The sequence below is a fragment of the Strix aluco genome, chromosome 3 (assembly GCF_031877795.1).
Source record: "Strix aluco isolate bStrAlu1 chromosome 3, bStrAlu1.hap1, whole genome shotgun sequence".
Classification (NCBI taxonomy): Eukaryota; Metazoa; Chordata; class Aves; order Strigiformes; family Strigidae; genus Strix; species Strix aluco.
In genome coordinates, this window is record NC_133933.1 from 39,891,613 (window position 1) to 39,963,317 (window position 71,705).

At 40.6% G+C, this 71,705-nt stretch overlaps 1 protein-coding gene across 1 annotated transcript; it reads right to left on the reverse strand.

Annotated features, from left to right (window-relative positions):
* Positions 1 to 371: 371 nt before the first annotated feature.
* On the reverse strand, positions 372 to 52,871 carry RASGRP3 (RAS guanyl releasing protein 3). The gene is made up of 17 exons (XM_074818236.1): positions 52,723 to 52,871; positions 34,949 to 35,138; positions 33,354 to 33,456; positions 32,625 to 32,687; positions 31,349 to 31,480; positions 29,948 to 30,095; positions 27,152 to 27,325; positions 26,623 to 26,739; positions 26,040 to 26,315; positions 19,384 to 19,461; positions 15,252 to 15,368; positions 13,341 to 13,456; positions 8,715 to 8,862; positions 5,073 to 5,109; positions 2,510 to 2,635; positions 1,611 to 1,975; positions 372 to 1,128 (listed from the first exon to the last, which is right to left on the reverse strand). Exons 2-17 carry the CDS (start codon positions 35,016 to 35,018, stop codon positions 1,120 to 1,122), a joined length of 2,079 nt encoding a protein of 692 aa, XP_074674337.1. The 5' UTR covers positions 35,019 to 35,138; positions 52,723 to 52,871; the 3' UTR covers positions 372 to 1,119.
* Positions 52,872 to 71,705: the final 18,834 nt, after the last annotated feature.

The following is a 71,705-nucleotide window of genomic DNA, read 5'->3' on the forward strand; positions in this document are numbered from 1 at the left end:
TAACTTGAATTTTGTAGGAAATCTTATAATTGGGTTGCTTTAATTCAGAGTGTGTGCTCCCCAGACGCACCTGTTTTTGTGGAGAGATGGGGTAAGAAGAATAATACATGTATATCAATTTGGAACACACTTTTCAGGTTTGAGCTTTGTGCTGTGCTGTTTTGCTTTTCTCTCTTATTTCCAGATGAGGGCTGTGCTCCTTAAGTAACCTAATGCTTCTGAGAAATGCCACTTCAAACCTGCTTCTCAGGCCATTAGAGATTCAGGTGCTGGATTTAGCAAAACGCTAATTTGGGCGTTGCTGTTCAGGACATTTAGTCTTAACGTATACAGGTTGCTAATCAGAGAAAAACATATCACATACACATATATACACATACACACTTAAAACTAAGGTGTTTATTATATGCTAATTTTACCATTATCAGTGCTGGCAAAGGTGACCCCTCTCCACTGCAGTGTAACCAGACAAATGCATAGTGTCTTGGAATTCCTTCAGTCTCAGCCATATGCTGCCTATTTGAAGGATCCTCAGTCAGGGAACTGGTATCACTGTGCTGAACACCAATACGCTCACTGTAGCAATGTAAACACAGCCAAAATTCAAAACCACGGGTGTGCAAAGAATTTCAGCATAGAGGACTTTGTGAAAGGTTTTTGTCTGAGATTTAATCAGCATACACACCTACTTCTTTCCTTAAAAGATCATTACAAGCCTCTGAAAAAGGAGTGTTATCGAACAAACTTAGATGCTTGGCTTCTGTCCTCACCATTGTTGTTGCTGGCAGACATACCGAAATGATGCAGTATATTTAAAGGAGGCCAAATATATCCTCACTGGCATGTAGAGGAAGTTTCCATAAAAGTCATACAAGAGAAAACACTGAGTGCAGAGATCTGTTCTGCTGTGTCCGTGCAATGTTCATCCAAATGGCTTACTTGTGAGAAAATAAATAGTGCTTTATAACACCTTTCAGCTAAGAAAACAGGGAAATGGTTGACTTTAAATGTATGAGGTACAGGAAAACTTCTCGTGGCCAAATGTGGTCTGTGACAGTCCATCAGCGCTTTCTGTATTACAGTTGTCATCTTCATTTTTCAGTGCTTCAGGGTGAGCAATCAGCTATCCTGTCATCAAAAGAAAATAGTCACTTAGATGGTGAATAAAAGCATGAGGCTTTGGAAGTATGAACTCTATGGGTGACAGCAACAGAAATCAGACCAATACCCTGGACTCGTATGTTTATCAGAATGCTAGTTCCTGTGAATCTAACTTGGAGCCCTGAACTGTGAATTGCAAGGGTACAACAGCACAGAATTTAGTCAGATATCCACCAGGCTATTTTAATGATTTTCAAAAAGAAAAGTGCCCAACTCCTAAAAGCACATACTGACACCAAGAGTCAAACTCCCAGTTACAGTGTTACAGTAAATGCACACTTCAGTGTAGAAAATAGGCATCTACAGATGATTTGGTATTCTTCTGAAAGTAACTCTTGTGCAAGAAGCAATGGCAATTTTGAATAAAAAAGTGTCCTGACATAAAAAAACCTTATGAGACCTCAGACTCTAGCAGATTTAAAACTGTCTTGGCTGCTTCTGCAACTCACCTCAGATTCTTGTCTTTCAGGGAGGGTTTCTATTCCATTGTGATCCTGTACGTGTTGTGGGGACTCAGCTTCTAGCTCTATATCAGCCTGCACGTTGGGCTTTTCGTTTTCCCATTTTGCAAAGCCTTTGTTCTTCCCAGCTTTTCCATGGAATTTGGACTTCATTTTGGGGAAAGTATGGGAACCTGAATCATTCCAGCCTGGCTCATGCCACAGTGGTTCTGTCTGTGTTGCTTGGCTGGTGGTTGCCCTCTGCAGCCGCACTGAAATTTTCCGTGAAGAGCCAGTGACGAGGGTTATAGCTCTGCCATCGAGGTCCTGGTGTTCTGCAGCAACACTGGGAAATTCAAATACTTCATCTTGGACTGAAAGAGAGGGTAGAATTGTTCATTTTAAATATTCTACTTCAAGATCTTTACAAAAAGATAACTTAAGCCTGGGGCAGGGGGGAGGTAACCTTTTATATGAAGCAGTGGTATAAATAGCAATATCCATATGCTGCTTGAAACTGATTCTGGCCTTGTGTGTGCACACTTCCTCCTCCCTCCATTTGCATGCTCAGGGGATAAGGCAGAGCTAGAATTGTGCCCTATGTCTCCCAGCCCCTGTCCCTCAGTGGCTTATAAGAAGTACAGTTTCCCTAATTATAACTTTATTTCTTTTCAGCTGGGATAGAGGTGCTAGTATAGAGGATAGGGAGCCTCAGGCAGGAGACTAAGGCCATCACTGCAGAAAGGGATGTTGTGATCTGAGCACTGAACACAACCTACAGTGCAGTGGAAAGTACATGTGCTGCTCTGTGTGCTGATACAAAGGAAAAATTAAAAATGGCAGCAAGGACACTGGCTGTTAGAGAGGATTACAGAAATGGTTTAAAAAAGGAACAAAAGTGCTCTCACCTGGAGGCAGAGATGGACTGCTAGGCAGAGAGCCATGGTTGCTGCCTACCGAGGTTCCTCTGGAAAATTTCCTGCATGCCAGTACAAGCAGGTCTCTGCATTGCTTATGACAGTTGGCACCGCAATCTATAAAGAAAGGAATTACCAAGTCACCAAATGGAAAGCCACAACTATCTGGTAATCCCTCAGGGCTATTAGCAGACACATACCAGGAGGGATTTTGAAGGAACAAATACTTTGACAGAAGGTGTGAAGGGAGTTACAGAAATGGATCCTTTGGTGTGAAGGGCATTACAAAAAATGGGTCATTTCCATGGCAGCCATTGATAGAAATCTGGTAGCAGAAAGGAAGAGGGGCATGATATTTTCATTAGAAACTAGTTTCAAGGTAGAGGCCTGGAATTACTGATATGATCCTGTGTATGTCATGCATAAAGCTTCTGCTCCACTGCATGAGTCTCCAAAAAAAGTTGTTGGTTTTGTTTTTTGTTTACTTGACCCAGCAGAGCCCATTCCAGTAAATGCCCTTCATCAGAAGACACTGGAGCATCCATACTCTGAGCTTCTGGAAGGACAGTTGAAGGTCAGTGTAGACCACTGTAGGTTAAAACTAGTCTAAGTAGCTCAGCAAGCAACATCAGCACAGAGTAAGCTCTGTGGATGTGTATCATCCACCTGGATGAAACTGGCTGAGTGCCTGCACACCTAGCCTCTGCTGGGCTTTCCATCACTGCAGATAAACTCATCACTAGGTACATTTATCTGAAGTATGATTACAGTTGGACTGTAGTATGGATCTTATCTTCAAGAAAGGGCCAGAGAGTGGAGGATGTGTGCCCCAAACACAGGCTCTTTCTCTCCTCTGTGTCCCTTGCCCTTGTTTGAAAATTTCTATCTCCCTTGTTTCTCTGTTGCTGCTCCATGACCTAACATTTTGTTTTAGGCAAGCCTTTACCAAAGCGTTGTGTTTATAACTCTCTACTAAAAGAACCATTTTGCTCAGGGCAGAAGCTCTAGCATGATGGGTGAGAATTCTGGTTTCTCCCATCACTTTGTTCATATGACCAATACAAAAGTACTTGCCCAGCTGTGGTTTTGTCTGCCCCTCTTCCCAAATACAATAAAGATATCTCTTGGCAGTGGAGAATGTCTTTCATCGCTTGTAGGCCACACAGTCTAGCTTTATCTCATTATCCACAGCGCTGGGGTAAGCAGCAGACCTGAACAGATTAACTCCCTCCGTCCCTGGCTAGCAGCTCTGTACTCAAAAGCAGAAATAATCTATAATGGGTGCAGCACGCTGGTGATGCTGGCATATGGAGCAACTGGTAGCTGCTGCAACAAAGGGCAGGCACTAATTACACTTGTTGACCACTTTAAGATCTGAGCAAGCAGCTCTGATCTCATACGCTCATGCTCCGTTGCCTATAATTTTGACTCTACAGAACCAGTTTTGCTCTCTCTCCACTGGGTCACTGTTACAAGCAGTGATGCAGGACAGCGCTCAGCTTTCAGATCTCCAGTTTACAGGCCTGCTGTGACAAAACCTTATCTTCCTTCCCTCATCCTACCAGTAAAAGTATAGACCACAACTAGCCCTTTCGTAGCTGCTCAGATTACAATAATCAGGAATAGTTGAATTACAAATGTTGCTTTAGCCATCAACATCTTCCCCACCCCTCTCTGAGGAAGAGATGTTCATGGGTGGAGAGGGAGACAGGAATACACTGTATCCTAAAAAACAATACTGCCAATTCTTCACTTTTCTCCTGGGAGCCAGTATAAGACTAAGGGAAAATAGTGCATATAAATACAGCTATGAAGCCCCAGCGTGAATGTCCCCATGTGAATAATTGAGATGCAACTACAACTGTGAAAATCAACATTGCCCTTCAACCAGAGCTGGGCTGCTTGAGAAATAAATGGGTCCAGGCCTTTAAAGCCAATGGGGACCACTACAATGTCATGTCTGACCTGCTCAATATGGTGCAAGTACTGCATAAGAAATTAAGCATTTTATGAAAGCAACACAAAGGACTGTAAGAGCTCTAGGATTTTTTTCTAAAGTTGAATGTCTGGAGAAGATCTTGCAATGAGATCTGCTGGTCAGCCTAGAAATTAAGTATTTCTCTATTTCTAGCTCAGCCACTATTGCATTGCAAGGCCAGTTAGGCTTTGCTCCAGGCATGCGGATGTACATGACAGACAGCATTGCCAGCAGACCTTTTCCTGACCCCAAGTCTCAGGAGATATATTTCAGGATGTCTTGGTGTTAGGATGAGGACACTGGGTTTTCCAAGTTGCAACGTCTTTGCTGGTAGGAAGTGACACCTCATGGAGTCAGTGGCTGCTTTGGACCTTTAGCTCACAGAACCTACTAGGTGCTATGTCCCCTAATGCAATGAGACTTCATAGTGTACCAGCAGTCACTGTTCATGGACAGTACCAAGTGTAGAAGCAAAATTTGGATGAACAGATGTCAATTTAGTAAAAAATACAGTTGACCAACTTATGCTAAAACTCACCACCTATAGCTTGAAAAATCCACTTAATATTTATTTACCTTTGCATTTGTAGCCTTGTTTGATTATACCCCAGAGCTGCAAAGAAAGACAAAAGAACGTCAAGGAATCAGAAAAGAGAGCTGGAAGGAAAACAAGGTCACAATGAGGAAGTACCAATGGCTACAAAAGCACAAACAGGATACAACTGCTCTTAACACCCTTCCTGTTAGGCAGACCTCCCCCTCTGATTGTGATAAGGCTTGTGTGGCTTCCCCCTTATTTCTACTACTTACAGTGGGACTACCAGAGAAGGAGAGACACAGATGACATTTGCTTCCAGGAACGGGTGAAAAATTGCCATCATATCAAGTTTACTGAAACCAGCAGAGCACATTCTGCTTCTAGGCTCACTTCGTGTTATCTGCTGGGGAATTTCCAGTGTACATTCATTCTCCAGATACATGAATGACCCATGCCACTCAAACACAGCAGAAGAAAGCACCACTGGGGATAAAAATTGAGTTTTTGGTTTCCATACTTGTCCCCAGCACACCTAGCCATAGCAATCTGATTTGTGCACCTGGCATTTTCCATTTAAAAAAAGGCTACAGACTGAAACAGGCAGAAAAGCCACTAAATTCCATCTTTGCTTCCTCCCAGAAGCTGTCCTTTTTGATGCACATAACAACCAAATGGTAAACTTCTAGGAGGCAGTGTGTGCAGTCGCACTTCTGAGAAGCTTTCACTGCAACATGAGCAGGTTTGCTTGGAAGTAGGAAAATTCCCTAGCAAATTGTTATCTATGCACTCAGAAGCTCTGTATCTACAGCCATGGCATTGTAAAAACAAGCATTTTCACTCTGAGAGGCAGAGAGAGGAAGGGGCAGTTTTTCTAGCTCTAGCATTAAAGCAAGAAAATCAGAGACTGCAGCGTTTGTTTGTCCTGAACTCATTTGAAACATTGCCAGGAAGGGAGAACACATCCAGGCAGTTCAAACTGCACGTGGCTCCTCACCATATTTATAAGAATCTATGCACAGTGTGCAGGGGGCGAATATGGTCATTAAAGAAATGTTCAAAAGGAAGAGCTGGAGAACATTAAGAATACAAAGGAAAGAGTAAAATAAACAGAAGGAAGATTCGGAGGAGGGGGGAAATTCCATACACTGCACAAAAGAATTGCAAGGAAAAATGGGGGCTTGGAGAAAGCAGACTAGATTAGACAAGGTGGAAGAATGGTGAATAAAAGAACAGAAGGGATAACAGTGGAAGAAGGCTCCACAGAAAACCTGCTGCTTGCTCTTTTCCTGCTAATCCTGTATATATGCACAGTGAATGCAGTTGCTGTGGTCAGGCAGTGACAGTGGAGCCCCCCCCAAGCCCCTCTTGGAAGTGCAGCAATGACGTTTTTTCGCCAGTCTCTTTGCCAGGATCACTGTAAGAGACAGGGACTGTTATTTCTTCCATTTAAGCTCTAATCTGTTCCCACTGCAGTGCTTTCTCCTCATCTTCTCAGCTCTGTACCTTCCTCCTACTCAGATTTGTCACCACTGTTGTGGTTACACACAGCAGTGAAAGCTCAGCTGAAGTGCCATGTCATGAATTCTGACCTAAAGCTTTGACTCTGTCTGACACAGCTTTGCTGTAAAGCTGGCTTGAGCCAGCTCCAATGTAAGAGGATCTGTGCAAATTCAGATTACAAAGCTCAGCGGGATGGCTGGTCACCTACCCTGCCATGCGGTGCAACTCAAGCTGTGGGATGGAACTGTGGCCGGCCATGGGCATATCAATTTCATGCTGCTTAATGGCATTAGGTTTTAGCTTGACCTTCAAAGTTCAAAAAATTTTAATAACAGATATTTTATTGAATACTGTGTGCATTGCACTGTCATGTCAATTCATCCTGCTGCACTGTCAGTGCACATTATTTTGACTGTGAATCAGTGCCTCATTTTGCAATTAGGTTGGATGAGCAGCACTGAAATGCAGAACAAATACGCAGCAGATTTTCTAGTTGGTTCCTGTCCTATCAGCCCAGCTCATCCACTGGACAATGCCAATGACTTTACTGAGTTGACGGGAAGAATGACCTTATTGCCGTTTCCTGTACAACCCCTTACTCATTTGTATTCCTGCTCTGGATGTAATCAGGGAGATGTGAAAAATCCAACAATGACCAATTAGCAAATTGATGCAGACGAAAAATATCTGGTGGAGAGGATATTGCAGGCCAGTCCTTGGGCCTTGCTTTGCTATGGAAGCCTTCCAAACATGAACTGAGTGTCACGAACGCAATGACGTCTTCCCAAGGCTGCAGGCAGCCTGAAACAATAGGCTCAGGCCAGTGACTGCCCCTGCCCCATCAGTCTGCTGGAGCTGTCAGCTGAACAGCCCACCAGCACACTCCTGAATCAGCATTGATCACGTCGCCTTCAATGTTTTTGCAGTTCTAGCGGAAATAGGTGGAATTCCTTCTTCCCCGTGGCCTTGATCAGTGGTTACGATAGGTATCACGAGCATCTGAACAAGGCTGATACATTGCAAAAGAGGCGAGCAGAAGATGGGAGCATGGACAAGAGCAGGAACACCAGAGCTGGTCTGAAAGGAGGCACGTTTGAGCTCTTAGCAGTGCTGTTATTGTTACTTTCAACCATGAAGAAATATTACTTAGTGGAAAAGTTCATGTAGTACAAGCTGGAGATTTTGCTGCTGATAGCAGAGGCAGATCTGTGCTGGAGAGCAGGCATGATGGTCTGAGTTTACACTCTGTACATGGGCCATACATAAGCAGAGGCCATGGCCCTCTGCCCTTACTGCTTTAGCTGTCTAAACGTGGACATTTGGGTTCAGCGGAGTGTGTGCATTAAAGTAATTTTTAAATCATAGTAATTCCTTTCTCTTTACTATACTTGATTTGAAGAGGAAAAGTTGGAGGAGGTTTACAAACAACACAAATGTTCACAAAACCAATAATTTCACAGTTATGTACAGAGCACTCTAATAAGTGTCATCTGGTAAGTTATGGCTGAGAGAAAAAGCAAATAAAAAACCCCCCAACAAATAAATTTAAAAAATTCTTATTGTACAGAACTGATGGAAGCACTTTTGATTTCTTGACCAAATTAGAAGAACTGTTAATTCAATAGAGAAAGGATTAAGGCTGTTATGGCCATTCAGAGAATTATGAACATAGCTATGTTGCCATGTGCAATTTCCTGAGAAAGAACGGCTTTTGCTTCATCTACATCCTCTGTTCCAGACACCCATTTTCCCTTGAGCTTGTTTACATGGGCAATCAAGCCAAATTAAAGAATTTAAGATAAACCAAGTAAAGCCATTCATATAGTCTCTAATAACCTTTAGCTAACATAATTTAATTTTTTTTCCTCCTGCAACAGTAATTCTTACAAATGCCAGTATTCAGGAACCACTAAAACAAAACTGGACAGCACAGTTTTGTTTTAGTGGTTCTGGAATACTGGATAAATACTGGACTAAATGCTGGATAAATACTGGATAATACCGGACTAAAACAAAACTGGGTAGTACAGCTACAACAAGAGTAAATGTTTTGTGCTTCTGAGTGCAATGAGATATTTGGCCAAGAAAGTTTAGCTATGAGTGGCGCCAGTTTCACCCTGTCTACGTTAAAGGGCAAAAAATTGTGATTAAGATATACTATTATTTAAAAACATACTTACAAATCCTGCACAGTGCTCACAGAAAGTTGGTTTAAGATAGGTCATCTCCTGAAAGTTATGAATAAACCCTGGTCCCATTTTACACTGGAACTGTGATTTAGCTCTCAGAAAGTAAGCCATCATTTCTTCTTTGCTTATAAGACCATCTCTGTTAGGGAAAAAAAAGTAGAGTAAATCTGTCACTGCTCACAGCATGGAACAATTCAAGATTTTCTCACTGTAAAAAGCACACAGCATACAAAGCACATTCTTCGAAAGGGCTGCAACAGTCCTGGCAGAAAAAAACCCTTAGAGCCTTTGTGGTTCTTATCCTGCCTTAAACAGCAAACACTGAACTTACAGCATGGACCTTGGTTTCTCACCTGTTCATGGTATCAGAGCACAGAACAGGCCATGAAGTGAAGAATCTTGACTTAGTGCTCACACAGACGAAGTGGTTATGCCCCTGGCTGACCACCAGCCCTGACAGTCAAAAGAGATTCTGTACAACAAGAATTATCAAGCCCAGCTGGCTAGGAAATACATATATATACCTCATAGAGTATTTGTTACCCTGTCTCTGCTACATACACTCATTTCCCTTGTCCTGTACACAACTTACTTGTTTCATCAGTCTGATGACTGGTCTGGATACAGCATCTCCACTGTAATTTGATGGTACTCTAGGGGTTTTGACTCAGTCCCAGCAGGAATTCCTCATTAAGCTATTACATAAAGGATTTTTAAAGTACCAGGTAAAGCAGGACTCCAACCTGGGTGGGCTTATAGAACCGACTACAGCTTTACCACTCTGCAGACTGAAAAGACTTGTCACATCACGAGAGATGCTGGAGCTGAGTAAGGCAGCCAGATCTGCTCCCCATATAACAACCAGCGCAACTAAGAAAAGGTGATGGGTGATAGTAGTAGGTGACTCTCTTCTGAGAGGTATGGAGGCACCCATCTGCCAACCTGATGCACTCTAGAGAAGTGTGCTGTTTATCAGCAGGGATGTCACCAAGAGACTACCAAGCCTTGTACAGTCCACTGACTATTATCCGTTGCTGTTTCACGTGGGCATCCGTGATTCAGCCAGGAGTAGTCTGAGGAGTATCAAGGGAGATTACAGAGCCCTGGGAGTGGTGGTAAGGGACTCTGGAGCACAGGTAGTTTTTCCATCAATCCTCCTGGTCAAGGGGAAAGGGTTTGAAAGGGCCAGCTGAATCTGACAAATCAACAAATGGTTACAGGACTGGTGTCACAGCCAGGGGTTTGGCTGCTTAGACTTAGAGACTCACTTTGAGAAATCTGGTCTGCTGGGGGCTGATGGGGTTCATCTGTCAGAGAAGGGGAAGAGCATCTTCGGTTATAGGCTTGCCAAGCTGGTGAAGAGGGCTTGAAACTAAAGTTGCTGGGGGCAGGAACCTCAATCTATCCCACTCCTACCAGCTTGATGCCAGTGCCAGCAATAGGAGTCCCGAGCCTGGAGAGGGGTCACAGATCATCAGGAGAGCACCTGAAGAGCAGTACAAAGGAATTCCAGCCACTCCACCCAGTAAGTCAGCTTCATCAAGGGCCCAACTTAAATGCCTCTATGCAAACACATGTAGCAGGGGGAATAAACAAGAGGAGTTAGAGACGTGCGCATGCCTGCAGGGCTATGATCTTTTTGGCATCATGGAGATGTGGTGGGATGAATCCTATGACCGGAGTGTTGGAATGGAAGGATACAGGATCTTTAGGAAGGACAGGCAGGGGAGAGTAGGAGGGGGTGTTGCCCTCTATGTCAATGACCAGCTGGAGTGCATGGACCTCCACCTGGGGCTGGATGAGGAGAAAATCAAGAACTTATGGGTCAGTATTAAAGGGAGGGCAGACACAGGTGACATTATAGTGGGGGTCTGCTACTGGTCACCCAACCAGGAAGACTGAGCAGATGAGGCCCTCTATAGACAGATAGGAGCAGCCTCTTGTTCACAAGCCCTGGTTCTCATGGGGGACTTCAACCAATATCTGTTGGGAGGGACAACACAGCAGGGCATAAGCAATCCAGGAGGTTCCTGGAATGCATTGATGATAACTTCCTTCTCCAAGTGACGGAGGAGCCAACTAGGAGAGGTGCTATGATGGGCCTTGTTCTCACCAACAAAGAGGGTCTGGTGGGGAGTGTGAAGCTCAAGGGCAGCCTTGGCTGCAGTGACCATGAACTGGTGGAGTTCAAGATCCTTAGGGCAGCGAGGAGGGCACACAGCAAGCTCGTTACCCTGGACTTCAGGAGAGCAGACTTGGGCCTCTTCAGTGATCTGCTTGGCAGAGTAGCATGGGATACAGCCTTGGAGGGAAGAGGAGCCCAAGAAAGATGCTTAATATTCAAGGATCACCTCCTCCAACCTCAGGAGCAATGCATCCCAACAAAGAGGACGTCAGGCAAAAACTCCAGCAGGCCTGCATGGATGAACAAGGAGCTCCTGGACAAACTCAAACACAAAAAGGAAGCCTACAGAGGGTGGAAGCAAGGACAGGTAGCCTGGGAGGAACACAGAGAAATTGTCCGAGCAGCCAGGGATCAGGTTAGGAAAGCCAAAGCCCTGGCAGAATTAAATCTGGCCAGGGATGTCAAGGGCAACAAGAAAAGCTTCTATAGGTATGTCAGTGATCAAAGGAAGACAAGGGAAAATGTGGATCTCTCTGGAAGGACAAAGGAGACCTGGTTACCCAGGATATGGAGAAGGCTGAGGGACTCATGACTTTTTTGCCTCAGTCTTCACCAGCAAGTTCCCTAGCCACACTGCCCAAGCTGCAGAAGGCAAAGACAGGGACTGGAGGAATGAATAACTGCCCACTGTAGGAGAAGATCAGGTTCGAGACCGTCTAAGGAACATGAAGGTGCACAAGTCCATGGGACCTGATGAGATGCACCTGTGGGTCCTGAGGGAACTGGCAGATGAAGTGGCTAAGCCACTGTCCATCGTATTTGAGAAGTCGTGGCAGTCCGGTGAAGTTCCCACTGACTGGAAAAGGGGAAACATAACCCCCATTTTTAAAAAGGGAAAAAAAGAAGACCTGGGGAACTCCAGGCCAGTCAGTCTCAGCTCTGTGCCTGGCAAGATCATGGAGCAGATCCTCCCAGGGACTATGCTAGAGTGCATGGAAATTAAGGAGGTGATTGGTGACAGCCAACATGGCTTCACTAGGGGCAAATCATGCCTGACAAATTTGGTGGCCTTCTACAATGGGGTTACAGTGTTGGTGGAGAAGGGAAGAGCAACTGACGTCATCTACCTGGACTTGTCAAATGCTTTGCACACTGTCCTGCATGACATCCTTGTCTCTAAATGGGAGAGACGTGTATTTGACAGATGGACCACTTGGTGGGTAAGGAATTGGCTGGATGGTCACACTCAAAGAGTTGTGGTCAATGGCTCCATGTCCACATGGAGAGCAGGGACGAGTGGTGTTCCTCAGGGCTCGGTGTGGGGACTGATTAACATCTTTGTTGGTGACATGGACAGTGGTATTGAGTGCACCCGCAGCGAGTTTGCCAATGACACAAAGCTGTGTGGTGTGGGTGACACACTGGAGGGAAGGGATGCCATCCAGAGGGACCTGGACAGGCTTGAGAGGTGGGCCTGTGCCAACCTCATGAAGTTCAACAAGCCCAAGTGCAAAGTCCTGCATATGAGTCAGAGTAATCCCAAGCACAAATACAGGCTGGGTAGAGAATGGATTGAGGGCAGAACTTGGGGGTATTGGTTGATGAGAAGCTCAACATGACCTGGCAATGTGCGTTTGCAGCCCACAGAGCCAACTGTATCCTGGGCTGCATCACGAGAAGTGTGGGCAGCAGGTCAAGGCAGGTGATTCTCCCCCTTTGTTCTGCTCTTGGGAGACCCCACCTGGAGTCCTGTGTCCAGCTCTGGGGCTCCCAGCCTAAGAAGGACATGGACCTGCTCAAGCGGGTTCAGAGGGTAAGTCTGATTAGCAAACATAATTTTAGAGGAACAGAATTCAGAGGAGGCCAAAAAGATGATCAGGGGACTGGAGCACCTCTCCTGTGAAGACAGGCTGAGAGAGTTGAGGTTGTTCAGTCTGGAGAAGAGAAGGCTCTGGGGAGACCTTCTAGTGACCTTCCAGTACCTGAAGGGGGGGTCTACAAGAAAGCTGGAGAGGGACTTTTTACAACGGCATGTAGTGATAGAATGAGGGGTAATGGTTTTAAACTGACAGAGGGTAGATTTATATTAGATATAAGGAAGAAATTCTTTACTGTGAGGGTGATGAGACACTAGAACAGGTTGCCCAGAGAGGTTGTGGATGTCCCTTCCCTGGAAGTGTTCAAGGCCAGGTTGGATGGGGTTTTGAGCAACCTGGTCTAGTGGAAGGTGTCCCTGCCCATGGCAGGGAGGTTGGAACTAGATGATCTTTAAGGTCCCTTCCAACCCAAACCATTCTATGATTCTATGATGCTATGATAAGAAGTTGAATGAGAACAGAATTCAACCTTCAGTGCTCTTCAGTTCCTTAAGCGAGATGTCAGACACAAGAAGCTTGCGAGACACTGTTTCTTCAGTATTTGGTTTTCATGAGTTTTTAAATTGAGGAAAATAAAAAAAAAAAAAAACCCACTAAAGAAATCTCCAAACTTACTGGTCTTTGTCCAGCACACAGAAAGAGTCCAAAAAGGGGAAGTTGGCAGCTATACTTTCAAAGTCTTCCTGAGAAATATAGCCATCATGGTCATGATCATAGTTCCTAAAGACAGACTGGGGAAAAAAAAAAAAGAAATTATTGTCCTAATATCTAGCCCATCCTGAATCTATACCAGTTCTTCAACCTTATAATTACACGTAACTTAATGTTCAATGTTACTAATCAGATACTCTGCTGCCTCATTTTATATCTTTTGCTACTTGGTACTTCAATATGCCTATTTATTGGCCTGTAGGGCTAATTTTTAAAGAAAACTTGACCTCAGTATTTATCTGGTCGTGGTCCTCCACACCTCTTCAGACAATTATTCTTGCTTTATTTTTCTTCTTTATTGGAAATTTTGCTAAAATTCTGCCCCATGTGACATATTCCCTTTGCTTCATTAAGTATGCTTTTTAATCACAGAAAAAGAAATGAAACAAAACCAACACAACAGCAGCTTTCCCATGAGTGTTTCAGATGTTCTTGGCTTCACTTCTCTTAGCTAGTTTCTAAGCACCTATCAAATGACCTGTAACTGATGACTGGCAGACCTCAAAAATACATCATCAAGAGGGAACCAGTATGCAAACCCAAGTAGTATTCAACACTTTTAGTAATAAAAACAATGCCTTAAAGCACAACTCAAAGCAGCTAGTAAATGACAAAGATTGGCAAAACAAAGACAGCTGTACAGAGTGGTGTGGGCCTCTTGGTAAGCTGTATCCATAACAGCCCCAAACCATGTTTTAATCCTGTCAAGATCATACATACTGAACCAGGTCAAAATTGTGGAATGGGGTCTGCATCTCTCCCACCCACAGGAACAAGAACAACCCCCCACCCAGCACATTCTGGAAAGATTAAGGAGTTGCGACAGACTTCCTATTTAAACAAGCTATCAACGAGACGTTTAGATGTGGAGTGATTTTTATCAACACATATGGCACTGAAAAAAGCAATATAGGAACAGCATGTGCAGTTCTGGCGTCCCACATTAAGAGAAAAATGAGACTTTTTAAAAACAAGAGCATGTGTGAAAAGTAAACCACAAGATATATTTGAGGTCTGAGTGAGAGAACCAAAGACTTTGTTTAAGTTATCTTAACAACATAACCCCAATTAATGATCTGTAACACAGATGAGGTCAGAATTTAATAGTTCCTCCCAGACTTAGTTATTAATTTGTAAAAAGCAGAAGGAAATCTTGCTTCATTATCTACAACACATTCCTGGTTCCTCTGCATGCTGCTCACATCACTAAAAGTCCCTTACACACCAACACAACAGGGCTCAGTCTCTCCAAAGGAATCTGGTGGAGTTTGGTTTTGTTTGCATTACCTAACACATCACCCTCCAAACTGAAGCTGGAAGATCCCAGCTATAATTCTCCATGACCTCATGCCCCCATCTTTACCATACATAATGTTTTGGAGAGTCAAATAACAGCAAGTTGAAAATCAGAAACAGGGTTTCCAGAAAAATTCTCTGGACCTAGTAACGTGTGAGTCCTTGTTTCTGAGTATTTTTGTTTCCAGTTGTCTGTTAACAGACATAAACTTGATGTCTAGAGCTGCGAACACTCAACTTTGCCCTCTGAATTTATGTTTGCTAATCAAACCTACTGAACAGCAGCCAGGCTTTGGATGCTTCTGAAAGTTTGCTCCTTTGCATCCAGAAATCTGCTTACTAATCCCATTGCTTATTGCAGGAATAAGTATTTCTGAATATATCAATGGCTCAAATTTATTATCAGATGTCTGAAATCCATCCCAACAATTATAATCTCTTGAAAAGCTGTAAAGTAGTTATAATGACAATATCAAAGCTATCATTCTCTTTGACCAGTATATTCTTCCAAATACTTACATCCACCAGCTTTCGTATGTGCTTGTTAATGACTGTAGGGTCAGGTTTTGGTACCACTCCAGATGCCCACTCCAGTGGCACTACTGGCTTGTTAGGAGTTGTTGGGGAGGTAGGCTGCTGAGAGATGGATCAGAAAACAAAGATTTTCAAATCTGAATTATGAAGTTGAATTTCCCATTAAAAGCAGCTCTATGTGTCAGAACTACAACCACAAACCACTGGAGTCCCCATGCTGTAACAATGTGCTTAGCAAAATATCAGGCAAGGTTTTGAAGGGTTGCTTGCCTCTGCTAACAGATTCAGCTGGGCTCTCTGTGGCACCTCGCAGCTATGCCAGCAGTGGTAGCACTACTAGGTGAGCTCAGAAGCAAAACCAGGCAGACTTTCCTCACTGCCATCTCCAGAGGGACCAACAACAACAAGGCTCAGAGGAAGAGGGAAGAAGGAGGGTCTCTGGACACAGTGGGCATCAGAAATAAGTAAGCCCACAAACCTGCTTTTCTCCTTCTCAGTGAGGCCCCCAAGAAACTCTCCACCACAATGCAGCCTGGCCCCAACTCCCTGCTGGAGGGACTGTGCCCAGGAGCCACATGAGGGACTGCAGCAACCCAAATAAGTTAATGCTCCTGCTCTGTGCAGTACCAAGAAGAGAGCAGGATGCAGAAGTGAGGGCAGAATCGGGTTCAGAAATCCCACCAGTTTCCTGCCAAGATGTGCCAGGATGCACAGCTTAATTCATCTAGGCAGCCTGAGCAGAAAGGGGCTAACCTTTGACTTGCACTGCAGATAACACCAGCCAGACTATTTTATTTTGAAACAAGCTTGTTCTTGAAAAATGGTAGCTGACAGCTCACTTGATGCACAGAGCACGCAACCCGACTCTCTCCACACCACTATGGTGCTTTGGGAGAAGCTCTGGCATGCAGCTCAGCTTGTTCAAGTAGAAAATATAGGACAAACCTGAACACAGTGTCAGGTAAGGCTTCAAAAATCACCAGTTAGCATGAAAAATGCTGCAAGGTGTACTGGCCTTCTCCTGCATCTGCCACAGGTGAAGCAGTGTCAAGCAGAAAATTTAAGCATGGTTTGGATCAGAAGGGAGATGGCCCACAGCCTCAGAAAGCCCCTGTATTAGCTGATGAGCAAAAGATCTGGGTCTCGTCTGTCTCCCTTTAAATTGGTGTGAATTGCAAGGGAGATAAGGAAGCCATGTAAAAATGTTACAGTTATTGTGCATAATAAAGGTATTGTAGACTTTAACATTGAGATGAAAAATGGTCACAATGTCATAATCTACTGTGTCTGGTAGGAAAAAAAAAAGAAGGATGTGTTAGTGGGTTGCTTTATTAATTTGGCTTTTCCTTATTCAATTGTCAGAAGAGCTTTTATCAGTTCCTCTTGACTCATCGTACAAATCTGCACAAGTAAGTTTGGGAATTAAAAATCCCTATATCCACAGAATTAAGTTTCAATGAGAAATACAGTGAACCTGGACATCCAGCTCTTTATGCCAAAAGCACTTACAGAATGTTTTAATCCTAAAATTAATGTCACCACACAGTGATGGACCAACATGCTGGCAAGTGTTTTTGTTCTAAAAATATGCAGAAATGCAGCAATCTATTAAATATGACATGTTACATGATAACATGTAACATGCCAGTATTGTGATATTCTTACAGCTATGGTCAGAGAAGAAATTTGGAATGGGCTTTCTCTTTAAAAAATCTTAGACTAAGGGAACTCAAAGCATTAGTATCAAAGTGTCAGAGTGGTGCTAGTCTACCAAGTCCTCACAGAGAGCTTTTAACTCCTGCTGGTCCGAGTGCACAATGGCAGAAAGAGACAGAATCCACTGGAGTCTTCCTCTTTCTTCTGGGCTATTTAATTTGAAGTCTCCTTTAATTTTTACAATTTTTGACAAGTTGCAATGAAAGCTTCATGTTACTGCCCACTAACTGAAAGGAAATGTTGGTTCCTCCTATTTCACTCATAGACTCATATGAAAAAACATAATTTAATTTATGTATTTGAAATGCATGCTATGAAAAAAGGTACTAACCAGTGTCCAGAGACTACACAGCTGAATTTAATGAACATTCAGAAACACTGTATCTGGCAATGCTGTTTGTGATTTAGCCTGTATCTCCTGCCTGTTTCACCAGCACAGGGGTAATGGTATTGTAGACTGAAAAAGCATTTTCAGATGGATGCAAACATCTGTGTATTTTGGTGTTGCAATAAATTCTACTCAAAACTAAAAAATGTATATAAGTGTGTCTTCACTGGCATAACTGCACCAGGCAGAGCTGTCTTCTAGTCAATAGCTGTACTAGTAAGAGCTCCCAACAAGAAGATAACTAATGCGCGGGGAAAAAGCTGGACAGTGTGACAGGGAGATGCTATACTACAACTGTTAGTCAGTCTTCAGTATTTTTCTAGGCTGCTACACTGACTGAAGAGTCTCCTCCCAGTTTTAGCAGCATGAAAGTCTTGCTCAAGTCTCCTTGACAGCAGGCTCATATGCTAACAGATCAGCTCCACATTTGCCTTGAAGATGACTGCAGCGGCCTGAGGCACTTCCTCTGCAGTGCACCTGCACGGGAGTTGTACCCGTACAACAATAAATCAAGGAACAGTTGGAATGATACAACTATGCTGCCACGTTGCCTTTGACAAATTTTTCCACATACAAAAGCTCTACAGAGTCTTTCCCCTCTAAAATATCTTGTGTGCTTTGGCACTCCATCAAAGAGAAGTGTTCCTCAAACGATCCAGCTTCTGTCGATTCAGCTGGGGCTTTCTACCCATCAGGGTGCTGCAACAGCTCAATGTCACTGGTTATTCATTGATCGTTATGCACAAGTCTCCCAGAATTGCTGGGTAGTGTTAAAGTTCACATCACTGTTTATATCGCTTTTGTCCTTCTTAAAGCTCACGCTGGAGATCAAAGCAGCAACATGATAATTTTCTTCATTTACAGTAGTGGCCCATTAGTCCTTCCACAACAAAGAGCTGTAACAAATCAGCTTTGCTGGCAATAATGGGAGCAAGAGGGAGGCAGAATGACTGTGATAAATGGGAACTGTTGTGGTCAAATCATATCCAACAAGGATGAGAGACTCTAATGAAATTCTGGGTGTTCAAACCGAATTAGTGTTGACTATGGAAATATTCAATAGCTTCGTTACTATTGCTCATCACCCACCATCGAAAGCACACACACATAGTCCTCAAACTGGTCTCCAAGAGTGATAAACTATCTTATAGAAGCACTATACTTGGAAATTAAGGGGTTCTGCTTCCTTGCTTGCTTTTAAGAATACTTCAGAAACAAAAAAAGCACTGCAGTGAATCACCTCAGACTACTGGACTCTGCTCTTACACCCTGCTAAGCATTTCCAGCCACCCGTAGTTTCTGCTGGTGTCAGACTTGAGAGGGCTCAGCCTGAGAGAATCACATGTTGGATATGATAGGTAATAAGGATGTTAATGCACTGATGAAATACTCAGAGGAAAGAGGAGTCCCCAAACAGAAGAGAGAGTAATGCTTTAAATTAAATTCAACTCTTAATTAGGAGATCTATCCTCAGACTTGCAAAGCATAATGAAAAATGCATTAATGCAGCAGTATCTTTAGTTGCACATACTAAAAAAAAGCAGTATCTATTCTGAAGTGTTTAAACATTGGTTGAGAGTCCAAGATACAGCCAATTGTACATAACCAAATAGTTTTTAAAACACTACCACTAATGCTGTGGCTTAGCTAAAATAAATCTTTGGACTCAATGTTGTTTTATATAACTGCACCGACATCCAGAAAATGAAGTAATGGTCATATAGAAATAATTGATGTAAACTTAGAAAGGTTGTCTTCACATAAAGCAGAACTATGTTTTCCATGACTTGTAGAGGTTTTGTTATAAATAATAAAGTCTGGCATGTTTCACTACTTACTTCTCCCAATATGCCCTAAAACCCATACATAGTGACTGTGTTTACTATACAAGCATACACACTAAAATGCTTTAAGTGAATAGGAATAATGGAATTCATTAACTGATTAAAAATTTAATCAATTGCATGCAGACAAAACAAACAATATGTAAAAATGCAGTAAAAGATAACCTACAGATTTGGAGTTCCTTGGTTCCAGCACCAGCGAGAGCTTGTAGATATCATCCTCGGTGTGATAGAGGTCCAGGGACAGCTATGTGTAAGGAGGAGAGAAACCCAGTAATATTTATTAGACTGATAATACCTCTCGCTGAAGCTAAACAACAAGTTTTGCTACTCGGATCTCAGGATACATACTGAAGCTGCTTGCAGCTAGTAGGAAAGCAGCTTTTCACAGAGCTGACAATAACCCATGCTGGTGAGAACACGTTGCTGTTCATGCCTGTACTGAGCTGAGCAGGTGCTGTACTTGAGGGCTGTCACAATCTGCATCCCAACATGTCAGGTGAGAGAGGATGCGTGTTGACCCTCTCCAAAGAGGAACACTGGTACCAAAGACCACCCTTACACAAAGTGATTTCTCTTAGCAGCTCAATGATCATGAGAGATCTCAGAGAAATAATCTGGTGAATACAAAAACTTCAGGAAAGAAGTTGTAAAGGAACTAGGCTAGAAGGACTTCAGATTGTGTTCTGGTCAAATTTTGTTCATAAAGAAGGGTCAGAATACTGTAGTTCTTCTATGGAGATCAGCCCATACAGCAAAAGCCTCTCTGGAAAGCCCTGGGCACTGACACAGTCCCAGGAAAGGCAAGCCAGGTTTGGCACCATTGTTGACACAGCAAAGTGCTCCATGAAGAGCAATCCCAGTTACTTGAGTCCACCTTGGCCTCTTCCCGATCCTCTCTCACCAAGTAAGGCATATTCCTTTTCAGCTTCTGTTTTTAAAGAAATGAAAGATTTTTTTCTTCCATGTACTCATTCTTTTCCATATAGGATATACTGAGGGAAAAGAAGGGGCATAAATATGCTTAAAGTATAATGAATTTGTTTGTTTTTACTTTGGCAGCTGTCATCTTGTGCTGATGCAAGTCTGCAGTAAATCTCTCCTTGCTTGGAGTGATGAAGGAGAAACGTAATCAACACTGTGGCTAATGTTTTGCAATGAGATGAAACAAACACTGCATGCTTCCTGTGATCAAGACCCTACACTAATTGGCTTTGGAGTAATTGACATGATTTGAAGTTATCATCTACCTTGCAAATCCCCAATTAAGTTACAGTTGAGTTAAAAAGATGTTTCCCAGCAGGCAGACGGAATTGCTACTGACTAAATGACTGTGACAGAAGGTTATTTTTAGAGAATCTGAAGTGCTGAATTAGCAACAAGCAGGACCAGTGACACTGTACTGCAGAACTGCCTCTAGGAACCACCTTCTTGTAGGCAGATTTTTGTACAATAAGACAGGTGTTGTGCCCTTTCCCAAGATAGGTACACATCCCAGAGCGAACACATGGCTTTAGAGATGTCTGGATTTTGCACTATTAATTTTGTCTAGCTGTAACACTATGCTGATTTTTGCGCTTCATAATTTGGTTATGGGCACCAGTGAAAGCCTGAACATCCTTACAGGTTCCTTCACCCAGCTGGTGTACTGCTGTCACAGAGGAATGTAAGGACCTGTCCTAAAGACAACATAGTCACTGCTGTAATAAATATTACTCATGCACTTAGTTATTCAGTGACTGTATTCTTAGGTTTCTTGTTGGTATACAATAAGAACAACTCAGTTGGAGCAAATGATATTATCAGGACAGGCTGGGACTGACAGCAGAATTGTTAGTTCAAAAAGCCTTGCCCTGTTCCTACTAAAGAGCCCAGTTTTCTCAGCAGGCCAGACGAGCAGGGTGTAGATTTGGAGATGAAATGCATTAGTATTCATTTAGCAAGTTTGTATCTCCCCTCTCTGAATAACTGACTTTATCAAAAGTAGCAGTTACAACTTCATTACGCACAATGGGTAAGCACACAATGGACAAGGTATTGTCTAGCAAAAAAATTACAAACATGACAACTATGCAGTTATCCAAGCTTTCATTTTATATTTTATTCACAGTTTTGCTCTGACAGATAAAGTATAATCAGTTTTCCTAGGACAACCTTTACAGTGGTGGCAGTTTCCATTCTAATTTGACTTTCATTGCTGTCCTGTTTTTCCAAGTAATTTTGGGGGGGATTAAGGAGGGTGGAGGAGCAATCAGAAAGGCGTGGCTTTTTTTTAATGTAAGTGGAACTTACTGAACTCAAGTTAGGGAGGGTGACTTTCAGTTTGATTGTTTAGATATTTCTCATTCTCTTCACTAGACTGTACAAATGACTGGGACTTTCCAGTAATTTGCATATAGTCTCAGAACAGGTTAGATAAATAGCTGTTGAGACCTAAAAATAGTTGGGGAAAAATGGTGGCACCAAATAAGTTCTAATGCAGTTAGTATAAATACAGTGTAGACTAGTTGAGAGACTGAGATCCTCTTCCAATCCACAGAAAGTGATGAAACATTTACCCACAGGCTTTTATTCATGTTGTGAATTAAAAACGATGTGGAAATACTGCACAGCAGGTAAAGAAATCCCTTAAGCATCTTTACCAAATGTTAAGTTTTCTAATGATGAAAATGTCATTAGAGCACTGCCAAGCTAGGTCCTCTTTTACTACTTCTACTTCTTAGTTCCAGGTTTTGGATGCCAGGGACCAGGTCAGAACTGGGTACAGAGTCAGTGGAGATGGAGTGAGTGTGGCCCTGAAAGGAGGAAAAGAGGCAGAACCACACAAAGTGCAAGCATGCACTAAGATGTGAGTCTATCTTCGTGTAACATGCTCTGGCTCACTGGCAGCTGAGTTGTGGCATATTTAATTCTCTTGGCCATGTAATTCAGACTCATTTACACATGACCAAGCAAGGGCTTGCATCACTAAAGCTCCCCCTCAGCTTTTGCAGTCTCCTGTGCCAGTAAGCCTGGCATTTGTCTCACTGTCCTCCATACAACAAACCTTTGCCTTATGTGTGGCATTTTAACTTCCATGCAAAATATTGGCTTCTTTCAGCTACTTGTTCAAAGCTAAAATTCTGTGAGCTAGAAGCTCATTTTTCATGCTGACATAAGATGGTGGGGGGTGGGGGGGGTGGAACAGACTTCTAAATTTGTATGCAGACATCTAAATCAAGAGAGAGCCCCAAACTTCCAAAATGCTGATCAGCAGCATCTACCACTGAAACCAGAGATTTAAGTTCTCTTGCTCCCCATTCACCCTTTATACACAATAGCATCTAAAAAATGCTCCTAAAGACCCTTGCCAGGTGGCCTGAAGTTTACTACCAAGCTCTTGCCCCAGATTTTAAGCCAATCTCTCACTTCACAGCTCTTAACACAGTCTCCCCAAACCTCCCCATTTCCAAACCACTTGAAAGGTATCAGCTTCTCCAGAGCAGATGGGACTCCACCACTGAGGAAAGGAAAGACCAGGGCAAATTCCCACATGCCCATGAAATACCCATTTTATCTTTTTGTGCAAGTTGTTGGACTAACAAACCAGCACCCAGTGATTTACTTGTCAAGCAAGCACAGGCCAGGCTGTTAGCACTTGCTAAGTGTGGTGTAAAAGGCAATACTGCAAGGGATGGAGACCAGGCAAGAGATTTACACTTGTCCTGCTTATCAGGACAAAATGCCTACTAAAAGCCTGCCTGGAGAGAAGTGGCTTAATGGGAAAACAGCAGAAGTGAACAAATAGTTGGGTGAGCTGGTTCACACACAAATGAAAAGCACTCCACATACTTATACACATTTACTAGTTTTGAAAGGGAGTTTCTCTAAGTAAGTTAAAGATAAGAAAATTTTTTACAGTTTACATTAGAGTGGGAAGACCTAACAATAAATTGTTATTTCTTCAGGCTCTGAAAACTGAGGATAACTTTGGCAGCAAGGGAGGCTAAATCTGCTAAAAGACCATTTGGACATAACAAGGTCCACTATTTTTAGTCAGTTCTTGTCAGCTTTGGGCTGCAATCCTAGCTTTCTCCTCCTCTTTCTCTGGCCCCAGCCTATAATTTAAAACTTTCTTATTAACAAAAAGGTTGACAAAAACATTTCACCTACTATGGAAGTTCATTATTACTGTTTAAGAGACCAATGTAAAAAAAAAGTACTGTAATGTATTCATATGTACAAATGAGGTCAGGTCCAGAAACCTTTTGCAGAAATTTGTTTTTATCCTTTCCAAGAGTCACTGTCTTAAATCAAAATTCACACACTTGACACAACTACACTTCCAGTGACTACTATGAAGACAGAATTACCCTCAAAAGGTTTTAGGGTATGTACAGATGTTCACCTAGGATACCTATGTTTATCTCCATCATTATTGAAAGGTACCACCATAGAATCATTCTAAGAGGTAAAAAGCAGCACAAGTTAATTTTAAGTCATGATCAGGACTGGAATAGACATTGCAGCATGCAGCTTCATTTATTTACAATCAGATAGGCTTAACTGTAACCAAAATCAGCACAGTTATATTAGGAATTAATACATCAGAACATAGTAAGCAAAAAAGTACTTGTCATGTACTCAATTACTTCTCCTGGTAGATGAAATATACTGAATTAAATATTATGTAGATATAAATAAAACCCATATAATTTTGCTAAAATCAAACAAAACAAGAAAAATATTTTAAAAATTTAAAAACAGGTAAAATACATAAAATCAGGTTGATACAATGATGGGAATGAACCTGCAAGGTCTTAGAAAAAATTGGAGGTTTCTGCTCCTTTTGGAAAACAGGCTGTCACCCAAAAGAGAGAAGAACAGCTAATGAAAATGTCAGCAGTGGTTCAGCTTCCATCTCTCACTTCACACTGTGTAATTTCTGCCCTTTTGGGTTCAGTTTCTTATTGCTCAGTTCTCTAAAACCTGAAGTTTTACTTCCCTCTACTCACAGCCAAGCTTGTAAGAAAGGATGAACTTTCAGAAATGAGCAGGGAGGGAAAGAGTGGTGTGAGATAAGAAAGCAACTCTCAATCCCTACTAAAACAAAACAAGGTAATAAATACCTGACTTTATACTCTAATATTTTAATTAGGTGGGTGTTGCACTCAGCAATACACAGTCCCTTCTCCTCCCTGTCCCACTAACTGTGATTAGGACTTGTTCCCAGATTGCTCCTAAGTGCAATAGAAGGTTTTCCTATTCCCCCTGACTTTCCCATTCCTCATTACGATGAACCCACAGGTGTATCCCCACTGTCTTGGCTGCTTCAAACTCAGGCTCATATTTGTCAGCCTCTGTAGCATAAACCCTGGTACCTGATCAGTTCCAGCATAAATCCACCACAAATTACAACCTCTGCTTAATTTCTAGATATGCGTATTTTTTAGCATTTTAAAGTAAAGCATGAAAGGAAAAAATCCAAAACTCCTGCTCAACAGCCCTCCAATTAAGGCATTTACCTAGAATGAGCTAGGTCATGAGTCACCTCAAGTCTGTGACCTGACTGAGGAAAAGCTGGAAATTCATTCCTACCTCCCCAGGGAGTAAATTCTGAGAAGTTCATGCTATCCAACAAAATAAACACTGGAAAAATTCTGAAATCTGCCCTAGTTACACACAGACCTTTCTTACTTCTAGCTTATTTTGTAAAAAAATTCCATTGATTTAAGGAGAGCAAAGAGATTCTCTTTCAGTCCAGACTAGAGATCTGAAAGACAAAGTTAAATAACAAGAACAGAAACAGTATAAAATGATTACATATTAAGAGAGTCCTTTACCTAACTTGACATATTTCAGACTGCTCTCGGATGAGTAGGTGGCCGTTATTTGTCTACAACATCAAGTGGTTTATAAGAAATAACATGGCTTTTTTTCAAGTTTCACAGGTTCTATCTTTAATTCCAAGACACTGTTTTTTGCCTGTGACCTGAACAAACTGTGGTGTTGGGTCAAACACTGCTGCAGTTAAGATCAGTGCTAAAATAGCTAAATTTCAATAGAAACAGGATTTAGTCTGATGGTTCAGGCTCCACACTTCAGTATGTTTTGAAATAAAGTGTAGTATTTATTAAAATGACAGTCATTGTCTACATATCAAAAAGGGGACTGGAAATTAATTCCTTTTAGCATTGTCAGTTGAAGCTTTTTAAAAAAATGTTTTTTAAAAAAATGTATTCAGTCTTTTTGAAATCTCACTTTCCTTTGGTTTGAAATGGGACATTCAAATCCTTATCTGTAATTTGTGTGTGCAAGTTTCAAACCTCCCCAAATGTAGCTACTGCCAAGAGGTAAGAGCAGGGGTTGCAGGGGCTCTTTAATACCCTTCAAGAGCATTTTTATTTACTGGATAGGAAGAGTGCTGTGTCGCACACTAAGCATGAAGGGGAGTAAGAACAGCGTGACGGCCAAGTTGGAATTTCACTTGTGTGTCCATGTCAACATGTCACCCAGTCTTTGCACAGGAGACATAAGCCTCAATTTTAAGTAGTCAGAACTTAGGTTTTACTTCTCCTAACACAAATACAGCTCTCTTTCTGTCATTCTTAAAATAATTAACTGATAACAATCCTGTTGCTGCTTCCAGCCATCACATACTACAGTAATGAAACTCTCTTTTGCTTTATTCACACCTCATGTGAACTTGTTTCTGTTTTGTATTCTCTCCCTTTTCTTTTACAAAACTGGGGTAACAATGTGCACTTATCTCTATAGACATTAATATTCCTACTGACATTCAACATCTGAATAACTGAAGTGAATTGTAACATGCTCAATACTTACGGTTAGCAGGTTAATTAAATCCATATTAGGCTCTAAATGATGAGAGGCAGTTTGCAGGGAAACCAGTTCACTCAAGGTGATGGAAAGCTGCTGCATTTTCACTATGTTAACTTTGTTCTCATCTATCCAGTCAGGAAAAATGACATGGACGGCAATCAAGTCTTTCAAATGAACTCCTAAAATAGGAATTTTGAAGCCAACACAGTCAGCAAAGGCCTTGCGGTAGTTGCAGTAGTTTCCATTGGAGGAGACCAGCTCTGTCATTTCGTTCCAGTCCTACAAATAGCCAGAGAAGCAAGTCTCTGTGAAAGCATTCATAGCATTTCCTTAATCTTTTAAATGAGTGTAACTCATGTCAGAGTGTCAACAGTGTTAATTTCCTCTCTGACACTCAAGGCAATAAAGCAGAGGACCTCAGTGAGCTGATCCTTCCCTGCCAAGAACAATGCAACCAAAGTGCCTTTTAGGATGCCCTGCCATGATCCAAGTACGGTGCTGGTGAGACACCTGCACCGCAGAACCCATCAGACCTCAAAGAGGTGATGTTTGGCTCAATATGTCTATATTCTGGAGTCCACCATACCTTTGTGACTTCTGAAGACAGATGAGAATGAGTTTCTTTCAGGCGAGAAATAGAGCTGTGGCTTAGACCTCCCACAACTGCCATCAGTGTGTTGAAGTTCTGGAGGTGAAGGAGCTTCTGCAGGAGAGATTGATCATGATAATTAAAAATTAATTAAATACACGTGGCAGCTATCCAGTGTCACACATGACAAGCAACAGGAGACAACCTATAACTGCTGAAGTAGAAATCACTAAATCAGGGGACGTAGAATGGTTCAGGATTTCTTTTTTTAATTAGCTCAGCTCCACAAGAAACACACAATAGCCACAGTTGTCAATCAGACTACAACAAAAAAAAATATTTTATAGTTATGTCTGCTAGTTAAAAAATGCAGATATACCACACCTGAACAAATAACCTGCAGTGATGTTGAACATGCTATTCACTGAGGAAGCAGCACAGAGAACATCCAGTTCATTTATTTAGTGCAGTCCTATTTGTATTATTGCTTTATACTGGAGGAAAAAGACTCAAATGCAAGACTTACCTGTGCAACGTTGATAAACTTTGTGATTACTTCTGCCCTTTGCTGGGGTGTTGGTTTGCTGAGAACCATGAGCTGGACCCATTTGGAAATACCATTAAATAAAGCAATAGATCTCTCCAAAGTAGGATTGTTCTCCAAGCAGCCACGGATTACATAGCTTTGGTAGTCTGTGAACTAACAGAGGAAAGGCATTTTCAGTGAAACAGTGGACAACTTAAGAATCAAACTGAAGCTTTGATAATTTTTTCCTTTTAAAGCTCCTCTTGTTTAAAAACTGATCAAGACTCAAGGTCAGCAGACCCTGCTGCACATAAGTTCTTTCTTAAAATTTTGTTGTTGTTGGTGTTTTTTTTATTACTTAAATGTCAATTTAAAAATTCAGTGTTTGTGTGTCAGGTAATATAGCAGCATGCATGATGAGCATGATTACTACTTCCATGGAATCATCTTTCCCATAATTTACTCAACACTTACAATATTTTATTTTGTGTTGTTTTACTTGATATCTTCATGGCATGATACTCTATAGGAATTACCTAGTGCTACAAGCAAGAAGCATATAAGTAAGAGCTTTCATTCCACTCCAATATCCTGACCAACTCCATTGTTGATGTAAAGAGGGAAATCTTGGCTCTACTGAAATCAATAAGAGCTCTGTCACTCTTCACAGGAGCTTGAACTGCATCCCAAGAAGCTAACTATGCAGTCATTTTCTTCCTCCTCTGTCAAAAAATATCTGTAGCACAAGGAGCTACTTCCGCTAAATCTTGCTTCTTTTCATGTTATTGTTCTGTCCCTATATGTTTGTGGACATAGTTCTACATGGGAGAGCTACTGCTCCCAAGAATTAGATTTCCCTAAATGTTTGGAAACTTATGACATAAATTTAGCTTGTGCAGGGATTTGATAGCAATGCCAGCCAACATGGGTTTCTTGGTCTTAGCTGATCAAAAATTGCCTGCTAGAAGACCATATGATGGCATATGCTCTTACACAGCAGATGCTCCTCTCAGAGCTGCAGATAAACAGTATCTCAGTGTTCAGATACTTTTAAATGTTTTCTGTTATAGTTAACACTGGTTTTCCTTCTCTCCCACATTTTTTAAAATAGGCAAAACCAAAGACGTGATTCAGACTAATAATCTTTTACAATTCTATAGCTTTGAGATCACACTTTTGAGGACCTTGCAAAAATAAATGGCAATCTTATATTTGTGAACAGTTTATAGCATAAACGTATCTGGTCTCATTGACATCTCCAAATAAATGCTAGTCGTTTCTCTGTAGCAGTTCTCAATTTTCTTTAAATTAGATTAGTGATAGTGGGCTCATTTTTCAACCTCTACATCTTGAGGTGTGCTCTTCACATTATTTCCTGGAAATGTACCATTCTTACAACTTTTTGATTACCAGTCTCATATAAACAAGCAACACATTTTTCAAACCTCTTCATTGCATTACAGGATAGCATAGATTAATTAACTCTAACTGGTTGCAGAGAAAGATCTGAGAGAGGAAAATTCAAGCCAAAGAATGAACAGACAAATTAGAAATGGGAAGGAAAACCCCAAAATTAGTTGCAGGTCTGAGTTTTCTTTCTGGAATTCCCAAAGGAATTAAAATATATCTTAAGTCCAGTTAGAAATCCATCCCTTTTTTCTTGTCCCTCCCTCTTTCTTTGAGGTTAGCATTGCACAGATCACGGTAGGGTGTTTTCCCATGATTTGAAGTCTAGAGTAATAAACCTTTGAACATTATTAAATGACGTCAAAAGCGATTCTATTTAGACTGGTCTCAGCTCCTCATTGATCTCTTTTTCCTTCCTCTCTTGAAACAAACAAAAAAACTCATATATTTTTCTTAGCTTGGAGTTTGATTTCTTTCATGCTCCTAAACACTAAAAAGGTCTCATTTTTTCTTCTGAAGAGAACTTGTCATCTTGAGAACTTACTGCTTCCATTTGCCACCAGATACAGTAGCATCATGTGACCTTTTCATATGTATATTTGCCAGCAGAAAACAGCATTTCTTTTGGCATTTGGGTTACTAATTTGTTTTGCTTTAGCTTCTACTTACATTTTCATCCATTTTTGCCCCTTGTTCATGTACAATCCTGTGCGAAAAGAAGCAACTGTAACTGAATTTTCCTCAGTGCCAAAATGGGAGAAGGAGGAAAGAGAAGTTGTGCTGCCTCTGTTCTTGCAGGTTTTCAAGACCAAACTGGCTAAGTCCCTGAGGAACATGATCTATCTCAGAGCTGACCCTGCTTTGAGAAAGGGCTTGGCCTAGAGGCCTCCTGAGATCCCTCCCAACCTGAATTATCTTCCTATCCTAAGTCAGCAAATGAAGGGACAGTTTCTGAGGAAGTGGTTGGGAGTGAATGGAGACTACAAGAGGACTATATATATTTCAGTCTCTTCAGAAATTATTTATTGCAAAGACTCTGATGTTTCCTGAAAATTTAATTAACTATTTTCTTCAGAGGAAAAAGAAACACCTGAAGATTTTGAACAATAACATTAGTTTAATCAATTGCTACAACACATGGCTGCAGTAGCTTTTAGCAGTAATTTTTGCCCAGAATTTCTCCACGATATAAACTCTGTCCTGAAAGCATCAATCATGAAAAAGATCAAGGAAGTGCTGGTGCAGCCATAGCTATGTACATCATATGAAGGATTATAAAGATTTACTACACTGAAATGTAGAGGGGAAAACGTCATAAATGTTAAACCATGTGAACACTCTTTAAGGACAGGCTCCTAATAACAAGTGTCAAAGTTGTAGGCTTCTTACAGAAATTCTCCTAAAAGATTTGTGCTCCAGAAAAGTGAGGTGTTCAGCTAGCTCAATGGGCTCCAGATGGTCAAACAGCAGGCAGGCTTTTCCTTTCTTGGAAATCTTCTTCCTCTGTGTAACTCTTCTCATCCAGTCATAGGAAGGACTGCAACAGAAAATAGGTACAATTCTCATTTCTGCTTGGGTACAATGTGAGTTTGCACACATAGTATAAAAACACCAAGAGAAAGATCGGACGTTTTCTGATCTGTGATATCCAGTAAAAACCACTCAGAGTAAAACCCATTCAGGTGCATAACAGAAGATAAGAGTTTCAGAGACGCTACTGCAAATGATAAATAATCGCAGGTTTTTGTCAGAACAAAAGGACAACGTACTCTTTTCTATGATACAGGAAGCCGTAATTAAAAAATGCCTTGGGAATACAAGAACAAGTCTCACCAAATTCTGATACAGAATAAAAAAGACTTGAATAACATCAAGGCTTAATTTTCACTCTGTAAGACCACAGGTCCATGAAATAATGGAACAGCAGAAACAGTCAAACAGCTAACAAAAGAGTAAGAAGTGGGTGGACAAAAAGGCAAATAATTTGCTTGCAACCAGTGGAATAATTCCTACTTACATACAGTAAAAGCACTTCAGAGAGCAGAAGGAGGTTGCTAACAGTATTTTAAAATTAAGGTTTAAGAGACAATATTCATGTGATTTCACTGATACTGTTCTTTCAGGAAGTCTTGCAACCTTCATTGAGATTAGTAGTGCTGTCCTTCCAGGTTACTATGACATTTTTAAATAAGGAAAAATCGCTATGCATGTGCCATATTTTAAAAGAAAATCTACAATATCAGGTGAGATACAAGAGTCTTTCTGGTGATGTTTAAAACGTAATTTTTGTTTCAGTGTGTCAAGGAAATAGTAATGTAATCGTTCTGATGCCGTAATACTAGAGATGTGAATGCTAAAGATCATCCAGTTAAATCATAGAAGTACACAGAAAGCCATTAGAAAAAATTAGCAGGTTACTGATGAGAGAACAAAAAAGCTTCCCTAAGAAAATGCAAGATTTACACAACATGCCAGTCACTGCATTTCTTGTTGTTCTATATGAAAAAATATAGGAAAAAAGTAATATTAATCACTTAGTTTGCACTAGCTTTGTCAGGAAAATTATTTATTTCCTGTTTATATTAAAAACTTACAGATAAGAATCTTCTCTTTACTGTGACACTACAACTAGAATTTCAAATTTTCAGTAAATTCAAATTTAGAAGACCATCTTTTTGTAACTGCTTTTTTGCTCTCTCAAGATCAAGATGGCCCTTAATATTTTTATATTTTGCACAGAACTAAAATTCTGCAGTTACAGAGACAGAGAGAAGCTCATAACATCCTTACATGCTGGAGATATCAATGAGATGGATGTGATCCTCATATCCGAGCTGGCTGGCTACTTCTCGAAACTCTTCAGTCAAACGAATCAGCCCAAGATCCAAGTTAAACTCCGCAGGAAATTCCAAAATCCAGTATCTGAAATCCACGGACAGCAGTTCAGAGATGCCCATGGATTCAGTGGCTGCATATCTATACTCATATTTTATTTAATAGGACATAAATATTTCAGACCCAATGGCTTTTGGGCAGAGATGGTGGACTACCCCAACTTGTTGCTGCTGTGATAATCTGTGATACTGAAGTGGCAAAAGCCACTTTATCATATAATTTCCTTTGGTTAACTCAACACAGCACAGCACAGCAGCATTCTACTGAAATGTGAAACTAAAGTGATGCCTCAGGTGACACACAAAAGGCACACACATGTCATGACTCACACTGCCAGGACACCCAAATGACACTTGCACTTATCCCTTGTCTAAGTGTGACACTGTATCTACACAGAAAAGATTTTTCAATGAAAATAAAAATGTGAATTTCGGTGGCAGTTCTACCACAATAACCATGTAAACAAGATGTCTCTGCTATTTAAGGGGGTATGGAAAAAGCCTTATCAGTCCTGCTTTCAATACCTCCCTCCCTTTCTTCACAGTGATATAACTTGGTCTAGAGGCAGAAAGAAAAAGCATTTATTTGAGGGAAGTAGGTTATATCATGTTAGCTTAAAAATTCATGCTTTCTCTTTTACAGAGTGTTTTTCCTACACAAGCACAGCCTAACACATGAAAGCTTTCCCATAGAAACAAGGCCAGAGACGGTGCAAGGATCAGGACATAATCAACCTGTAATAGCTTTGGCATCACTAACACACTCCTGTTGTCATAGATTATGTAGGTTGTGTGAACTGAAGCCAACAGCCCAGAGACAATCTTCCTCTACCACACTAGACTACATCTTGAAGCAAAATGTGTCTCTCCTCTGTGTGGCACTGAACTAGTCTCCCTCTAAGAGATGTCACACTCAACACCAGGTAAATCATAGTGCAAGTTTTCAGTCAGCTATTTTAGGTCAATACAGTTAAATGCCTTAAAGACTGGATGGCTCAATGTAAACAACTGTTTTCAAAGCACAGAAATTCACTCTTCAATATGGACTGGAGATCAAGTTTTTTTTAAAAAAAGAAAAACTTTATATTTCCATGGTTTAGTTTTAATTAATTAATTGATAGTATTCACAGAAGCATAAAACCAAAATGCTAGAGGACCAGAAGCATGCTCACCTCATGAAGTAGCAGATTTTTAATCTGAATTCATTGCAGTTCTCTCCATTGGCATCTCTATATGTAGGCTAGTTAAAGAAAGCTTTGTGTGCCTTGAGTCAGTAATGCTGTTTTTAATCCACAGAAGGCTCTGACACTAGACTAGATGCATAAAAAACAGTATCAAACTTTTCTTCTAGAGATAACCAGAGTATGCTCTGATATTTCATTCACTTTCACAGCACCTTAGGGGACAAAGACCATTTCCTGGCTGCCACTTTTTTTTTTTGCCCTACCAAAAATGCATCTATTATACTATTCTGAATATTCTGCTGAATGATTTCTTGCCAGCTCTGGCTAACCAAATACAACAATATTTCTGATTACTGAAGTCTATAAGAGGTATAAATGACATGTGGGTGCTTAGCTAACACTGAAAGTTCGTATCAGTCCAAGGCTAGCCAGCCATTACACATTTGAAAAGTTATCTTGGAAATATATTTCCACTTATTCAAAGTTAATTCAAAGTATGCCTCAGAAAACCTGTACATATGGAAAAAGTCCACAACCAATAGCAGAAAGAAGCTCATAGACTTCCACCTTTTAAGCTGAAAAAAATCTTACCCTTAAACCTTGTTTGTCACTAATTAATTGACACAATTTGACATGCAGTCACAGAAATAATCTGCCTTTGACGTTGTGATGTCAAATTGCAAGTATGTCAAATTGCAAGTCTTCCTGAAAGGATATGTGGACAGAAGCTTGCCAGCCAGCTCTGTGGAAGGCAGATACCACCGGTGCATTAAAAGAAAGGTTCTTGGCAAATGGCTGGAGCACTGATTTCCTTTGTCATCTGCAAAACAGAAACAAGTGAGTTAACCACATTATTCAGGATCAGAGAGGAGCCTTTATTCTCCAAGTGGAGTCAGAGAGAAAGGATCAGAAGTGGAAATGTTGGGCCATTATCTACCAAATAGTTAGGAAACAAAACCAAAGAACACAATTGCTCCTTTAATGATAACTACAGCTAGATTGTAGGGGTAGGTTAAAAAAAATAACCAGTGTAGATAATAGGTAATAGCTAGAATAACGGGTATGGACAGCACTATGCTAAACATTATACAAAGAGACTGCCAGTAACCCAAAGAACAAATCCCAGATTAGTCCACCAAAAGGGTGGGGAGGTGATTTATGTATAACCCCTTCCAATATTTGTTTTATTGCAGCTTTATAGCTTTATGTTAACAATTAGATTGTTAAAAAAAGGGATCTGCCTCAAGGAATTCAATGTCAAAGCAGCACCTCACATCTGTGCCCAGGGTTCCATCTCCAGCTGTCATACAGCCCCTTGTGTCTTTGCAAGGTAGCCACTGAAACTACAGGAAGACTTATTCCCTGGCAGCCTGGCTGACCATCAGTGTTCCTCAACATCTGCAATCTTAGGTTATTGTCTGTCTGTCACTCTTTTAAAAGACAGTAGATGATATGCATGTATGAAATGGGAACTACTGATGGATGACAGTTGTCAGGAGTGTGTATACAAGGAAGAGAGGCACAACTTGCAACAGACAACAAGTATACAGGCCCTGATACCTGTCATTAGGTATCTACAAACAGGGTTACATGGGGATGCACTACACTCAGTAGCAAGATCTGCCTCTTAATTATTTAAACTCTCTCACCTTTAGATACTTGTTTCTCTCCACAAAGGAAAAACCCCTAATACCTCATTCCAGCCAAAAGCTGTCTTGCTTTTCAACATAATCTAAATGTAGCTTTGTGAATTAAGGCCCCATTTCAATGCATTTAAGCCCATCCATGAACTCATCTGACTGCAATGTGACACATATCATGGTTAATGGTGTTATGGATCAAGGTCTATTTCATCACTTTTTTCCCTCAGACCTGGTACATCACATTTAATAAGAGTAAAAAGATTACATGAGCCTTAAGTCATACTATTGCCAATTATTCCATGATGATTCAGAAAACCTTTCAAAAAAATGACTGGTCAGAAAGGCAGCTGTGTAACCACTCAAGACAAAGATCAATGCCAGAAATAACTCCTTGAATAATTCAACTAAACATTTCTCTTGGTGAAGGCCAGCATTTTAAAAACCACTATGCCCATCACTGTGCATTATCTGTATTAAGAAAATTTAATACAGTCTGCATATGATTAAAATTCTGGCCCATGTGATTCTGGGCCAAAATGAAACATGGAAAATTTTACAGAACAGAAATGTTGTTTGCCAAGGGAAAGACTGGCTAAATCAGAGAACAGCAGGGGTTATATTATAAGATGAATTTCAAGAACAGCAAAGTAAAATATTGAAAAAGCATACCAAACATTTCAATACAAGCGTTCAAAAGCTCATCTAATGTTGCAGCCTTTCCAAGTGTGTTTGACCCCATTGTCCTTTAATGTTGTCAAAAAATAAGAGACATTTTCACCGACTAGAAGGATGCTTCTTCAGCTGTACAGCTTTTTCACTTTATTGTTGGTTGCATTCTTAGCTGGGCTTCAAGGAAAATCTGAAGAAAGTAAAAGAAATCATAATTATATGACTATGTGGAAGGTTTATCAGGATGCAATGTTTACTCATCCTTCCTATAAACTGTTTTTTCTCCACATGATACAGAGCACGTGAAAGACTGCTGTAAGCTTTCCCTACATTCCAGCCTGTGTTTTTAAGTGTTGTCCAATTGTTTGTCCACTAGCACAAAATAAATCCATAGCTAGCATCATAAAACAGAAACCAGATGGTAAACGAGGGCATGCATGTACAGTGACGCACATTTTGTTCAGGTCATTTTATTTACACTTGATAAGTCACATTTTGTTAATAACCCTGCTTTTATGTTTTTAAGCATAACTGTTTTTTTTTCCTAAGGTTACTGGTTCATGGTAATGCTAATGGTCTTAATTGGCACAGGCCATATAAAATATTTAATGAAGTTCATAGCAAACATTAAACTAGGAGGCGATTTTTCAAAGAAACTTAAGATCAGTCCCTACAGCTTTTTTAAATAAATCTTCCCACGGTAGCTCACAGAAAGCTGAACACACACAGAAACTTCTAAACTGTAGCATACATCTACTATGCATTTAATTATCAAATATCCATTCAACTGAAAGACATGCAAAATACCCTGTTACAAGTTTTCAGAAATAATTTTTTGGGTTATATTTAAAGAAGAAATCAGTATTTTATTGCCTATCTGTGACTAAGCCCCACTACTGCCTGACCCCTAGCAAGCGTTTGAAATGAGACAAATAATAACAAAGTACACCCAGCAACTTTTCTAGGAAAAAAAGCCAAGAGTAGAATTAAAACAGTCCTTAAAGCAAAACAATGAAGGAATTTGGGGAGGTGCTTTTTAGAAGTTGTTGCATGTACATAACTTTTTGATGTTGGTCATGCAAAGCACTAAGGAAGCATATACCTGCCTTAATTCGTCCAGAAATGTAAAGTTTTTCAAACCTACCGTATCACAGACCTCATCTGCAAATTCAGTTCTGATAGGACTGGCATCCTTCACCCTTTTTACTAACCCACCCTGACCCTCTCTCAAATGCCACTGTTACAATAAGCACAAAGTGCTTTGAGCTAGGTCCCTGTGAGCTTGCAGCCCTGCAGACGTCACCATGGGCCAGCCACCCAAGGGACACCAGACAGTGGCAGCCTTGCTGGCCCTGCTGGTGCCACCTCAGCCAGCCAGCTCACACCCAGGGCACGGGCAGGCATGTTCCTTCCTCAGCAAAAGGTAGGGTCAACTTATCCTGACACAGCTCCAACTTCCCAAGAAGAGAAGAAAATGTTTCTCATTCAGGCTAGGTCCACACTACTGAACTGACCATGCCCAGGCTGGGTCCCAGGTGCCAAGGCCAACTAGCAGAGGTTGGCCTGTACCTACACCAGTGAAGTCTCTCAACCTTCCAAACAGAGTTGGCACCTGCAAAGTGCCTATTGCTGGCTTATGCTAATTCCTACCTGCACCTGAGATCCACTTAGGAGACCACTGGCTGGTAAGAGAACCTCCAGCAGCACAGTGTATTGCATCCCAGCACCTGGAAAATTGTCCCACACTGGATAATTCTTTATAGACCTGGCTTCAGAGTCCTGCAGGGCCCAGGCTGCTCTAAGCATGCAGCACTGTTTTGCTTGGAAGAACTTCAAAATGTACCATTCAGCCAAAAATACTATTATTTTTTGATGGGTGCCTACAGCCAGGTTATTTCTCATGCCATCCAACAAAGGATTTAGATATGACACACTTTTCCCTGAAACTGAGAGAAGGAGCCTGCAGGAAATAAGCACAGCTCACCAAGCAGGGAGTTTCTACAAGTCAGTGTGCACATGATGCTGCAGCAGCCTAGGTCAGCCAACAGGAAACATGAGCAGATAGGTGCAAACATCAGTTGTGCCCTGCTAGTGCCTTCCTTCTAGCTGGAAGAAAGCACTTTCCTCTGAGTTTGGTGGTATAGAACTCCCTCTTGAAGGAACACACATCTGTTTTTCCAGCAATTAGGAATTGAGCAGAGCTCCTATTTGCAACTAATTGGGGGAAAACTACTCCTTTCACACAACAGTAAGCAGCCAGAGCACTCACTTAAGAAAAAGGGGAAGGTGGGTACACCGTGGTCCTTGGCTTCGAACCCACACTTGGTATTGTAGCAGAAGGTGTCCGTCCTAACAGTTAGGTCTGGGGCTAGGCTGGGCAGCCTCAACCCTTTCTGCAAAAGCTGAGCCATTGCACAAAACCCAAAGTTATCTGAAGTGAACCAGAGAGAGCATACAGGGAGATACGTGGCTCTCTAGCCTGCTGGTCAGGCCACACATGAGCCAGGGTCACCCTAGGTTCAGTCTTTCTTCCCAAGACTGTTTATGTATTTAAAGGGAAAATAACAAAGTAGAGCATTTGCTTGGTTTACTTGCTTTGAGAGTTAGCCAGTAGCTGAGCAGTGTTTTTCAAGATCACAACTTTGTATTTGGCACCTAACTTTTGCTAGAATCCCACTCTGGGCATGTTTGTCCTTTTCGACTATCCCAAAATCCTTCTCTAAGTGCTCAAATTACTGGCTTGATTTTTCACAGAGCCAGATATCTAGCTCTTTCAACTTCTTTTTTCAAGAGGAGAAAAACAAAATAAATTTTACATGGGCTATTTCAACATATTTTTTACCCAGCTCTTTAAAAAATTGAATCAAGAGAAGCCATTACATTTTCTGCCTATCCCTTGAAAACTGCTAGCATGAAATGTAATAGGTGAAGAGATTTGATCTGCTTTTTCAGTTTTGCTAGTATTACCATCCTCTATAATATATAGCATAGGAGAGCGTCATTCCTATCTTCTGTTGGCAACAGCATTACGGCAGCTATGTAGTAATCGACAAATACTGCTCCATGTAAAACTGCAGGATTTTTTTTAATTACATGACAGCTACTTTACCAGTAGATACCTAGATCCTGATGTTACAGTGCCATTCCCCCAAACATTCTATCTGACCATTAAATGGTTTTATTCTCATAATGCTTCTAAAAGAAGAATAAAACATTTCCACTGGAGGAAGAACTGGCTGACTGGGCTAAACTACATATTCACAGCTGAGCCAAAACCTGATATCACATCTCTTGACTGCAGACTCCAACAACTACAACCATTACATCACTACTTGTGTGATTAAGCACTGCTGTTCTACTAGAACAATAAACGTGTTGTCTATGTCATGCCACAATGGTATACAACCACACCAACAGCTCTAGAGATGGATGAGTAAAGTACAACTATAAATTTCATCTACATAAATTAAATAAATTATATTTTGATAGTCAACAGCTCAACATGAGAAGCACAAAACAATCATACAGGTAATAATATGTGTATATAATGTATATACATATACATGTATAATAATGTGTATATATAAAATGTATAATATATGTATAAATACATATATGTAATGCATGTAAAGAATTAAAAACTTTGAAATAAGTGGTTACTATTAAAAAATTGTTTGCCAAAGGTGCAATTTGATTTCCAAATAAGGATAACCTAGAGAATCTCTGCCCTCAGGTGCTTCCTAATGTAACTCTGAGACATCTCATTGCCATTCATCTGTTTCAGGGGGATTCAGGAAAGCTGGATAAGAAAAACAGAGCTCACTCAATGACATCACACAGTTAGTGAATGATTGCATACTACAATGAAATGAAAAAAAATTTTCCCTTATAATGGAATTATACATCCTACTGGGTTTACTGTGGTTTACAGAGGCTATTAAGAACACAGGAGGCACACAATCCTCCACAGCTATCCATTCTCATTTCTTAATTGGGTCACTTGAGATGACAGACTCCACTATAAGTCTTGCTGGGACTTCAGGGCAATAGTCAGGACTGGGTGAAGGATGGTAGGAAAATGATCAATGTAAGTCTTAGTGTACCTTCAAAGCCTGCAGCTTTGTCTAAAGGACCCCCTTCATTTACATAACAGGTACAACCATAAAATTCCTATGAACCAAGTCATGGTATCAGGCATGTCATGCTTTATTTCATGATATATCACCATTATGGGATGCGTACTTCCTACTTAGGGCGAAAGGAGAAATATCTGCAGTGATGTGCCCAGAGGTTAGAAGTTCCCGGTGGACTGAACTACAAGACAGAGTCCCTTTCAAGTCTTGCCATCACCCTGACTGCCACATGCACACAGACAGCTACTTTGAGCAGATGGCCTTACTCAGCATTCTTGTACAGTGTAATTGCATTTTTTGTTCAACATTTTGGAGGTCTTGACATAGCACTATTGCGGACTGTCTTGATAGATGTATTTAAAACCAGTGTGTAGGCTGTAAGCTCCTGAGACAGATGTGGCCAGGTGTAATACATTCATTTTTAAAAGAAACAGGGTACCCTGCCAGTAAACTTGTGGTCTTATGCAAAAGCATCAAACGGTGTGAACAGAGTGGGGAAGCATGCAGTCAAGTTTTAAATGTTGGCTACTGTCGTTAGTAAAACCAAAAGACATCACTTTTACTGCTGGAGGCTACTAAGGGGAAGTCCACACCTACAAGTTATGGCAGTTTAATATTAAAATGTCAAGCCAGTACAAATCCCTGTGTGGGCACTTTCACATGGATTTCAAGCAAGTTATATTGGTTACAGGTGCAAGCTAAACCAGTAAGTTGGGTTTAAATAGGCTTAAATTTGACATACAGAGTAATATTTATTTAGCTAAATGAAATTTAAACAGCTTTTTAGCCAAGCCAAAGTAAATATGCATGTAGCATTTTCCCCATTAATGAAAAGTGGGCTATTTTCCTTCTACTTGGGGACAATAAATAGAGCCACACACAAACAGTTCAACTCTGACACAGAGGCACCTCTATGGGTCTCAGTTTATCCATAAACTTTCCAGAGGCCTGCACACAAGAGACTCATATTCTTTACAAGATGATGACATTCTTGGGGGTTTAAGTAAGCCAGACGTCCCCTCATCTCCCCCTCCTCCAAGCCTACACCACATAACACTGAATGCTTGCATTAAACGGCTTCCACCTGGCTGCTGCAGAAAGAGTGCTAAATGTGAGCAGCTGAACTGGGAAATAGAATTGGTAACAGTATGCAGAAAAAGAAGCCAAGAAGAAATCAGGACTCTCATGAGAAGGTTTAAGGGTAACTTCCCTTGTTACAGCTTTTTCCTTTATCCTGTCTTGCTTGTGCCCAGGGCAAGCTCTTCAGGACAGAGTTCATCTGCTACCCTGTAGATGTAGTGGCAGCTTCCACAAATGAGGCCTTTTCTTGTGATTAGTCTCCACGCATATTAGTGTAATTACCATAATAAGAATCCCAGCTGGGACATATAACAGCCTGCACCTTTGCCTACACAGGTGCAATTGAGACATCTGTTTGGGCTCAAGTCAACAGGTCTTAGGTAGCCTAATGCATAGTTCCTGAAGTTTTTCCTCTCCAAGCAGTTAAATATTTCTTGTAGGTGGTCAGTACCAGTTTATTTACTACAGTACACACAAGTCCGTTTCTAGAAAACTCTGAGCAAGTGACATGGTCAGGTTTCTCCAGCATCGGACACATGCCAAAGCTGTGCTAAGCAGGAAAGGGCAGTGATGCTGGGCTGTCAGGCAGCCTAATGCCACTGCTTCTGTCCCAGTCCATGACCTCAACCATCACATGCAGCTGGCTGCAGGATAGCACATCTGGCTTACTGATGACGTTTGTCATGTGAAGCGAGGACACAGAACAAGGGAGAGATTGTGGCACTGCTCCATGAATGCAAGATACAAGCCTTGCTGCGGGCAGGAGAGGAATGAAAATGAAATATGAGAGTCTTGGGCTCATCCAATGTGACTCACCAGTACTCATTCACCTTTGCTACACACCTTCAGACAGTAGTTACACAATAAACCTATTACTTTGATTCATTCTTTTTCTGAATCAAAGGGGAACTTCAAAAGACACTAAACAGAGTGGGACGTCTGTGTCTGAAAAGGGGAGAGGACAGGGGGATGGTTAATTGTACACTGCTGGTGGACAGCTAAAGCCAAGCCTCATATCAACAACAGACACTGCACAGGGGATGTTCATGGCTCCCCAGCTCTCAGACTCCATGGGATAAAGTTTCACCTATTCTATTTCATTTGCCTGCCAATTAACATAAATATTTAATTACTAATTTGGGTATTGGGAAACAAGACAAATTTTAAAACACCTTTCCTCCCACTTTCCCGGCTCAGCTTCACTCCAGACACCTCTCCTTCCGCCCTTGTTATTGCTGCAGGTTGCACCCAGTCCCTTCAGTGAGGCTACAAGCAGTGCAGGTCAAGGTCAGTACACAGCAGTTTCTCTCTGCTGCTCCCTCCTTGTCAGTCTTGTCTATGCTCCAGCATGGGTCCTCTATGGGCCACAGTCCCTTCAGGGAAGTACCTGCTCTGCCACACAGCACCTCCTTGTCCTCTGACCTCTGTTATTCCATCTGTTCTTCCCTCCTCCTCTCTATTCCCTTGTCCCTGTGTTCCCTCCCCTTTGGCATTTTTTTGCCTTTTCTTAAATATGTTTTCACAGAGGTGCCACCAACTCGGCTCAGCTGTGGCTTGCGATGGGTCCCTTGCAAAGACAGCTGGAAGTGGTTGTGTTTGACACAGGGCAACTCCTGATCTCCCTGTAGAGAGGTCATGCCTGCAGCCCCCCTGCTGCCAAAACCTTACTATTTGCATCCAATATAGCCTCTAAGGGGTGAGCATTTGTCACCTTAGCATAAAAGTATGCAGGTTACAAACTGTCAAAATGTATTTCATCATGCTTAATTTGGAGAGAAGAGTTCACTGAGCTAAATACATACTTTCAGGTCATCAGAGGTCACCCAATTAACACAGAAGGGTATTATAAATGGTTTCAGGGCCTAGACACCTACTATTCTATAGGAACAGGTTAAATGAATAGGACCATACATAGGAAATCAAGTGGATATACAGATCCACTCATATGCACTACCAGACTATTAGCTCAGAGCCATATAACTGCTTGTAGAAGTTCTTAAATTAGCATATGGGGTACAATACATGCTGACCTAACATAAAAGAGAAGCTTACAGAAATCACAAGGAATGCTAATGGACAGTCACACGACCAAATAGTTTCAGTAATCAGAAAGTCACTTGATTAAGGCTTGAGCTGCTTAGACAGCATTTTGTTTAGCATTCTTATCTCTTTCTGTGAAATATAACCAAGATGATTTCTGAGACAACAGAAAAAAATCCCAGGTTTCCCCACTTATAAGCCCCCTAAAATAATGGATAACTTGATAGCTGGATTTGTAAAAACAACAAAGGTTTCATTCTCAATTGCAATTCTAGCATTTCATGGAACTGGTTATCTATCACAGCTCAGTTTTGTTCCATCCACTTCTACACTTGTTTCCTCAATTTACTGTGTTGACATCTCCCTCTATAACTGTATCTCCAGCTAATAATGGCTGTAAAATCTGAACATATATCCTTGAGTTATTTCATGTACTATGATGACATCTTACTTCCACTTTCCATAGGTCAAGGTAGTACAATTGCCCAGAATGCATCAGGTTAAAAGGAAGAGCTAAAGGAAGGCTTTAGTTCATTTTCAAAAAGAGGAAAACTTTCAGCCACACTTCTCAGTATATGTGTCACAAAAGCTTGCTGTTGTCTTGCTACTTCCAGTAAAGCAAAAATAAAACTACAAGTATCAGACATTTGATTAATGGGTATGATGTCAAGGGACACAGCTCTTCTGAGAATCTTTGCCCTTCAGATACATTAGAGATCTCCAACACCGAAGTACAACCCTTCGGGAGAGGACAGGTAACAGCAGTAAGTGTTCACATACTCTAACTCAGTCTGTTTTCAGAAACCAAATCAATACACTGTCAATACATCTTACAATTTATACTACTGCCTGTAAGCCTTCAGAGAAACTCTTGGCAATTACCTCTGCTATTCACAGACTTGCATACTCTTTACAGTCCTTCATGAGTAAGTCTGCTTTGTTAACCTAGTCACATAGCTCAAGTCAGGGGAAAAAAACACCTATCAGTATATATTCTTGACTGGTTACACTGTTACATGCCTTTAATGAGACTGGACCAGCCCAAGAAAAAACATTTTAAAAATTATTTTAAAAAACATATGGGGAAATAATTAACGCTTCAGTTCTGAAAGACAAAGACACAGTATATTTATTATCATATATCTGTTACAAAACATTTTAATATTTTATTATTATTTACCTTTGCCAGCTATATTCTCTTAAAGCCAAGCTAGAAAAATAACTTATTTATTAATTAGATTACTTATTATCATTACTTATTTCTTAATTAGATTAATTAGATTAATCATAGGCCATATTTACCTAGACCTTCTGATATGTTCAGCTGGGAGATCTGTATTTTCCCCCACAAAGCTTATTTTGTCTTATTTTTAACTAAGCCAAAATTCTTCTATAGTAGCATAGTCCCTGGGTAGTGTCTTTTTTGAAGCTCTTAAATCTTCCAAGAATTACGACAATTTTAATTGTCAGCACTGCTTTCAGTTTCACACCACTTTCCAATCAATTTTAAGACAAAGAGGAATGATAAGAGACTCTAACTTGTATTAAAATTCCATAAGTTTGGTATCAAAGCTCTTGTCTGATAAACCCATGACTTCCAAATCAATTTTCCCTTGGAAGAAGCTTTTTCACTCCATATAATTCTGTAATTTCCAGTTACTTCCCTCTGCAGACTAACTGCTCATGGCACAATACTTTCTAGGCCCATGCTGGCAGACAGCCACACTGCAAACATCTGTGCCACACATTATAATGATGCCACAGGAATTACAGACACGCGTGGAGCTTCTCAAGCATGTCAGGCTCTACAGTCTTGTGCTGGTCACCCAAACAGTAGAGATTATAGCTAAGCCTCTCAAAAAGCAAGATGTTACAACACATTCCCTCTTCCCTTTTCCAGTTCTGCAGCTACACCGTATCAAGAGAAGATTAAAAATACAGCCCCTGATACCAGTGAAGGGAGACTTCAAGACCTCCTACCTACGTGCTATCATTTCCAGCATCAGCAACTGTGTCTGATTTCTCACTCTTTTTGGTTTCCGGCATTCCCCAAGCTGAAGAACAAGTGCAGTCACTTTACATCCAATAAAAGCAAGGGTATCACCTTGTGAAGAGGGGAGGTTAAGTGCCTGTTCTTCTTCTTTGCCCCTGTTATCCCATACATTACCTCACACCTCTCTCCATGAATTCACAACCTATACCTATCCTGGTGTAAGCAGTGGCCTTCTCATGTGGAGAGAGCAGTTTTGCTGCTGACCTTTCCTCCTGTGACTGAAATCAAAACAGGGGTTGGCTTCAGAAATATCTCTACCACACATTTACAGCCTGGGAAATACTTATCAGTGCAGTAAATTGAAGGTAGCAACTGGCAAAACAATAAAAGCAGGAAGAGGCTTTCAGAGACTTAAGTAATGGGAAGCTGGATGTCTGAGATGGAGTAAGAGTTAAAAGGACATAGGGGCAGGACAGAACTTTGGCTCCTTTTGTTCATTTGGCTGTTACGGTGCATTTCTAATGGAATCATCCTCCCTTTTCCCTTTGATGAATGTAGAAAATGGTTCACATGTAACTGCTATTTCCCCACAGATGTGCTAATAGGTCCCAGACAAGGAGAGAGCCTGGACCAGTTGCTAATGGCCATTAACCCTTTTCACTCCGGGCGGCAGCTTCCCATTCATTTTAGAGCAGTCACTGTTTAAAGAGGGAATGCAAATCAAAACGGTATGCTAGAAAACACGGACAGACACACATGACAGTAGACAGACCTGCTGTGTGATCCTAGGAACTCATGCAAATTGCTTTCTACTGCACGCTCACATGAATCAGGGATGCCTGCCTTGTGCAGTGCTACGGTTTTGCCTCTGCAGAAGTCACCGATGACTCACAACTCACAGGCAAGCAGGCATGCAAAAAAGCTGGTAGAGTGAAAACACAGCCTGAAGGTCAGGAAAGATCCAGCATCCTTCTTTGCAAAATTCAGTCAGCAGATGCTGGACATCAAAATACATAAGCAGCGTCTTACATCTAGTTATTTTCTATGAGATTCCCTTGGGAAGATGGGTGAAACAATGGCAGCTTTGGTTTTCTTAATGATGCGAAGTGAGTATATTAAACACAGGCATACTATGTTTCTTAAGCCAGTTCAGAGGTTTTTAAAACAGCAAGCCTGCAACAGAAAAGAGCAGGGAAAAGATCAGTTGCTCTTTCTAGCGTGTCTGACTAGATTTTGTACTTTTTTCAGAGTCAACAAAGCAACCATCAGTCAGCTGACTAAACCTTGTTTCCTTACTAAGTGGTCTACTAAGGAACACACACTGGTTAGTACAACCATATGAAGACACACAGCAAACCTCTAAAAGTGTTTATGATACAAGAAGTCTACAGAGTACAGGATACGAGAACAGCATCACCACAGTTGATTCCTATATCCAAGCTTTTGCAACAAGAGTGACTTTTATTAATAGCCAAGACAGTTTGCAGCCAACAAGTTAAATACCTTCTTTAAAAAGAGACTAATGGCAACACGGAAATTTCTCATCAAAGACTTGAAACACAAACACAAGCTCATCTGAAGAAGGTGCTATATATAAAGGTATACAGAGCAGCAAGACAATTAGAAAAAGGGGAAGGAGCAGCATAAAAAAATCTATCTCGAAAAAAAGAGGAAAAGCATCTTACAGCTTCTGCCTTAACAAGTAATATATTAAACAAGTAACTTTGATCTTTAGTTTGCTAATATTATTTTGGTAGTTAAATATTTATTGTATGAAAAATATTTAACAGAGGATTGCAGCTACACAAATATCCTACTTCCGCGACCACAGAACACATAGCTACAACGGGACTTCAGAAACAAGCCTTACTAAATGGTTAAGTTTCCAGTGCTCATGTCTTAAGATGCAACACTGTAATTCTCTAAAACTCATGTACTTGTAGTGCAACCTGTATTTTCTGCCTAGAAGAGTAAGATCTGTAGAAAATCCCAAAATGCATAGTTTGTAGAGATGCAGGGCCAAAGATTCACCATTACTAAAATCAACAAGAGCAGTTGCTGTAGCTGTAACAGTTGAGAATCACGTACTCCACCAAGTATCTTTTTGGCTGTGTGGATGAAACCCCTTCAGTTAATTGGCAGTATAAGGCCTTTCCAGTGGCTGGTTCAGGCTATCCCAAATACCTGTCACCCTCATGAGTAACTTGGAAGACATTAAATTCATCCAAGCCTGTTTGCTTTGTATTTACAGAAGAAACTCATAACTTTTTACTCCTTAGCATCTATTTACCAAATTTAAGGAGCTAATCAGAATTTCTTGAAGGTTCTGCTTAACTCCAATAATGATTAAAAAAATTAAAAATCCTCTGGCTATGTGGTAAAGCTAATATGAAGTGAAAAAATTGGTCAAGTAAGGGGAGGAAATTAAAGATTTAGAAGCTGAGATAGAAGCTTAGGGACTTGTTTTCCTTTCCCCAGTATTCAGCATTGAAAGACTGACTGCTATTGCAGTCAGATTTTCAAAACAGGTCACTCCTTTCCAAGCTTACTTACAGAAACAAATTATATTTCTATAAGCACTAGTATACCAGATAATCATGCCCAAGTCAGAGTTTACACCAATCTCCAAATCAATATAGTTAAATCAAAGCAAGAATTCCAAAAGGATCAGACTTTGAAACATGAAGCAAATTGCAAGAGAGTCTTTACTTAAGATATATTAATCTGAAAACCACCTCTCTTATTTTGGTTCTGCGATGTGAGCTGAGAACTAGATCCAAAAGAAGGATTAAGCGCCCAAATCCTGACTCCCTTTCACTTCCAGGGTCTGACTCCAGGGGTGTGATTCTCAGCCTGGTCTCTCCTTCTCACCTCCTCACCCTGGAAGGTGACTGCCTAGAGCTTTTCACCTCTCTCTGCATTTTCAATATTAAAGTCCCCAGATGCCCAACAGTGGGCTTTGAGAAGCCTATCAGAGTCAGCAACACCAAGAAGCTCCCCACTTAGGTCAGTCCTAAGTCCTTTTGGGATCTGTACACCAGAAACTCCTCTGCCTTGCCTGTGTTAAGCATCCTCTGGTCACACCTAGCATGTCACTCCCATACTAGATAGGTGCAACTGTGATGCCCAAGCTCTTTATCTAAGACCCCTGAACACTCTTTAAAGTTGTGAGAGATACAGGATCAATTCTTCCCATTAGTGGAAGGATTGTAAATCTCCCACTGTCTTGGCTGAGACTACAGACCAGATTTACCAGCTCCAGAACATCAATGAAATTCCACATTAAATGAAATAATGGAAGTTTGTTTGGGCTGCAGGGAGAAAGCAAGCAAAAGCATGACTGTATAATTTAAGGGGAAGAGTAGTCACTCAAGAAGAGAGGGGAAAAAAAGTGAATTCTAGTTCCTGCCCCAATGCCTACTTAAGATAAAAATATATGGACAGTCATTAGGGCAGGGCCTGGAAACCAAGAGTTTTAGGAAGGGTGGCAGCTGTTGCAGGAAGTATGTGTTCATGAATTCGGTAAAGCAGAGCATGAGTAAGCAAGCTAAAGTAGGCAAGACATCTTTAGCAGAGGAGATTATTATTAGTCTTTTAAGGAAGCTATTTCATGAACAGTGTGATAAGGCTGGAATGTCATGGCTATTCTGATTCGGATGACAAAAGTCACTGTATATCCAGATAGTAAGTTGACTCAAGCCCTAGTCCAGCAAAGAGTTTCTGATGTAATTTGCCCCACTGGCAATCAATTACATATTTGCATAAACTGTTCTTTTTACTTCCCACTAGCAACACCAGAAATTTCCAAACAAGATCTGGGTTCAAACACTGGGGCACTGCAAAACAAACAAACAGAACTTACCAGTCCATGCCATATAAACCAGCACCAAGACTGGGCAGACCTAAGGGAATTATGAGTTATGAATGGAAGCCTATCTGTAATAGTACTATTTCAGATTAAGAAAATTCAATATGGTGAAACCAGAGTTTAAGCTGGAGAAATGTTACGCCATTTTAAAGAATATGAAAAAGGTTATAGCATCATGACAACAAAATATGCAACCTGGGGTCATGTGTCAAAGGCAGCCTTATCAACATGTTTAGCAATCATGAAAATATACCAAATATAAGTCACATCCAATCTATTTGACCATATCATGTATGACTTACTTAAATACTAGCCTCTTAAGACTAATTTCTGTATTGAAAACCATCAACCCGTTTCAGGCATGGAGCGCAAAATATACTTCAGAAGGAATGGAAAATCCTTGTTCATCTTGGAGATCCTGTTCCTGCTCACACTTCCTGCACTCCAGAGTCTCTTGCATGAGCCCACCACTACTCTGAGTAGAACATCTGTTTCCCTAGTAGGGGTTGAAAAGAGAGGCAGTTTTAATGGTAGTGGAAGAAGTTGTATATGGAAATGTATTGATATACGTAACATGTAATATCAATGTATATTAGCTACTGGCATATTGAGCTTGGTATATCTTTTGTGGTAGTCCAAAGCAGACATCCTGCTGAATCACTAATATTAAATTTGTGTTAATTTAAGATGATATGGTTATTTTCTGTTTGCAGGAACTAAATATATAAAGTATCTGAACAAGAATAGCTCAGGTTTCACTAATTTTGGACAGATTATTATGTCTGGCAGGTTCTTGAGATGTTGAAGCCTTCCCTTGCCTGAGAAATTCCAGATCATTAGTAAAGAGAATATGCATAAATCACAGGTGGGAGAGTACAGTGTAGAGTCAAACCATTTCACCTATTTGAATGTGGTCAGAGGACAACGCAGCAAGGGGAGCAGTTATTCAGAGAAGTGAGAGAGCAGATGGCCACCAAAACAACCAGAGTAATTCTCAGGAGTAATTGTATTTTCTGCTGAGCTCTAAACATGAGTTGTGTGGGTATTTCCACACGCCCACACTTTTATCCTGACCCCATACACACATAGAGGTAAGCTGAACTTTCTGATGGGACCACTCATGAGTCCAGCTCAGCAAATACCTATGCGTTTACAGGATTAGTCTTTGTATCTGAACCGGACTCACCAAGTCTGTTTTGTTGATACTGCCAGTGCTTGTAGTTGTTATTCTTTTACCTTCATTCCAAGAGAAAAGTTCTCCCCTGTCCCAACACCTCTAATCTGATGGGCAGGTGGTTTTTGGATATGTTATACCAATAAGCAAACCCATTAATGAAAAAGTACAACTGCACTGACTATTCACATTGAATAGAAAAAACACAGAGAAAAGCAATGAACAGCAACAATCAGAACACCTGAGAATTTGTTTCACCTTTTTTATTCAGACACTTGGGTATAAGACATTGTCATTCCTGACTTAAAAGAAAGGGCCAACGTGAAAACACATCTATCAAATTAAGCAGTGAAAAGTGATTATACCACAAATATGTTAACGGAAAACATTCTGTGTAAGTTGTTTAGAGTATCTGTACAAATGTTCTGTAGACAGGCCCGGACAGTTTAGGGAAAAAAGAAAACCACAAAGTACCCCTTCAGTGCTTTTAAAAGTAGTTTCCTCTCTTTATTCAGGAACATCCTGGGAGTGGCTCCTCTGTATAATGGCATTCTCAACCAGGGAAAGGGGCTGGCAAAACTACAGTTACTCTTCAGCAAGATGTTTTTGTCTAGAGCAGAAATATGCCCATTCAGAGAACTATAAGGCTGCGCTGATCAGTTCCTCAGAGTGAAGGAAAAGGATTTAACAGGAACCTTACAAGGCTCTCAGTGATATGAGTATGCACTGAGCTTCTGCAGAGGGGCAGCAATGGTCACATTGTTACCAAATCCCCTCTACTACATAATAAAAAAAATTCCAGGATGAACAATTTCTGTTAGGTATCGGACTTTCTGGAGATGTATCAATGGGAAATGCAAGGGCTGAGCACTTCCCCAAACAAAGCATGCTGAAATTTAATTCATATACTTCATGCCTATGCAGACCTGCCTTGACTTATATAGGCATAATGAGGGGGTATATTCGAAAAACTGAGCATATATTTTTGTGAGATCAGTATATTATAAAATAATATAAAAGAGTGGTGGTACAGAGGTTGTGTGTTCTGCTCAAATGCAAAATCAGTGTGTGCTCCAGTGACGTTCCATGACTGGTGCTGCAGTAACAGATGTTGCAGTTGGGATTCATCAGAAAAGCCATAAAGTGAGGAGGGCCTGAAGACTGCAATACTCTTGTTTCTCAAGGCACTGTCTGCATTTAACAGTAAATATTCCTACCAAAATGGGTTGGTGATAAGGATTAAAACAACTGCACCTTTGAGAATCTTGTAATGTTGATGAAGTTTTTTTTATTTTGTGGTCAGAGGATTTAAGTGTCTACCCATAAGTCTTGAATTTCCTTCAAAATAAGATACAGTAATGACAGCTGGAAGCTATAAATAAAGCAGGGTTGATTACCTTAGATTTTGCAGATCCAAGTCATGAGTTATTCTCCTTTATTGTAAACAACCTTAATAATCAATAATATAGAGGCACAAAACTGAGCTCTCCCACCACATTTAAGACAATTCAGTGACCACTGTGACAATGTGTTTTCAGACATTATTACCTGAAGGTGAGCTCAGCAGTGCAGTTATCTAATGTTTACTACGCAATCCTCACTAGTTCCCTTTTATACAACACTTAATTCCCATGGATGCCTGAGAATAAAATCAGTTGCACAAGAGGCACATAGAGCTGGCTCCTAATCCAGCTGATGCAGTCCATATGGCTTTACACCAGTCTTCTGCACCAACCCTGGCACAGAGATAGGGAAGAAGGTACAGCAGGAGCTCCTATCTATTTTCTGGTATATCTGGGGTTTAACTTGGGTTCAAAGCATGGCTCTTCAACAGTCCTTTTCATTTGACTGAACAGTTTGCTTAACAGAGAATATTCATCACTAAGATAAAATACAACCTCTGGAAACAAGCACACTGTGGCACAGTCTTACTGAAAATGAAGAATTCCTACAGTTCTGAAGGAAGTTATTCTGGGATCAGAATTAAAAAACGAGAGCAGACCAGTTATTCTCCCTGCACCACATGGTGTAGAGACCTGGACAGGCCTGAGGGGCCCCACTGCAGCCAAGGTTCCCGGGGGGACTAGGGGCTCCTGAGCACAAAGCCAGGCACCTCAGGGCCCCGTAGGCCTGCTGCATTCCCAGCGTCGCATGCCATCTGTGTGGGAGGGCTGCAGCATAACCACAGCCTGATAGCACTTCAGCTCTCAGTTCAAAGGCAGTCTACCCTCGGAGATGCAAACAGGCAGGAAGCCAGGCAGACTTCTGGTTTTGTGAACAATTGAAACTGATCGACATTTTCCTACAAAATTTCCAGTTAACCAGCAAAGCCATAAACCCTCATTTAAGAGAAAAATAAGTCTTCAGGGAGAAATAAAGTTTCTCCTTCTTACATGAGAAGTCTTTGAATAAGAATTATTCTCCCCATCTTTAAAGGAGGAACCACATGCTTCACTAAACCTGCCAGTGTTTACCCTTGGTCCTGTTCTGAAATTCAGGCTTTTTGACTTGATATACATCTTCCTCAACAGGATCCCACTGCTCTCTACCTCTGCACCTCTTTAACCTTCCCCAAAGCACATGGCATCCCTCAGGTTCATCACATACAAAGTTCCATCACCCATTCATTTGTTCTCACTCCTCCTAAGTCTCCTCTAAAAAATCTGATTCATCTCTACATAAATAATTGATCAAAAGTTCCCTTATATATATCCTATAGTGCAATTCTTGTTTTAAAGCAACACTTCAGACCATAACAGTCAAAAATTATCAGATGGGGAAATCAACCATTCATGAAGCAAAAACATCAAAAATGCAAGTATTCAAAAATAAATTTAATTAAAAACTTGGATATTTAGGAGACTCACTCCCAGTTTTTAGGAAGGATTTTTTCAGTCTTCACAGTCTAATTATGCATTATCAAGAATGACTCAATTATATCTTAATCAGTGCACCTTCACTGTCTTCCTGTAATTCTCTGCTTCTTTTTCTTTCAAAAAAATCTCTGCATTCTCCTCCAAAAAGGAACCATTTACAAGTACTTTCTTCAGATTGATCACACTATTTTGAGGGGGTACCTCTGTCAATTCCTTAAGCGAGTACTTCTAAGCCAAATACTGAAATTGCTCTATACTCAAGTTGCATCATTACCTACTGACTAGTTCTACAGAGAAAGGAAAATACGTTCATCATAAACAACATCTTCACTGCATCATCTGAGTAAACAAACACCATTTTCCCTCCTCGGCTAGCATGAGGACAAAACACCATACCTGTCTTGTTCCCGCAAGAGCAAAACCAACGTTATTGTTAATCCCAGGTCAGAAAAATATAGGCATTCTGAGCATGAATGACTGCTTATCAATGAAGTGACAAAAATACGCCTCACCCTTAAGTGTTTTTACAAAAGGTCTAGGATGAAAATAGGAAAGCAGTGGCAGTTTAGGAAATAAAAAAAAAAAAACAAAAACAGGGAAAATCACTTACTGTACTTGGTTCTGCAGAGGTATTCAACACAAACATCACCCTTCCTTGTCCAGCTGCCAAGTGCTAAAGCATGAAATGAGCAGCTGTTTCCTTCAAGCTGGGGCTGTGTGTCTTAACTAGTCACATGCCCCTCCTGATAAATCTCACTGCCGTGCCAGGAGGTCAGAATCTGAAGATCATTATTCTCCTTATTAGAAAATCCTTTTCATAACAGCAGCCTTTGCTAAAGCATTTGACTGGAACGTGGCGCTATGTGCTCCATAACTTCTTTTTTTTTTTTTTCTTAATGACTAACACCAAACAGTAGATAAGCCTTAATCAACAGTAGGGGCAGCACAAATGGAAAGTTAAACACATCCCTGTCGATTGTTTCAGGTTTGTTTCTGACTTCACAATGTGCTGTGTTTAAATTTAGGAATTTAAACTATCGGGAACAGGACAATTTAAAACACTGTGGCATTTACAGCATCTTTAAGACCACAAATGATGCGAAATATGTGAACAATCCCACTTTTGGGGATTAGTTGTACTTAAGGGGCAACATCATTACTTTTTGTGTTGGATAGTAGAGCGATGAGTGCCTTATTAATACTGGAGATCATTTTAATTTTGGTATCTAGCATTTTTACAGCACAGATTATGGGGCTGCATTGTGCCAGACATTATCTAGTCAGACTGTTATAGCCCTTTTGAGTTGGGAACTATCAGTCTAAACAGAGAGAGCAAAATGGGAAACAAAAGCATCCTTATCCCCATGTTCCCAAATGTAGGACAAATGAAGGAGAAACACTGAAGAAAGGAACAGCTTCTGATGGAATTTTCCAGGGTGATATGTAGCCATATGCTACTGAAATTCAGTTGAGACTCTGCACCTAATTCCCTTTACCTTGGTCACATATTTAAAGATATTTAGGTATTTAAGGCAAAGGCATACTGTGAATGGGATTTTGAGGGTGCGATGCAAAACATCATTTTCTGAAATGCTTAATTCCCATCCCACTTAAAGAATATACCATGCAGAAACTCTGGTGGTACTTTAGATTGAAAAGACTGACAAGACAGAGGCAATTGCCATAACTCAGTATAGGATGTGGTATTCTACTGTTTGGTAAACAGTCCAGATCTTGCAAGATTGCACAGTCTCACTGGATTATAAAGGGCATTACAGGGCATTTTTCTGAAATACAACCTGCACCAGTAGTTAGCACTGCAGCTGAGATTTGAACAAATTCAAGGAATTGCTCCAAGTCAGATAGGTGCCTGTTGTTAAAATTCTTAAATTATAATAGCATATCTAGCTGGCACATTCATCAGAGACCGATGACAGCCTGCAAATCACTGAAGATGAGGGTTGCAGCAAAAAAGGGTAACTCAGGTGGCTTCCTTTGACCTCACCCAGCTCTTCATATTATATAAACTCACACATGGTTACAAAACCCTGCAGCCATCAGCACTGCCAGCTGAGCCTGGAGCGGGGAAGAAGCCCTCTGTGCTAAGTCCCCGTGCCTTTGGGGGTCTCTCCTCGGTATCACAGGGAAACCTCTGGGTTTCCTTGGCAAGTTTCCACAGAAAAAACCTTTCGTGCCACATGGGCTCTCATAACCCAGCCAGACACGGGTGTAGCCAGCCCAGAGGAGGACCTTGCCGGCAGTCTGGGAGGTGAAGGTACCCCCACTACCTGCAGCCAGAGGGGCCCACTGCCAGCACCCCCAACCACTGGCCTTTCCCCGGTGACACGCCAGCGTTTGGTGCCTTGCTTGTCCACACCTGCCTCTGCGCCCACGCCCTGGTAACGCATGTAAACAACAAACCAGCGAGGAGGAAGCATCAGCTGAAAGTCTCTTCGGTTGTTGATGGCTGGGGGGAGGCTCACCCTGGTTTTCCCCGGGAGGACGAGCACAGCACCACGCCCTCCCCTCCCCGACCTTAGGCCCCTCGCAGAGGGCACCCGACGCCCTCAGCAGCAGCACTTCAGAAGGAATTCGCCCTTTGGCCCGGCATTTCCAAAGGGCAAAAGTGCACCAGGCCCGAAGGGCGGCGGTCGGGAGGCCGTGGATATTCCCAGACGGGGTTGAGGGGCGCCGTGGGGAGGCCCCACAGCAGCCCCCAGTATCCTGAGGTCCCTGGCGCAGCCGCCCCCAGCCCCCCCACCTTGGAGGCCCGAGCTGTGGGTTTGTGCTTGAAACGCTTGAATGTAGTATGATGCCAGGCCTCTGTCCTGCATTGGTAAATGGGGTAAGCATGTGCAGCGCAAGGAGGAACGCTTCTGGAATAGCAGGTTAACGGCTAGGCAAACAGCAAATGTTTGCTGCAGATGTGCAGCACCATTTTGTTCCAGTGCGCAGTCTGGCTTGGCAACGTACCAACAAGTCACTCCTCTTGGCCATCCTGGGAGGCTGCACTGAGGAGGCTTCCCCACGCTTCCTCAGGAACTTCCACCAGGACTCTAAAGAAGAGCATCCCCGTGCATGGGGCTCTGACCCTGGGGCCTTCTGAGCTGCTAAGGAGGCTTTAAAAGAGAGGTAGAGGAGTAGTAAAAACTATTAAAAAGGAGAAATAAACCCATGAGGAATGAGTTCATTTAAGTTTAGGACACTGGTGGGATGACAATTTCAAACAGGGACTGAGAGCTGCCCCTGCAGAACTGAGTTGGAAGTTCCTGCAGACCCTGGCCACAGATGGCTGCTCACAGAGCTGGCGTAAAATATCAGGTCTTGCTCACAGAAAGGAGAAAGCACTCAATGTGCTTGAGGGCACAGCCCACTGACCAAATGAGCTATCTTTGATAAATGCCATTTCCCCTATAAGGCATTTTCATTGGAGATCAAGGGTAACAGAACTTTATATGCAGGTTTAAGATTAATCTTAAATTTCTTTAGAAACTTTGTTACAAAATTACTCCCTGCTGATGCTGAAGAAAACATGATTGAAATGTGTTCCATAATAGTCCACCAGTCCACAATTAATAATATTTTGCCTATTTCTCTGATTATGCAGTATCAATTGCACTCTTACATTTACCCTTTGATATCATTGATTAGATACTGGTAGTACCTGGGCCACCTGAAATAGCACACAGAACAGAGTCATCGTTTTGCACTGAATAGCTGCCTATTTTTATTTGGTAGTCATGCTCCACATGGGAACGTAATTTGATGATACTGACTGAATAGCAATACAGTTCCACAAACAACTTGGGATACACTCCCTAAAAAGAAAAGGAGCCTTTGTACTTTCTGAACTGAGTAGACAAATGTTTTTTTATGGCTCAGTAAAAAATGCCATAAACTCTGATTGCGGTTTATGCGGGAAAAAGTTTATCAGTTCCTCATGCTAAATGGACAGATTTAAGTCATCATGAAACAGAACAGAGAAATAATTTGGGTATAATTCCTGCAAATAAGTCACAAAAATTTTGTGGAGGGTTTCTTTTTTCCTGTTCTTTTCTTTTCTTTTTTTTTTTTTTTTTTTTTTTTAGGAAACAGCAACATACAAAAAACCCAAGGTAGCTAATGCAGACACAATGAATATAACGTTGTGTTCTTCTATCTATCAGATGGCATCTTCTGTATGACAAGCTTTGCTCTTTGTTACACAACAGTATATTAGATTCTGTTGAGAAAACAACTGGATTGAAAAGGGTACATTTTTCTCTGTGGACATTGATGCCTCAAGTAAAAACTAAGAAATGAACATAGATTTCTCAGACATGCTATGAGAAATACTTAACAGGAACAACAAAAATTAGTACAGTTAGCACTGAGTTGTGACAGGGATGGGTGCATGTAAGGTTAAAATTTTAATATCAAATAGAATGGATAGCTTTTGGAAAAGTCGTAGAGAACTGAAGAATGGAACAGTTGCCCATTTTGGTTCAGTTTGAGATCAGGAAGTTATTTGCTTTTATTGATGCTGGATAAATGGATCCAGAGCCTCCTCTTACTGTAGGAGAGGCTTTATTTCATGGCTTGTTTTTAGCTATTGTTTCTCTTATTATTTTAGACATACTTGGCTATGTCTTGCTTATGTGTCATTTAATTAACTTTAGGTGCGTTCATTTATAAATTGATCATTGTTAAAGAGCTTATCTCAGCATCATTGATACTGTGCAAAATTTTGGAATATAGGCTTGTAATCTGAATATGGCAGTTATGGACAGCTATTTTGTGGGTTGCCTGAAAGTGTCTTTTTCTGTTAACGTGTTCTGGAGTTTACGTAACAGGGGCTAAGACTCTCAGTGGCTATAAATGTAAGGTTATACTAACTACAAGTCTCTGTTACTACATTCGTTGCACTATGATTTGACTGCAGCCTTTTAGAATATGTGGAATCCATAACTAATAAACAGTGCCTGGTTTGCTGGTCTACCTCACTGCTTCTGATATTATATAGCCTTCACTATCAGCAGAAGTGAATGAAAGCAGACCATGGAAGGCTTCGCTAGACAGGATGTTTTATAAATACCTAAGTGCGATTAAAAAGTCTGCTATATATAGTCCAACAGCTCTTACACTAAGCTATCAGCTAAAGGGCATTTGAAGGATATAACGGAAAGGAAATTTTGCTGAAAATATTATATACACCTCTAAACTTTACATTACATTTCCGTTTTAAACTTCTATAGGCTGTGTATGTCCCTAGCAATCTAAGTTAATTCCCAGTTCTTCAATATAATGCTCTAGGGGGCACAGGAGTACCACAAATGTACTGTGTCCTTCCCTTTTCATACCCAAGGGTATGCCCAGTAGTCATGTTATGGCTAAGAAGGCAAGAGCTGAGGAGATAAGGTATCATCAGATTAGGTCATCCTTAGGTATGATCCTTGAAATCAGTCCTTTCTCTCTATAAGCAATTACGTCATAGGTGGAGCCTATAGCAATGCCTAGAGTTAAGGTTGCTGGTTGCTTTCCACTGGAAAAAAAATGGTTTTTAGTAATTTAAACTGAAATTTGATATGCTGTGTGTCTGCCTGAAATGTGGAGTTTGTGAATTAAGCTAAAATATCTGATAATTCCATTCTCAGAAATAATGGAGGGAAAAAATTGTTGTGCTCTGTTAAACATTTCTTCCAAGTGTGGTATTGATAAACAATAACACTTCTAGGCTCTGAAGTACAGACCTGCCTTTGGACAGATCAGTTGCATCATGGCAGGGAGTAGGGGATTTTTTTTGTTGACCTAGTAAACATTCAGTCCAGTTGTAAGCTTCTGACTAATGTTTTCACTTGCTTAGTAGAGATTTGGGTGTTTGTTACTGTGGCTGCTGAATTCTCTGGGGATTAAGCCACTCTGCCAACAGTCCATGCCCTCAGTGCTTCTCATGCCATGTTCCAGGGGGGCTCCTACCTGTCCTTCCTGCCATCTTCCCAGAACTTTTGGATGACTTAGTTTTCTCCTAAGCACTTGATCTGCATAGTGGAAAACTCAGAAGCAGTATGCCTGGAATGGAGGGGAATATGGAGAAGGGGTTACTGGAGTTAGGAGGAAGGAAGTGCAGTGAAGGTGCTAAGGTGCAGAAGAGGTGCATAGGAGAGGAATAGAATAGAATATTTCAGTTAGAAGGGATCTACAATGATCGTCTAGTACAACTGTGAAGCGCAGATATCTAAGAGTAAAGGAGAGAGAATCCAGGAGGTACAGATGGGAGGTGGAAGGATGAAGTTTGATGATAAGGGTGGATTGTATAAGAGTGGTGGGAATGGCATGATCAAATCACTTAAGGCAGCCTTTTCACTCATGTATGTTACTGGTGGCTCCACTCTCCTTTTCCTTCTTTCCTCTTGATGTCCAGCTTAGAATCTGAGCTCTGGTTTGTGGAAATGCTGTGCAGTCAGATCTGTAAGTTAATGGTAATTGTGCCTTAATTTATGTAATGTTTTCTCTGAAGAAGTACAGGGAGATACCAGATTTTAGGGATTACAAATTTGGCATGAAAAATAGGGGATAGTCTTAATTCATGTGTACCTTTGGTCCTCAGATTTAGAAAGGAGATGACAGTGACTAATGGGGTGAATGAAAACCTCAGACCTACTCAAACAAAAATCAAATCCACAAAATCAACTCTCTTTCTCCCTTATTCCCTCCCTCACAAAGCCCACAATATTCATGGAGAAGATGGCAATTTAGAGTTCCTTCCTTATATCAACATATGTAAGAAATTTTAATCAGAGATGGACTAACATTGTTTTGCGCTGTGAATACTAAAGCGTAGTGGCATTGCCTCTGCTGAGGAACAGGGTGAAATTGTGCCATGCAGTCAGAGCAGGTGATAAGGACCTCTTCTGTAGCAATAAATATATTAGTGATTGTTTAACCAACAAAGCGAACGCAACAAAGCAACAAAAGCTCTTTGTTGTCTATTACCAACTAAATTGGATAGTTATATTCCACGGGGTGGATGTGCTCATTTCAGAAGCAGAGCTTGAAGAGTGTGTTCCTGTAGTTCTAGACCTAGATGCAGTAGCACCACCAAGCACAAAACCAAATCTGTCATAAATGGTGGTTTTTTAATACTACCTTGATTGTTCTGAAGTTGAAGATTTCTAAACAGAGCTGATCATTTAGAAGAGATCTGTTTTCTAGGTTTCTCCAGCCATCCTCTTTGTGAATAATGTGCTGAACAAGGGTGGGGCATTGATGCAATGTTGAATGTACAGTGGCTCTCAGTTTTTGTTGTCTTTTCTGCATCTGGTAAGTTTCAGCTAATCAGCAGTTCCTTTAGCGTTTAAAAATCTTCAACAAGTATTTTTTTTCCACAATTGATGCAAATGAGTACAAGTGAACAAAAGTATGACATCGGTGCTTTTTTCATAGCTCTTCATTACATCCTCTCTCAGACATGAAGTGGAATAATTGTTGCACAAAAAGTTTCAAGTCAGTGAACGTATGTTTTGTAATGCATTTATTTTTGTTTTATAGAAAGTACCTGGCTTTCTGCGACTTTTGTATTTTACTTGTCTCTCCTATTGTAAATTCAACTACTTTCAGCTTTATCTTGTATAAATCACCTCTGAGTATGTCTTTCACTCAAAATGTACATCGGAGAGAATGTTATTCTGCCAATTTTGCATTATACATAGGTAGTGAAAAATGTTTTTTCTGTTTTGTTAATTTTGATGTACATGTTGTCACCACTGATGTCACAGTGGTTCTTGGTTCGGTAAGTCAGTCTCTTTTCAGTGAGGCAGCACGAGCTGGTACTGAGTATCAACCTGAAGCAATACATCCCACCTTGCAGCTTGACATAGTCTATTTGCATTGACTTTACAAGAGTGGAAGCAATGGAGTCTGGTAACAGACCCAGAAAAGAGCAAAAAACCAAGCCTGTTTCCTTCCTCTCCCTGTTTCCTTCCTCTCCCCAGAAGAAAACAGAACATTTTTTTTTCCTGTTTCTGTCAAAATATTAAAAAATAATGCACTGCTCCTTTGTAAACAATAACACTTTAAGCTTGTGCTTGCACTGTAAAATGAGGCATGGCCTGCAAATGCCTACCCTGCTAGAACTGGCAGGCAGGGTCTCCACTAAGTCCAACACGCAGCATGTTTATCAGTCAGACTACGTTATCCAGCAACCTGTCTGAGATCTTCTGCATGGCATGCAAACATCCCGGGGCTCATGCTTCCAAACTTACTGTGAGATGAGTGAATTTGGATCCATCTGTGCCTTCTGTGTACTCTCTGAAGTACTCGGTGCAAAGACGAGAGAGGGACTATTGCTTCCATGCTCATTAGTTGTGAGGAGATTTGCTTATTGTAGTCACAACACTTAATATTTTTGTATGCCAGAGGCCCTTGGGGCCAAGGTCTCTGTATATGTAACTACTACATTTACTACACTTGGTTGAATCTAGGCCTTTCTCTGTTGCTAATGTTCCAGTTTCATGTCTCTTAATGGTATGAGGACACTATCCTGCTTTTTTATCTTATTTCTGCTTTTGATTATTGCTCACCCTCCTACTTTAATAGAGTAGATGTGAATGAATAGAATAGAACTATAGTAGAATGATGTGCTGTGTCCAGAATTCCATATAGGTTTTGTTGCAGTATACAAACTACAGCATTATATGAAGGCAATATGGAGGCTCCTTCTTTTAAGAGAGAAAGAAGAGACTAGCCATGACTGAGAGGAAGGTCAAGCAGCTTGGAAGAATTCAGCATTAGTCCACTCCCCTCCCTTGCCTCTTTCCATTTCTGAAATTATAAAGAATACTTTGTAGTTCAGTTGAGATTGAATGCTATTTGAGTTTTCCCTTTAGTAATGAGCCAGCTGATCTTTGAAGATTTATCTTTGTCTCCATCCTCCCAGGATAATTGTGGTCAAGTAATAATCCTAAATAACAATGATACACTATCTTGGAAAAATAAGGTATGTTAGGATATAAAGGATTCTAAGAATGCTAAGCTATCTGAACAGAGATGTTGGTACACATTAATTTTTGTTCTAACTAAAGTGACATACAGCTTTGTAATGTAAACTATTATGAATTAATTAGTGGGACAATGCCAGACCTGTTAGCTTGACAGAACATTAACCTCTCCCTACAAACTGAGTTATTGTGCATATGGTTGAATCACGTTTGTAGAGCAGACTACCCACAGTGCTTTGTATCACACCATAACTGCTGTGGCTCTTTGCTACATTTGTGCTCTATTGACCAAGTCAATTCTTTGCAGTACTGGCAAAAAACTGGCCAATTTGCATTTTCATATTCCTGGAGGTGTATGGTCCTGCATTATAGAATTGTTACAGCAGGGCTATATTTTGCATTGTGCGGTTGCTTGAGTCCACACAGTGTTTGGGGACCACTGCTACAAACTGGTCTGCATTACTAAACAGGTGGCTGAGAAGGGTCATTTCAGAGATGATATCTAGTGCACAAATGAGAGCAAATTGCTGAAATGAGTTTACAGAAGAGCTAAGGACTGAAACATGGTAGTGTGCTTGCCATTTTCCCGGGCTGCCAAGAGTTGGGACAGGTTTCTCCTTCCCTTATGGTACCTCTGCTTCCCAGGAAGTACTGTGCTAAGTAATAAGGAGATTGCCAACCCTGAAACTCAATGGAAATAGGAAGAAGATAAAGACAAGAATACTTCTCAAAGCCAACATGTCTTTTTTGTGCTATCCCAAGACATGAAGATGGTTACTGAACATGCAGGCTCCTTGGAGGAATCTTTAGCCAGTGTGTCCTATTGTATTTTTATTAAATTTTTCTATGAACAAACATTGGTAATACTATGTCATATAGTGGAGTTTTACTTTGTTCTAGGTGTTCTGTGAATACAGTCACTTAGGATGCATATCAACTTCAGTGTTTTTAGGCTCTTAGTTGTGTAAAGCACAGGCCAGCCCATTTCCTCTAGCTGTGTTTTCAAAGAAGCCCTGGAGGCTGTACGTTCCAGCTCCTCTGTTCTGCTGCAGTGTGGGAAATCCTTTGTAGTCAAAGGATCTTTGAATCCTGGGAACAGAATATGAATTGTGGGCAAGGTGGACTTGTACTCCAAGACAACCTTTCTTGTTCCGCCTCCCTTGGTTTTTTTCTTATGACTGTATATTGAATCCTTCCACAGCACTGTTCTGCTGTTGTGTGTTCATGTAATATAAACCCACTGTTACTGGTCCTTATAAAGGAGGCCCCAGATCAAGTCTCCCACGTTTTCTCTTGTCTTCTGTTCAAATAATAAGTCTTTTTAAACTGTCTATGTGTGTTCAAGTGATGATAAGAGATTTGACAATGTCATTTCTGCTGTATGTATTGATTTGGTTAACACTTCCATGTCTTATTTGCTTCTGAGCAGTGGCTCCTTATTTTGTACCACAATTTGCACGTGGTCTGTGGGAAATGAGAGAACCAAAGGCAAAAAATACAGCTGCACTTTGGCATGAAGATTGACTTGTAAAGCAGCTTTTTCATTCATCCCTGCTTATGCAATAGTACTTCTCTAGTCCACTAGAAGAGTAGGAAAGCAACCAAAGTGAAGTTAATGGCTTATTCTGATAGCACACAGACTTCTGGGATAAACAGTCCATCTTCCATACACACATTGACCTTCACCCTTGGGCAGTAAGCTGGTACAAAGTGTGTGCAACATTTAATTCCTGTTTGAGCTAAGGGATTTGTGTCAACTTGAGCAATTCTCACTGTAGTGAGTTGCTACTCAGGTGTGTAGAACACCATGATCTTCCCCTTTTGACTTGAACATACTATATCCATATGTTCTGTTGTAAGCAGGCAAGCTTTTGGGTTTCAGACAAGAGGAATGGTAAAATTAGCATGCTGTGTTTGAAGTCAGACTAGATGATCTAGTGACTCTGCCTGGCTTTAAATTTTATCAGCCTGGTGAAATAATTTTGCTTGAAATCAATGGGACTACTCATGCTTAAATTTAAGCACCTGTATAAACATTTGCACGAGTCAGGATGTTATTCAGCACATAGTTTTTTAGACTTTATCAAAGAAATTATTTTTTAGCACTGACATTTCTGTTTTAAGTGTTGAACAGCTGCTTCTCTTTGTAGAACTATTTTGATGCTGTCTAATATTGAGCCTTGATTTCTCAATGGGTCTTAGCTGGGTTTCTTTTTATGTTCTCTCTCCCCCAGTTCTGCTTTTTGAGTGAGACTACTGTAGACATATGTTCTCAAAAAAATCTTGCTTTGACTGCCCCAAACAGACACACTGGTACTTCTAAGTTTCTGCTTTTTTTTTTTTTTCCTGGTAATGTTAGCGGGCTTGACTGTGACTTGGAGCACAAAGCTCCCTTGTAAGAGTGTCTGGTGTAGTGAAATAGGGGCTTAGGGAGAAATTAAGATACTTACTCTGGAGCAATTGCATGAGGAATAATAAATCCTACTAAACCTGAGCTAGCTTTACATAAAAGTGTGACATGGTGTGTCTGTCACCCAAAGTGCATTATTTTTCAAGTCATGTGATTTTTCTTTAAGTCAGTCAGCTTTTCTGGAACCAGAAACCCACACTGCCCACAGAGTAGTGACAGTTGACTGAAGTATTGATTTGACAACCCTAGACTTCTTTATATCTCCTGGCAAAATAATGGCAGGGTTGAAAGCATGTGAACCTCCACTTCCTCTGCTATATCAAATTCTCCTATTTAATTTTTAGCTTGGAGTCTTAATAATTGCAACCCTGTTAGTACTTGTGAACACTCAAAAGTGTTTATATGCAAAGACTCTCCCGCAGAGTAGTTAGACCCTAGCAGGTAGTAAGATTTTATAAGGTGCAGGGGTGTAAATTTCATTCTAAGGATTTCTGGAATGATTGTATCTTCAGGACAAAAGTCTCAGTTTGCAAACTCTGAACTCATGAACTTCTGAACTCTTGCAGTTTTGAAACAAATCTTTTTATGTGTGTGTTTTTTTCCCCTAAAACTGCTACTTCTGTGACTATGTAAGGCACCTTCCATTTTTTAAACTAAGGTTACTAACTCTTGCAATTACAGAGACAAGCTTGAAAACACTGGCCTCACTGATAGAAAACCTAACAGTAATTTCTAAGCCAGGTTTTTCCCTAAGACAATCTTATTTGGAAACTACATAGTATATTTTGAGTGCTGTTAGCCGTACTGCTGACACATTTTCCCTGATTCTGAGCAGCTTTGAGCCTGTCCTAGATGATGAAATGGGAGATGGGATTGAAGAAAAGAGTAGAGTAGCTACAAGCTACTGCCATATTCCCCATACAGCATACGATAAGAAACAAATTAGTTGAGTAGCCCTTGGAGTTAGGTTGTCCTTATCTTCAGAATAAAAAACTGTTCTCAGTGGTGTGGGCAACTCTCTTGGTTTCAGGGGGTTTCTGTCTGTGCCTCTCATCAGAATTTGTTCTGTTAATTCTTCATTAAGGATATGAATTTATTAAGAGTATTAATTAGGAAATTTCTAAGTACCACCTATAATATCTTTTACCCAGATAAATGTGAAAGTGCATCAGTACATTATTTTATCACCTCTTCCTGTGTAATTATATTGTGACTGGCTGATTTGCAAATGATCTTCTCCTTATAGTTAAGCAACAGTCTCTGTTTTGCTACATTCATGCAGTGATACTGAGCTTTAAAATAATGTTGCAGATCTGAATAAATTTGAATGACCCTGTGTTTGCTGTTCAGTTGCATTGCAATAGCTGTGCAACTGATACCTTGTGGAAATGACTGCAGAAATCGCAATGCTTCTTTGCTTGGGTATTTATCTGCAGGTTTGTCTCCATTCCTTCCGTCCATCCTGTGAGTTTTACAAAAGCTTATCTAGTGTAACAGTGGTTAAACAGTTTAATCTTACATTTTTAAGGTAAGACCTTTTTTTTTTGTTTGTTTCTGCTCAGTCTTTGTGCAGGGGAATCAGTTACTGAAATTGAAAGCAAGGAATGCTACCTGAATGAGAGCATGCTATGCTAGCTATTCAAACTGCAGCCTAAAGAACTTTCTCTTGCAAATATCTGTATAGGCTTTTATTTTTACACCCATTACAGGTGTTTTATTCTTCACAAGACCAGGCTTATAACCTGTTGGAATTGAGAATTACTGTAAATAATTGAGTCCTTTGAAATCAAAGAAAGAAAAGCCTGATCCTTTCTATGACTAACATCTGCTTCATTGGAATTGCTGCTTGGCACCTCCCTGGGTCAGATTTTCAGCTGACTGCTGCTGTTTACAATTGTCCTATCGCAGCTTTTCACCTACATAGATGACATCCTGCCTTGCTATCTTCACAATAACAGACTCTAAACATAATAGCATCCTACGGGGATACAGTAGAATAACAACACATCACACTTCCTTTTTACTCACCAGTAACTTTTTACAATAAACCACTAATCCTAAGCAACATCTGAAAAACAAATGAAAAATCTGAATGGCATATGTGTAGAGGTAATGTGTTAACACCAGTGAGACTTAACACAAAGGTTATTCTCATACATCGTTCAAAGATGATGAAAATTGCATGATGAAATCCTGAATCTAGTATTCTACAGCTTCTATCCTCCTGCCTTCAAATCACAACAGCATTTCCTTTGTTAGAAGAACAAAATACATGTTGGAAATTGAAGAAATCAAACACAATCTTAAAATAACTTTGCATCTTTCCCTCTTAAAAGTCTGTCTTGTTGATGCTAATTCAATTAATTAATATGGCCTGTACACTGGTATGTCTTAAAATGGAGCTTTTTACACATGCAGTCATGATAATATAACTGTGTATAGTATCTGAAAATAAGCAGATAAAAAATTTCTACTCACATTCTACCATCAGTTTAAATTAGACCTCAGAATGGCAACTACATGATATTGTAATGCAAAACCACAATGAATAATATATATCTATCTATATTTTTATGTAAGCACACACACAAATTACCTGCCATAATAAATACTAAAAATATAGAAACTTTCAGGTACTTTATGTACCTCATGAGTATTAAAACTAAATTCTCACAAAACTTCAGTTAAAAATTACATACGTTTTGAAATGTTTATGTATTCTAAATTAACACATCTTATATAAATATATATTACATATGCTTCTCCCTCCCTCTCTCTGTCTAATTCTATATATTTAACCTAATGCAGAGTTGACTTAATTATTTTTCTTTGGGGCATATAGTTACCATCAACATTGCTCTAGTACTTGATCACAGATTATAAAATGAACAAAACATGGGTGTGGAAAACAGCAAAGTTATCTTATGGATACATGGCAAAGGCTTCTTTTGCTCAAGGGAAGTTCTGAAGAATCCATACCTGAATTCAGATTTCTTTATCTAAAAATCAGATATCCTGACAAACTTTTATCTAAAAATCAGATACAGTTCCTTCTTCAAAATCCATTCTGTTTTCATTTATCAGTCTGGGCACATTTGAAAAGACCTAGAGAATGCAGCAAGCAGAAATGCCAGAAGGAGACATTTACCTTAATTAGATAGGTATCCAACTTTCAGCACACTCCTTTCTGTAGAGTTCTTCTGACAGTGTTGAGATGCTGAGATTATTTGCTGCCCAGCAGTGTCCTGTACGTGACTCTTGCACTCAGGAGCCCTGGCAGGGCCCTGGAGAGAGAAGCAGGATTGTGCTCTGTTCACTCCCAGCAGCTTCACTGAGGCTGGGACTCTTTTGAGCTCAATTAGTTCTAGATTGTTTGGCTAAATGGCAGTCCCATTTCCTTCTATTCTTTCCCAACTTAGTTTTCCTGCCTCCAGTGGTGCTTTTTCCTTTCTTTGGACTATAAATAGGCCTGCCACAACACAGTCTGTAGCAGTAAGGAAGGCAGGAAATGCATTTAAACAAAGGAAAGATCTTAGGTTTTTTTGCTCTCACCCACTAATATAAATAAAAGAATTTGATAAAGATTGCTCTGCAGACACAGTTCTCTTGCATGAGGAAAGCACTTGTTCAACAACATGCTAGAATGTCATCTTTTGTACTCTACAAAAAAATGAGGAGACATAGTAGCGCTAGGCCTTTTGACCTTAGTCTCTTGAGTAATTATTACTTCCCGTATGTATTTGATTTTGATTAAATCTTTGAAATTGTTTGACACTGAAGAGTTGGAACAAAGATTTTCTTTGGTTTAGAAAAGAGGATAAAGATGGCTAACATGTTTTAGGATGGCAAAATAGGTGTTACAGGAGCTGCAGATCTTGCATGCTTAAGAATGATGTCTAAAGCCTGTGAATCATCACTTCATCTGAGTATTTTCTCCCTTAGTGACATTTATCCTGCAGCCTCAAGCCAGAGACTAGGAGATTGGAAGTGTTTAAGCAAACTAAGTGCATTTACATGCAGGAAAACAGAATTGTCATGCATGTATTCAAGGAGGATGGCTGTGCAGCTATAGCTCTTGAATAGCAACTATGTTAAAATCCTCAGGTATGATTTATGAATTAATTTGAGCTAAAGAATTATTTTGATGGGCTTTGGGTCAGTTTTTTGATCAGAAGCTTTCTAATTTTAATTATTTTCAGCTTAGTGGTTTTAAAAATACATACCACGCTTTCAAGGCCCTGTCAAGCTTAAAAAAAAAAAAAAGTAACCATTTCACATTATACTCTATTAAGATGATAATATAGTACTGTACTTACCTGGCTGTTTATCTCTTCTTCCTATTCCCACTTTTTCTCCTGTCTGAGGTACATGCATTTCCTTCAGTTTATACAAATGATGTAAATGGCTCTAAAAAAGCTTTCTGCTGGTCTTTACAGTGGTAGCTTCATGTTAGAATAGCAGTGCGCTTATTGAAGATAGTTAAGATTGTAGGGCATGGTTTGGGGTTGCTGATTAGTGGGAAGGTAGAGACTTAAAAGATAGATGTTGCTATGTGGACAAGTAATTTTTCTTCTGTTTAAGATTTGTATGTGAAATATACACATAGGAGTCCTGCTGAAAGTGGTGAGAATTAAAGACCTGTGGCATTTCAGGAATTTGGAAAACGTTTAACCTTTTGTTTCAGTCACATTGTGTAGGCAGTGATCATGACTGTTAGCTAGTGTGGAGTTTTATGGATGAATTTACCATTCTGTGTTAGCTTTAGGTAGACTAGATGATGCCAGGCTTACACCAGAGCAGTTTATATAAAAATCAAGAGCATCTTCAGGAAAGTGCCTGCCTTGCTGAGAACTTTGCAGAGATCCTGTTTCTCATTACAAGAATGTGATTGTTTATGAAAAGAGACATACAAGTGGTGGGTAAATAAACATTTTTTCTGATTTCTTGAAAATTAATAATAACTCAAAGCCGAGGTATTCCTTGAAAGTACTTTTTTATAAAGTTAAACCAAAATGGAATGCTCCAAATGAAACTCCTGTCAAAATCAGTAATTTATAGAAGGACCTGAAAATTAAAATATTTGATCTTTTTTAATATCATAAATTAATATTGGTAATTAGCAGACAGATCTAGAGTCTTAGGAAGATGTCAATCTTTGCAGATCACATACTACAAATCTGACAAAGAGAAATACAATTCTTTGTAGTGAACAGTGGGTCAAATACTGACTTCAGCTGAAGCACAGAACCAGTTTTAGCTAAGATTCTGTTGTGGAGATGGCTGAAGGCAAGCTGCAGTCTTTCTGGCTCTTTCAGACCTTGGACCAAGGCTGAAGGATTGGCAATGTGTAAAAGTTGATTGAATTCATTATTATGGAGCAGCTGCGGAATAGGCCTAACTAACCTTGTTTCTGCAAAGTTGATCTCCACAATATAACAGCACTAAAATGTGAAGCTGGTTAGCAGTATTTCACTTGTGCATACCTTTATTCAAATGCAGTTTAGTTTAAATCTTAAATCTGCTCAGTGAGTTGCTAGTGGTTACAGACTTGAGTTTGCATCACACCTTCTGTGTGCTGGGTGCGGTTAGCACCAAGCACTGCCAGAGCCCGGGAGAGGCTTAGTCTTGAATAGCTGCTTGCCTTGTGTCAACGCGGTGCCAGTAGAGCCCAATTGCAGGAGCCTGCTTGTACTGGTTTTGCTGGTAGCCTTTCTTTCAAACACACACATCTTTTCGTAATGTCATTCAAAACATCTCCAAACATTAGAAATAGAATGCAAGGTTAAAGCAGGATTTCTCTCCTCCGTCATTCTGACTTTGCACACTGGAAGAAATTGTCACCCCCATTTTTCACTCCCACTTTGTCCTTGCAGGCTCGAGTTGAGAGTCTGTCTTGAGAGAGGTCTTCAGAGTTTCCACTTGAGAGTTTCCTTTGGGGATTGATCAGGTAGCTGGTGGAGCCACAGGAGAGCTAGGAGCAGAGTGAGAAACAGTTGCTGATGGCAGATGCTTGCAAAGTGCAGTTAAATTTTTCTGTGTCAAAGCAGAAGAGATGTATTTTATCTGACAACCTCATTTTTACTCATCTTTCTTATGCATTAGCCTCTTGGACAAGCAATGGCTGCACAAGCAGATGCAGAGTAACACTGTGATGCCCAGAACGTGTAGGGATGTTTTTGGTGCCCTGGTATTCAAAGCATCTTGTCTTCACAGTTCATTTACACTCTGCGCCCTGAAAATACATGCATGTGTGCATGTGTTAAGGATGTAAGCAAACTATTCAGTGAGTTCCTGTGTGCAGTCAGCTTGTTCATGTAAAGAGAATCATGAATTCTTTACCACAGAAAACTTAGACTGAGCTATTCCATGGCAGCAGGACAAAACCACTGCTTTTTGTAGGACCCCTGAAAGGGGCTTTGCACAAATAATTTTGATTTCTACCAGTGAGCCACAAAACATGACTCTAGATGCTCTGATATGGTTTCCCCTCAGTGCTGATTACTGAGTTAGCTCTAGCTCTGCATCTGGCTTTTCACAATTAGAATTATAAAAATGGTATCCAAATTCCCATGAAATTGGAATATGGAAGCTTTTCAGAACAGCTTCCAAAACAAAAAGCTGAACTACCTGAGCCTTCTCCACTGCTTTTATGCTGCCCTTGTGCTGCTGAGCAGTGTTGTGTTACACCACTCTTTCCACTGACATCAGTGGGAATGGGTTTGACATAAAGTCTGCACGAGCAGGGCAGCGCACTCTAGTTGGTCATGCCTATAATTCATTAAATAGCTTGAATTCTTTATAGTGTTATTTCTGTCTCTCTTCTCAGTTGTCTCCTGCTTGCCTTCATGTTTCATTGCCTCACGGAATAAGTTGCAAAAAATTACATAACTTTTCCTGGTAAAACTATACTGAGGAAGAAACAATAAACTGGTTATCTCATATAGCTCTTGTTTAGTCTACCTGACTTAACACCATGGAAATCACTTGTCTGAGTAGTATTGAGTAAATTATAAGGACACAGACTTTCCTTTTGATTTCTGATCCTGTTAAACACAGATGGTCTTTCTGGACTGCAGTGCAGGCCAGGGGCCAGGTCCCTAGCTTCTATAAATTGGTGTTGCTCCATCAGCTTCAGTGAAGCGACACTGATTTGAGCTGTCTGGGGAATCTGGCCAATTGGTTTTAATGGGTCTGTGCCAGTTGAGAGCAGCTGAGGAGCTGTGAGTTTAAGGGCCTTTCTAATTCTAGCTTATGTTCACTGCATAGAAAATGTATTGTTTTCCTCGTCTCCGCCACTCAAGCAACTCATCAAACATAGTAACATCCCAACAGATCTGCTGCTTACAGCTATGGGGCAAGCTGAAGAACAGTTCATTGTGATCTGAAAAAAAAGGAAGTCAGGGAAAACCACAGGTCAGACTCGAGCTGTGAGTCAACCTACACGTAGAAGATAATGTGCTGGTTGTCTGCCCTGTGTGTTTGTAGCCTCATGAGGTTAGCACAGTTGTGATCTGTAGTCCCTCATGCCATAAACTATCTGTGTTTGTTTTAGATTGGTTGTGTGGAAATGAAGGGAGAACATGAATAGAAGTCTAATTTGTTTTTTACCTTCTTGCTTACCAAAACACAATGTATATTTTTTTCTCTGTACCTTAAACAAAGAACATGCATTAACCCTGATGGCAGCATAACAGTGAAGATTAAAGTTAAAGCTGCATTTACAAAATGTTGAAGTTCTTAAGGCCCAAACCTTCTGTACATCCCCATATCTTCCCTGTGATTGATTTCTGTACAAACAACCAGGAATTTAAAGCTTTTAGGGAGGTGGTGACAGCAGGAAACATTATCTCCATGGTATTGATGAGGAAATAGAATAACTTGCCACAGGTCTCACAGGAAGTAATACTTTTATCTGGAAAGCTTATTCTGTTGGTTGTTTCTGCTTTTCATCTTTCCTCCCCCCCTTGTATTTTACATGTCTCCTATTCCCTTTTCAGTCATGTCTTTGTATTCAAGATTCTTTGCATTCTACTTCTTAGGGTCTGTGTAATTTAGTCTAGCAGGGTTGATCTTTGCTTCCAGCCACCTCACGATTTCATCTTACGTTCCCACTTGTAAAATTTTCATGCAAGCACCTTGTGTTTTCTCCCCCACTCGTGAGAAGCTGCTATGAACATCTGCAACATTACCTCATTGTTCTTCTGAAAA

Coding starts and splice junctions, on each gene's coding strand:
- RASGRP3 (XM_074818236.1), bottom strand. CDS start 35,018: ATGGGGTCAAACACACTTGGAAAGGCTGCAACATTAGATGAGCTTTTG. Junction 31,481..32,624: donor AAAATCTGCTACTTCATGAG/GTGAGCATGCTT, acceptor CGTGGATTTCAG/ATACTGGATTTTGGAATTTC. Junction 26,316..26,622: donor TGTCTTCAGAAGTCACAAAG/GTATGGTGGACT, acceptor GGCTATTTGTAG/GACTGGAACGAAATGACAGA.